This window comes from Magnolia sinica, chromosome 12 (assembly GCF_029962835.1).
Source record: "Magnolia sinica isolate HGM2019 chromosome 12, MsV1, whole genome shotgun sequence".
Classification (NCBI taxonomy): Eukaryota; Viridiplantae; Streptophyta; class Magnoliopsida; order Magnoliales; family Magnoliaceae; genus Magnolia; species Magnolia sinica.
In genome coordinates this window covers 63,473,397-63,545,485 of record NC_080584.1, presented here as the reverse complement: position 1 = coordinate 63,545,485, position 72,089 = coordinate 63,473,397, and the positions used below count along the sequence as shown (strand labels likewise).

Genomic DNA, 72,089 nt, shown 5'->3' with positions numbered 1-72,089 from the left:
AATCTTCTTCATCAATTAAAGAACCTTGAAGAGATCGAGGTAAGAAACTGTTCTCAGATGGAGGAGATAATCACAACCAAGGAGGTAGCGGATGGACAAGCATCAGATATCATCAGGGAAGAGGGAAATGCAATTCCAAGGCTAGGGATTTTGAAACTCTTTAGCCTTAAAGAATTAATTCATGTTTGCAAGGAGGCATTGCACTGGCAGCATATTGAAGTGAGTGATTGCCCAATGTTACAAAAGGATTCTCAGTTTGTCGCTCGTCCCAGGTTCTTGGAAGATCTTCACAGGCTCTCAATTCCAAATGGGGAATGAAGCACATACTTCAGTGGGCCCTGCAGTCATGTGCCATAACCCGGAAGTCACAGCACTGGGATGATCCTACCCCCAATTGGAGGACACTTGAGGAATATAAATGGCAGCTAGAAAAAAGTGCAGCCCATGTCTGTTCACAGTAGCACATGAGAGCACGACTTGGCTGCAACCCTAGAACAAGCGATGTGGGTGGGACCCTGACCCTAGGGCCCACCTAGATGTATGCATTGTATTTGTTGACACCATCCATCTGTTTTTCCAGCTTATTTTAGGGCACGGTCCCAAAAATGAAGCAGATACAAATTTCAGGTGGATCACACAACAGGAAAAGAGTGCTCATTGAACACCCACCATTAAAAACTTCCTAGGGTTCGCTGCAATTTTTATTGACCATCCAACCTGTTTATAACGTCACACAGACCTGGATGAAAGGAAAAAAACAAATATCTGCTTGATCCAAAACTTTTGTGGCCCACAAAAGTTTTTTAATGGTCAATAATTACTCTTTCCTGTGGTGTGGTCCACCTGAAGTTTTTATCTGCTTCATTTTTTGGACCATACCATAAAATAAGTCAGAAAACAGATGGACGGCATGTATATACATTGCATACATCGAGGTGAAGTGGTGAACCCTAAGGTCTGGGTCACACCCACAGGAAAGTGCATCAGGATAAGCTATTTAAGCATTGTGAAATTCATTTGGGAGATTTACTTTTACTTATTTTCTTTGCTTATCTGTTTAGATAAATCTTCAATTTTGCTTTCCACTATTTTTATTCCCTGTAATAGTTTCTTAACTTCTTATACATTGTGATGTAAACAACTACCTCATTGGATAAAATATAGGAAATGTATTAAGTTGCTCTTTTGATGTACGGAACTGTCAACCTCATTCTATCCATGGATGGGCATGCTATTTCGGCCAGATTAGCTAGAAGACAGTGGGTCCACTTGATACACAGATTAGATGCCATGTGAAAAAGGTGCATGTGCGGTATGCAGACATTTCGAGAAGAAAAAAATAAAATAAAAAATCACATGCAATTGGTATATGGTACAATGGGAATTTCACATTCAAATTCAATGAAGATTTTCAAAGAATCTTTTTTAATTTAACTATAGTAATGAAATTTGTTTTGATTTAGTAGAGGAGAGATTTCCTATTTGCACCAACACAAACATTTGTATGTGATAATTTCTTATTGGAGTACGAGGTAAAAGACGTGGCCTTTAATAAATCAAGACTCCAGTACAAAACCCTTTTGCATCTTCCAAATCATTCCTGCAGGAGATACGGACCGATTTTTTTCTTATCCTTCAATAAAAAGATTCATTCTCTTTGTAAAAATAAAAAATTTTAAAAAAAGGAGGCAGAACCCATTCATCTATGGAATTGAATGCCTAATTCAAGAATTTTACTGATCAATCCATAGGAACTGGTACAAAAGGCAAACCTCTTATGCTACACTAGATCTAGCTTGGTAATTGATAGAGTGAATAAATCTACCATTCTATTTTGATTCAACCAGTGGATATTATACAATCCTATGATTAATGGACATTAGTTTGTTGAAGTCAGGATGTTTGACTATTTTTCAATTAATGTTTGTGATTCATCTAAATGTAGCCCATAATTTGAATGGTTTAACTTAAGTGGCTTTTATGCCACTTGTACACTTTCTTAGTGCATGTGTTTATATGTGTCAACCATCAATACCTGCCTGAGTATCGAAGTTTTTCTCTTTCATAATATATTAAGCTCTTCAGTTCTAGTAGACCGATGGTTCAGTGCCTAGATCACTCTACTGGGTTAGGACAACCCTAGTGGACCGATGGTTCAGTGCCCAGATCACTCTGTTGGGTGGGACAAGTATCATTGAGATGTTGAAAATCTCGCGAAATACACTAAACCATTTCATCGAGAGATTTTAAAATAGGGATTTTTACCACAAAATTCCTTACAAATTATGATTTTACCTAATGACTCTATTACTGAAATTTAGTTCTTTTTGAGTGGTGAAATTCCCATAATGCACACCGTGCACCTTTTTCTTTAGAATGTGGTGAAGTGGAGAATTGCGGGGCCCACGTGATATTTTTATGATATTTAACCCATCCATTAGATGTAATATGCCATTATGTTCAAAAGAACCAAAAATTTAATCAATCTAAGCATAAGGTGTGTCACACCATAATAAATAATATACACCAATCAAAAACATCAAAATGCATGTGCAACCCATGTAGGGATTCAATCAGAAAGATTTTTGTTCATGCATTTACTATGATTGAGTGTGTCTATTTGACAGGCTGGATCTCAGACAAAAACCATTTAGGACCCTAATTTTCCCGATTTTAATACTTTTAGGGTATATTCATTTTTCCAATTACCTTAGTAAATGAATGAAATGGGTAATAATTACTACTTCCTTTACTTGTTTGGTGATGTCAGTCGCGTTTGACCACAACAGTGACGTTCTTCCACTATTTGTTTTAACATTGTAAAATTGTGCAGATTGAGATTTTATAAGGTAAAATTGCAGTGAATTCTCGGGAAATGATAGCGATGGTCCACTTACATGAACCAACAGGCCCAAAGAAAAACAATAAACCAGGGTACTTCCTTCTCAAAAAACACTAATAGGTATTTTGATTCGTGGCGGAATCCCTTGGTAAATTTGGGATTTATGAGGATTTTTTCTATTTAAAAAGAAAAAAAAAAACCCCTCAAAATATTGTAAATCTCCCAAGAAATTGCTGAGATAAAGATTTGTCACTATCATTGTTGAAAGTGAGAAACAGGATAAGTGAGGTTTCCAATTTATTTTGTATGTAAAGCTAAAGAAATTGGATAGTTTTACCGGCCAAGTCTTTTACTTTTTCTTCTTCTTTTAGACATTTAAACAATCACTTGTCATGCGGTCCCAGTCTTCACTCCTCTGCAGACCTCTTCAATCAAGTCACACCTTTCGCCCTCTACTTTTTCAATTGCTGCTTACACGTACACTGCAGAGTACTAAATCTCGTTGAGGCCAAACGTCGAACAAATGGTGTGCATCACCCTCTATGCGATAAAACTAAACAGAAAAAAGAAACTAGCATGATGAGGAAGGAACACAATACGAATATGAAAGCAGTATCTGAGTCATTCATCAGGGGCGTCATCAGGTAAGCCAGGCGTTGAGGAAGCGTTGCATTAAAATCATTGGGATTAAACGGAATGTGAAGATGAAACCTCCAAAGTGAAATGCAGGGTGCCGCCATGCGATCTTGACACTTGCGTATGCATTCCTAAATCAAACTGTAAGAACGGTGGGGATGAGAGCTGATGCATCATAACACAACAAATCATCGAAAGGGATCATTAAACAGTCCGACTTATGGTCAGAAAATTAACGGTTGTAATAAAAAAACTCCAATGGTCCAAAATCAACAGACAATTGAACATATGAATATGAGGCTACGACCGTCCAATCCGTTTTCTGTGGGAACAGAGTCCATCTACCGTATAGCCCACCATTTGGACGGTTAGGATTGTGCCACTTGTACAGTAGCAGCATATCTGTGCATCAGTGGGCATATTATGCTAGCCTATCAAATGGCCCCACTTTTTCGGACGGGGATTGCCTGATGACCCAACTCTGTGGGGCCCACCGTGATGTATGTGTTTTATACACACCTTTCATCCACTCTGCAAGCTCATTTTAAAGCATGAGCGAAACAATGAGAGAGATCCAAAGCTGAAGTGAGTCACTCCACATGAAAGAGTGAGGATTGAATGCCTACCGTTGAAAGCTTTTCCAAGTCTACGTGACTTTTATAAATAGGTTGGGTGGTAAATAACTTTAATGAGGGCCTACGAAGGTTTCAATGGTGGGAGTCACTGGAAACCGATTGGCTACTCCCCATGCCACCAGCCCCATGGCTTGTGGTCGGTTCTCTGTGGGTCCCACCATTATGTATATGTTTCATCCATTCTGTTCATCCATTTTTACAGATTATTTTAGTGGTCCCAAAAATTGGAGTTATATAAATCTCAGTTGGACCACACCACAGGAAAACAATAGTGATTGGATATCCACCATTAAAATCCTCCTAAGGCCCACTGTACTGTTTATTTGAAATCCAATCTGTTGATTAGGTCATACAGACCCAGATGAAGGAAAAAAACAAAGATCAGCTTGATCCAAAACTTTTGTGGCCCCCAAAAAGTTTTTAATGGTCGACATACATTCAACACTGTTTCCTGTAATGTGGTCCACTTGACGTTAGGATATACCTCATTTTTTTGTCTAATACCATAAAATGATCTAGGAAAATAGATGGACGGCATGGATGAAACACATACATCATGGTAGGGCTCACAGAGCACCGACCACCAGCCATTGGCCAGTGCAAGGAGAGTAGCCAATCCGTTTCCGGAATCACTATCCCTACTCTTTTTTTTTTTCCGTGGTGTGTTCCAATTCAGCTTTGGATCTACGGCTTTTTCTGGCTGATGCTCTACATGAGCGGGCAAAAACAGATGAACGGTATAGATAAAACTCAAATATCACAGTGGACCCCACAGAATCCCGTCACCAGGCAGGCCGAGCCTCTTTTGGGGTTATTCGGTGGCCCCACATGCACCCCTACCCACATCCCAGCCTTCTATCATATGTATCTCACATGCACAGAAACTCAGGAAGTTAGCATCTTGCTCGATCAGATAGACCACATATACAAATGATGGATCCTCGTACACTTGCAAGAAGAGCTCGCAGCATCTGAGCACTGTTGGCCAAGCCCACCATGTGGATATAACTCCACTCCTTGCATCAGTTGTAGCACATCATCTTCTGACCTGATCCCATGAATGAGACCCATCCAAGACACAACAATGAAGATCAAGTGAGTTTTAGGTGGACTAGAACAGTGAAATTATAAGTTTTAATAGTAACTTTTACATTGTTGATGTTTTGTGGCCCACCCAAACTTTTTATCAAAATGATTTTCACCATGCTCTTGAAAGTGTTTTATATATTTTATTTATTTATTTTTATAACACGGATCCACACACACCATAGTGAGATTTCACCACCTATGGGCATCGAACCCAAGACCTCGTGTTGAAACTCCTCGGAGTCTACCATTGAGGCATGGACTCAAACCCGTTAGCTTGCAGTTGGATATCACATTGGTTGTTGCATGTGCTTCCTACAATTTGTCTTGTAGGAGATTTCAATCCATCTTCCTATTGCACCACATGAGGGTGGCATTGCTGATGATATCATTGATGTAAGTCAGAATAGAGGACAACTTAATGAATTGTCATGATCACACAAATTCAAACCAAAGGAACCTCATTGGGCAAAAATAATCTAAATGCCCACTATAGCTTCCAATAGCTATAACATTGCAGATATATTTATCTATCTCGTGCGAACGATATGCTGTTGGAGAAAGCTATCAGCAATCTCCACTCCCTAGGATGGCAATCTCCACTCCCTAGCTAACCATCTAAGGCTTGTTGGCCCCATATGATTTTATAAACTTTAATTATTTTAGGAGTTTAATTAAAATAGCAAGAAAATTTAATATTTTTAAAACATTTCATTTTTTCTTTTATACCTTTAAGGTTCTTTGGATTTGAAATATGGTGGAATTCAAATACAATTTCACTTGAATTGAAGTGATTTCGAATCTTTATTTGTATTTGGTGGCCTATAATTAGAATGATGTTAAATTCAAAATTTGTGTTTGGAAGCCTAAGTTTGGGCTAAGGTGGAATCTGCAATATATTCACAAGATAATCAATTTGATAAAACAAATCACGTTTAATATACCAAATTTGTATACATGTGTAATATGTTAAATAATCATTACAATAAGTCTTTTGAAAGATTTTATTTTTTCTAAAAATGAGAAATTTCGAGTCTTAAGTGAGTCGACTAATTTTATAAGTTAGGTAAAGCCACATATGTCGAAGATAATAAAAGCTATTCATTTTAGTGTATTTATCTGTAATTCAAACCAACACACAATTTAAATTACACTTTAGAATTAAAAAAGGGTTTTCTCCCTAAATACACCCAAGGTATCATGGGAGCTCTAAAATCCACTCATTTTTTACAACATTTTTTATCTTTCTTTTTATTTTTTCAGTATGAAAATACCCCTGGGCCTTTTTGCCTACACTTAAACATTTTTTCACCACTATGTTTTGACGGTCTTTCAAACATTACGACTACTTTTTGCCAATCTTTTGTGCTTACCAACTACTCTCTATGGCACAAACTCCCTCATAAAAATAAGTTATTCTTCATCCTTTTACTTGTTATGCTTAAAAGGATTTGTTTGGACAGAAAATAATAAAAATGAGATGAAAAAATAGTGCAAAAAATTAACTTTTAGATGATTATTTATTCTTCTTTCTTCAAAAGACTCTACTTAGATGGGTCTTTTACCACGAAATAGAAGGGAGAAAATGAAGAACAAAAAAATCACAAAAATTCCCCTCTTAAAAGACATCAATTTTCTTTCTACAATATTTTGCTTATATGAGTCTACTTGGGAAGAAGATATTAGTAAGCTAAACTATGAGCTAACTTTTGAAAGGTTAAACGATGTCTAAATGAGATTATTCTAGTCCTATTTGAAAGCTAGTTTAATTAACCTTCTAACGAGCCCGAGATCATCTCGATCTAACCTGCAACAATAGAGTTATGACTCTCTTTTTTTTTCATGAAATCACATGATGCTAAAAATGAGAGCAAAAATAAACAGTTTGTGAATGCCATTATTGACTTTGGGTCTACTTTTGAAATTTTCAAACAGTATTCAAATGAGATAATTCTAATCATATTTGAAAGCTCATCAAATAATCTTTCTAATGAGCCCAAGAACACTTCGATCCGACCTATGATAAGGGAGTTATGATCGTTTTTGTGAGATCATTCGATGCTGGAAAAGGAGCGTAAACACGAATGCGAATATACTCCTGTTCAGTCTCATTTCTAACTCATGTGATCTCACGAAAATGATTATAACTCTCTTATTATAGGCCAAATTGGGGTGATCTTAGTTTCATTGTAAAAATAATTCGACAAGCTTTCAAATATAACTAAAATCATCTCATTTGAACACCATAAAGATAATGAGCTCAAGAATGCTTTAATTGAACCTATGGCGAGGTAGTTATGACCATTTTTTTGTGGGATCGTTCAATGCTGGAAAGGAGTGCAAATGCGAATGCGATCTTATGAAAATGGTTATAATTCCCTTATTATAGGTAAAATCGGGGTGCTCTTGTCTTGTTATAAAGATTATTCGACAAGCTTTCAAATAAGACTAAATTCATCTCATTTGAACATGGTAAAGATAATGAGCCCGAGAATGCTCTAATCTGACAAATGACGAAGGAGTTATGATTATTTTTGTAGAATCATTTTGTCACGCCCCAAACTTGAAAACCGGGCTCACAGAATTCTCAATCGTCGAATCCAGCACCGATAGCCTCCGTAGAACCCCATTCTCAACTCTAGGCGCCCATTTGCCAAGTTCCGATCCTAGGATGCTACAAGGAAGATTTTCAACATCAGTTTGATTCGTAATAAGCATAATCAAAGGCATAACCCACAAACAACAACCAAAAACTCCATCACATTTTCCACTATGATCAAAAACTTTAAAAGTACAATGAGTATAAAGGGAAATACAATGATGATGAACAAAAAACTCCAAGATGATCTGCAAAGCGCTCCTGCCTCAGCGCTGCTGCGCTCCAACGTCACCTGCACGCAACGGTCGTGCATAAGCTTATGGAAAGCTTAGAGGGTGGTGTAAGTGTGTGCGCAAGGTAGTAGTTATGCAGTATCAGAGTAATGCGGAACATGCTGATAAATCCATGAATATCATTAGCCGTACCAAGGCTATGCGATGCAAGATATGAATGATGTCGGTCATACCAAGGCTATGCGATGTGAGATGCAAGCTCAAGCATACGAATCCTCATCTAAGTCCACATATCAATATAGCTCAACTCTGGAATATCACCGGGGTCTAGTACACTCCAAGCTAGATTGCTGCCTCATCGCATGCAATAAGGTGAGTGGAAAAGACCTCACTATCCACATGCCAATATCGGACTCGGCTCGTCGATAGCGGACCCATTCCTCGAGCTAGTCAGACTCAGCCTAGCTTTGCCCCTTCCTCTCTGGCGGGTAAGGCCACACTCTAACCGATCACGACACATGGAAAGCGCAACTGTATAGTAATCGGCACTCGGCGCTCATGCACCCACTCGGTCTAGATATTGGAGCAACCTCCTGGTACCATAAGGGCTTAGGGACTTTCACCCAGGGATATCTATAGCACCCCATGTAGAACAAGATTTTTGGTATCCAATCCTGCCAACCACGATATGCCTATGAAGGCCACGACCCTGATGTCGCTAGGGCGTCCAGTAACCATATCACCCAATGCAAAATGCATGATTCACGTTATCCAATCATGCGACAATCTTGCACGTATCGTGTGCTCATGTAGGGCAGCACCGCCTATCCGGGAGCCCATAAATAATCTATCCGAAGGCATATACTATGATTAATCACTCCTCATATCAAGCATACATATGATGCGTATGAGCATGAGTCATCGGACTATACTAAGCATGTTATATGGCGATGAATTATGTTTGCAACAAAGATGGGCCGAGATGGCCTACACATTACATGTACGAGCCTATCAATGGGCCCTAGGGAGAGTCATAATGCGGACATTTAACCAACACTATACTTGCAATGTGGACGTCAAACCACCATTGCTCCCAAGGCATAGCCCATCGTAAACATCATTACATAAACCATGTTAGGATCACACATTGCAATGGACCTTAGGTACATCCCATTGGACCTTCAATATATCAAATGGGCCGTATCACATGGGCCTTACATTCGTCAAATGGGCCGTATCACATGGGCCTTACATTTGTCAAATGGGCCGCATTAATGGGCCTCACCAACGGGCCTTATGTACATTGCAATGGGCCATAGCCCATGGGCCTTAAAATACATCAAAATGGGCCTCATAATATGGGCCTCGTATATACGTACCAAGGTGGGCCTCAATGGACGGCCCACAAATACACCAAGATGGGCCTCAACACATGGCCTTATACAAATGAAAGTGGGCCTCAATGGACGGCCCACAAATACACCAAGATGGGCCTCAACACATGGCCTTAAAATAATTTCCAAAATGATTAAACGGTTTGGATGAAACACATGCATCATGGTGGGTCCCATAAAAGCCCACCATCATATATATGTGTGTATATATATAATATACACAATATAATGTATATATATAATATATATAATATACACAATATAATGTATATATACGCATGCACATACACGAGGTGCAGCCCCACACGGGGGGGTTTGGTCCCATATAGATGGACGGCATGGATGAAACATATAACTCATGGTGGGGTCCCGCTGCCCGTCCATCAGCCATGTAAAATGGTTGGAGTGCATAGATAAAACACGCACATCTGAGTGGGCTCTAATGGTGTGAATAAAACACTTACATCACTGTGGGCTCCACGTGGGGCCCACCATAACGTTTATAAGCCATCCAATCCGCTCATAAGGTCACGCAGACCTGAATGAATAGGAAAAGCAAATTTCGTATTAATCCAAAACTCTTGGGCCACCAAGAATGGTTGCAGTAGCAAACGTTCAATCCTGCTATTTCCTGCGGTGTGGGCCACTTGAGCTCTAGATCAGGCTGATTTTTGGAGTGGGCCCACTTCAGGGAGTGGCCCACCCAATGAACGGTGTGGATATCAGATATACATCGTGGGGCCCACGGCTGGGGCCGTGGGTTGCTGTCATCCGCCCGTTCGCCCACAGCAGGCGCTACCTGCGCCTCTTACACAGTAGCGTCGACTACTGCGTTATATTTTTATTATTTTTTATTTCCAGTTTTCCTGTGGTTTTTCACAGGTGGGGTCCACATCTTGAGAATCTACTCCGTCCAATGGCCCTCCATGGCTCAAGACAAGCAAAACAAGCCCAATATTGAGCATATTTCGGCGTATAGAAACATTGGAGGGTGTTTCAACGATAAATACGCTATTTACTATGCTATGGCCCGACTGAAAGTCAGATTGACCCAATTTTTCGGCTCAAAGCCTAAAATAATCTAGAGAATGGAATGGACGGCTTGGATTAGAACTATTCATCAAGGTGGGGCCTACACTCATGGTCCACACAAAAGCTTGTGGAATCAAGCTTATCTTTGGTTCACTTCACGTCCAGCGTCTCTGGACACTGGACGACTTGGCCATGACACAAGCATTCAAGGTGGGCCACCAATGTATAGATGGTGTGGATACAACACATAAGTGGGCCCCCACCTATGGATCACTTGGATCAAACACATGCCTTATGGCGGGGTCCATCCGGGTGGGCCACATGGCCACATCATCACATGAAAAGAAATGAAAAAGAAAGGGGGAGAGAGAGAGAGAGAGAAAGAGAGAGTGGGACACGCGTGATGGAGGGCTCCGCCACTATGAGCCCTCCCTTGCACTAAATCATACATCAAGTGGGTCCCTTAACACGTGGGCCCAACAAATCAAAGATCAACGGTGGAGATCCCTTCTCCACAAAAAAATGGAAGGTCTAGATAACCTCTAGCCATACAAAAAAAAAAGAAATAAACATCATGATGGGGTTCATGGAGAATGGCCCCATCATGGAATGATCATGTGGATCAAGGTGGGCCATCAGCCACACCTAGGGTCAAAAGTGAGATCCATACCATCGATCGGTATGCCTCACTTGGCCCATCATGAAAATAAGAAAAAACTAGCCTATAGAAGCACCCACCGTTCGATTTTTTTGCTCCCTTGGCTTCCTTTGCTCCTTAGCTTCGATCTCAACGGAGGAGATGGGGTTTAGATGTTGAGATGGGAGATGAGAGGGTAGGAAAGTAGGCTACACTTGTGGCTCTCTTGGAGTAGAAGAGCTTGAATGTATAGAGGTTTTTGGGTTGCTTGGATTGTGATTTGAAAATAAAGGAGAGAGAGTGAGTTGTAAAGAGAGATGGGTGATGGAGTGATGGAGTGATGGATGTGGTGAGTGATGGGTGTAAGAGCCCTTTTTTGACTTTTGTGGTAAATTGCGTAAGAAAGGTATGGGTTTGTAAGAAACTTTTGACTTTAGGGGTGGGGAAGGGTGAGAGGTGATGGTGTACTTAACATGATAGGATAGATTGATTCATTGAATGAGGTGACATTTCGTAGAGATTCTCTCAGAATTCGCATGCGAGGCGTTTTCCTTGCACCGAACACTGGCCCACATCTCCTGGTCAGAGTATCGCATCGGCGCGCGAGTCGCGACATCGGAACCGCGACCATTGCGCGATCGCTAGGGTACAAGTCTCGGGTTAAGTCGACTCGGGTTGACGGCGTGTGAATCAGGGTCGCGCGTAAATATCGGTTAATGGTCGAAGGTTGCCGAAATTTGACCGGAAAGACCGCGGAAGTCCACAGAACGGTACGGTCTAAGATACGGGGCTTACAGCTCTCCCCTCTTAATAAAAATTTCGTCCTCAAAATTTACACAATCATCACAACTAGTCATAGTTCATGAGGGAGAAGAAACATAACAACACTATACAAAATCAGAGATAACATACAAAGTACAATATAGTCAATCATCAAAAAGATGGGGATAACGCTCTCGAATCTCAGCCTCGCCCTCCCAAGAAGCCTCATCCACAGAATGGTGACCCCACTGAACCTTCACCAACGGAATGATCTTGGTTCGGAGGGCCTGCTCCTTTCGATCAAGGATACGGACTGGCTACTCAATATAGGAAGCATCCTCCCGAACCTCTAACGGCTGCCAGTCAATAACAGGAACGATGTCTGACCCACAATTCCTCAACATGGAGACATGAAAAACGTTGTGGATGATAAACAACTGAGATGGCAAGGCAAGCTGATAGGTCACGGCGCCAACGTGCCCAGTGATCTCAAAAGGTCCTATGAATCTCGGGGCAAGCTTGCCCTTCGCTCCAATTCGAACTACGCCCTTCATGGGTGAGACTTTGAGGTACACATGGTCCCCCACATCAAACTCCAAGGGACGACACCGACGATCAGCAAAACTCTTTTGTCGGCTCTGAGCTGTGCGCATCCTCTGCCTGATGATATCAATAGTCTCTGATGTCTCCTGCACAAGCCTGGGACCTAGGAGACGACGCTCTCCAACCTCGGTCCAACAACTTGGTAATCTATATGGTCTGTCATATAGTGTCTCAAAAGGAGCCATGCCGATAGTCGCCTGATAGCTGTTGTTGAATGTCAACTCAGCCAATCGCAGATGCTCATCTCGGTTACCTCTGAAATCAATCGCGCAAGCCCGAAGCATATCCTCAGGGATATGGTTGACCCTCTCGGTTTAACCATTAGTCTGTGGATGGTACGCAGTGCTGAGCTGCAAATCAGTCCCCATCGCTCTCTGGAAGCTCCCCCAAAACTGAAACGTGAACCTCGGGTCTCGGTCAGAAACGATCGAGACTGGAACGCCATGCAGTCTCACAATATCTTCGATGAATAATCTCGCAAGCCGGTTCAAAGGCCAAGTCGCACGAATCACAATAAAGTGTGTCGACTTCGTCAGACGATCCACAACAACCCAGATGGCGTCATGACCACAATGAGTCCTTGGTAAGCCCATAATGAAATTTGTCGACACGTGCTCCCACTTCCACATCGGAACACTCAACGACTGCAATAGACCAGGGGTCTCTTATGATCGGCCTTAACACGCTGACACGTGTCACACTCGGCCATAAAACTGGCGATCTGGCATTTCATCCTCGTCCAAAAATACTGTCGCCTCATATCGCGGTACATCTTCGTCGAGCCAAGATGGATAGAAAACCGCGATCGATGTGCCTCGGTCATAAGATCTCTGCGTAGCTCAGGACTATCCGGGACACATAATCGGCCTCTGAAGCGAAGTCCACCATTTGTACCAATCTGCCAATCTGCCCGATATCAGATGCTACCTCTGCTCGGTAATCCTGTAACGACTTGTCTGCCTGCTGAGCCTCGATCACCCTTGCGACAAAAAGAGGTTGAATCGACAGGCTCGATAACTGCACAATAAAAAACTGCAAGCCAAACTCAAAGTCGTACTCTGTTATATCCTCGAGCATCCGCCACTCCTGAATCATCATATGCCCCACCAGGCCTCGTGGCTGACGGCTGAGGGCATCCGCCGCCACGTTCGCCTTACTTGGGTGGTACTGGAGATCGAAATCATAGTCCTTCAGGAGCTCCATCCAGCGCCTCTGCCTCATGTTCAACTCAGACTGTGAGAAGAGGTACTTCAAGCTCTTGTGGTCAGAAAAGAGCTCGAACCTAACGCCGTAGAGATAATGTCTCCCCACCTTCAGTGCGAAGACAACTGCAGCCAACTCTAAATCATGCGTGGGGTAGTTCAACTCGTGAACCTTGAGCTGACGAGACGCGAAGGCCACTGGTCTCACATGCTACATCAAGACAACACCCAAACCAATATGCGAGGCATCGGTAAATACAATAAAACCATCACTCCCAGAGGGAAGAGTGATGACAAGAGCGGACGTGAGGCAGTCCTTCAACTCCATAAATGCTCGCTTGCAGCATTAGCTCCAAATAAACTCCGCGCCCTTCCGAGTCAACCTGGTCAGTGGGGCTGCAATACGAGAGAAGCCCTTAATGAAACGCCGATAGTAGCCAGCCAAACCAAGAAAACTGCGGATCTCGAACGCAGTTGTGGGTTGGCCCCACTGACGCACTGCCTCAACCTTCGAGGGGTCCACTGCAACGCCCTCCCTCGTCACCACGTGACCGAGGAACTTCACCTCCTCCTGCCAAAACTTGCACTTCTCCAGCTTCGCATACAACTGGTGTGCATGGAGGGTCTGCAACGTAACCTCCAGATGCTGCTCGTGCTCCTCACGGGTCCTCAAATAGATCAGAATGTCGTCGATGAAGACCATAACAAACTGATCGAGATACGGACGGAAGACCTCGTTCATCAACTACATGAAGACCGCGGGTGCATTGGTCAGTCCGAAGGACATGACCTAGAACTCAAAATGGTCGTAACGCGTCCTGAATACTGTCTTCGGAATGTCCTCCTCTCGGACCCGAATCTGATGATAACTGGAACGCAAGTTGATCTTCGAAAAGAACTATGCACCCTACAGCTGATCAAACAAATCATCAATCCTCGGGAGCGGGTACTTGTTCTTGATTGTGACCTTGTTGAACTCGTGGTAATCTACGAATAGCCTCAACGAGCCATCCTTCTTCTTCACGAAGAGTATCGGCGCTCCCTACGGAGAACTGCTCGGACGGATAAAGCCCAACTCGCGCAACTCGTCCAACTGCTTTTGTAATTCCCGCAACTCCAAAGGTGTCATACAGTACGGGGCCTTCGAAATAGGCGCGGTACCGGGCACGAGATCAATCTGAAACTCTGTGAGTCGGCGAGGCGGTAATCCCGGAATCTCCTGGAACACATCGAAAAAATCGCAAACCACAGGCAACTGGTCGATGCCCACAGTTATGGGCTCCTCTATGGCACATGACATCAAACAAGACAACGACTCTCCTCTGGGCTCAGCAATGAACTAGAACTGCGCCAAGCCGGGTATACAAAATGTGATTATCCTTGCGGAGCAACCCAATATGGCGTGCTACTTGGCAAGCCAATCCATGCCCAGGATGACGTCGAACTCGGATATCAGTAATGCAAACAGATCGGCAGGCAAAAAGATATCCCCAACCAGAACGGGGCAAGACGAGCAAAGTCGGCCCAACACTGCAGTCTTTTCCAAGTGAGTCAATACTAACAAACCCTCACAAGCAGACTCCAACGGCAAACCAATCGATCGACAAAAACTCTCGGCCATAAAAGAATGCGATGCACCAGAATCAAATAACATACGTGCAATGCATGCAGATACTGGAAGTATACCCTCAACGACCCTTCCTGATGTCTGCGGGTCCTGCTGAGCTGCATAAAACCTAGCCTGAGTCGGCTGGGGAGGTGTCTATCCTCTCTGAGCGTACTACTGCTGTTGTCGCTGAGCAGTCGAAACTGCTGCCTCTACTGTTGCAGTCTCGGAGGCTGGTGCTGATGCTGCTGCTGAGGTGGCCTCGGTGGTGGGGGCTGCTGTCACTACTGCTATAGGGGTCTCTACTGCTGCTGCGGTGGAGGCTGTTGTGGACCTCTCTGTTGCTGCTGCTGCTGGGGGTGAGGACACTCCCACATACGGTGCCCCGTCACACCGCACCTAAAATAAGAGCAGGTGAACTGCTTCGGAGGTGGTGCTGGAGGTGGTGCTGGCGTTCGAAAGGTTGGGCGACCTGTGCGCCTCTACTGTGGTTGATCCTGCTGGGAATCACTAGAAGGAGCCTGCCTCTTCCGTCTCTCATCTGACAGCGATTTGACTAAGAATCGGCCCACTCAGCCTAAAAAATCTGGGCCTTCCATATCACTCCCTCGAAAGTCGGGAGCTCATGCCCAATAACACAACCTCGAAGACCGTAACGCAAGTCGTCCTCAAATCGGCGGGCTCTCCACTCTTCATCATCCACTAAGTATGGTGCAAATCTGAACAGTGCTACAAAACGAGCGGCATACTGAGCCACCGTCATATCACCCTGCACCAAGGCCTTAAACTCCAATGCCCACTGTCGTCAAATGTGATCAGGAAAATACTGTCAGTCAAACCGATCTACAAAATCCTCCTAAGTCCACACAAAATCGGCGCCTGCTACTCAGGAGACTGATGTCCACCAATGCTGTCCCACACCGAACTCAGAAACCGGGCTCATAAAATTCCCGATCACTGAATCTGGCGCCGATAGCCTCCGTAGTACCCCATTCTCGGCTCTCGGCACCTATACATCAAGTTCTGATCCTGAGATGCTACAAGGAGGGTTTCAAATCATCAGTTCAATTGTAATGAGCATAACCAAAAGCATAACCCACGAACAATAACCACAAAAACATCATCACAAAATCCACTATGATAAAAAACTTTAAGTATAATGCGTCTGAAGGGAAATACAAGATAATGCGAATAGCAAGGACTCCAAAGGCTCGACCGTACACTCCTGCTGCTGCTATGCTACAGCTGCGACCACGTGATCGAGGAATCTCACCTCCTCCTGCCATTACTCACACTTCTCCAGCTTCGCATATAGCTGGTGGTCACGAAGGGTCTGTAAGGCGATCTCCAGATGCTACATATGGTCCTCACGGATCCTCGAATATATCAGAATGTCGTCGATGAAGACCACAACAAACTGATCGAGATATGGACGAAAGACTTTGTTCATCAACTACATGAAGACCGCGGGTGCATTGGTCAGTCCGAAGGACATGACCTGAAACTCAAAATGACCATAACGTGTCCTGAAAGCCGTCTTTGGGACGTCCTCTTCTCGGACATGAATCTGATGATAACCGGAACGCAGGTCAATCTTTGAAAAGAACTGTGCACCCTGCAGCTGATCAAATAAATCGTCTATCCTCGGGAGCGGATACTTGTTCTTAATCGTGACCCGGTTGACCTCGCGGTAATCCACACAGAGCCTTAACAAGCCATCCTTCTTCCTGACGAAGAGTACTGGCGCTCCCCAAGGTGAACTGCTCGGACGAATGAATCCCAACTCACGCAACTCGTCTAACTGACGCTACAGCTCACGTAACTCTATCGGTGTCATACGGTACGGGGCCTTTGAGATAGGCGCGGTACCAGGCACAAGGTTTATCTGAAACTCAATATGACGGCGTGGCGGTAACCCCGGAATCTCCTGAAACACGTCGGGGAAGTCACAGACTACCGTTAACCGATCAATACACAAGGCAACAGGCTCCTTAACGGCGCAGGACATCAAGCAAGATAACGGCTCTCCTCTGGGCTCTGCAACGAACTGAAACTGCGGTAAGCCTGGTATGCAGAACGTGATTGTCCTGGCAGAACAGTCCAAGATAGCGTGGTACTTGGCAAGCCAATCCATGCCCAAGATAACGTCGAAATCTTTCATCGGCAGCACAAATAAGTCAGCGGGTAAAAAGATATCACCGACCAGAACCGGACAAGATGAACAGAAACGGCCCAATATTGTGATCTTCCCCCAAGGGCGTCGATACGGTCAACTCCTCGGACATGAATGAGTGAGAAGCACCAGAATCAAATAATACTGGGGCGATGCATGAAGAGACAGGAAGTATACCCTCGACGACTCCTCCGGATGACGGTGGGTCTTGCTGAGCCGCATAAAATCTAACCTGAGCTGGCTGGGGAGGTGCCTATCCCCTCTGAGGTCCCTGGTGGTGCTGCTGCTGATGTCGCTGAGGCGCTCGAAACTGCTGTTTTTGCTGCTGTGGCCTCGGAGGCTGGTGCTGCTACTGAGGGGACCTCGGTGGTAGAATCTGTTATCGTTGCTGCTGCGGAGGCTGCTAAGGTACCCTCGGCTGCTGCTGTGGAGGCTACTGTGGTGCTCTCGGCTGCTACTGCCGAGGTCGAGGACACTCCCACCCACGGTGTCCTATCCCACCGCATCCATAACAAGTGTCAGAAAGCTGTCTCTGCGGTGGCGCCGCTGGGGGTGCCGACGGTGCTACTGGTGCTCTAGCAGGTGGGTGGCTTCTATACCTCTGTGGTCGTCGCTGCTGCTGGGAGCTACTGGAGGGGGTCTGCCTCTTCTGACCCCTCCTCTGATCTCTGTCGGCTTGCGTGCCTGCCCACTCTGTCTCATAAATCTGAGCCCTCCACACTACTGCCTAGAAGGTCGGGAGCTCGTGCCCAATCACACGGCCTCGAAGACCGTAACGTAAGCCGTTCTCGAAATGGCGGGCCTTCCGCCCCTCATCATCAACCATATATGGCACAAACCTCGATAGCACCACGAAACGGGCCGCATACTGAGCCACAGTCATGTCTCCCTGCACCAGAGTCTCAAACTCTAGTGCTCTCTGACGTCGTATGTGGTCAGAAAAATACTGTTCCTTGAATTAGTCGATAAAGTCCTCCCATGTCCAAACATAGTGAGATCCTGCGATGCAGGTAACGGAGGTCCACCAGTGCTCGGCCTCGCCCTGGAAAAGAAACACTGCCAACCGGACTCGCTGCTCGGTCGTACATGACATGGTATTAAAAATCTTCTCCACATCGGAGCGCCATCTCTCAGCTGCTGTCGGATCTGGCTCGCCCTGGAAACGCGGAGGATCAAGTTGTCGAAACTCTCGAAGTAGGGCACTCGCGCGCTCCTGCTCGGCCTGAGCTGGAGAAACAACTGGGTGTCTGACCTGCCCCTGAAGTGCAGCCATCACAGCCTGCAACATCTGTTGTAGCTGTGAGACACTTACAGGCACGATCGGGTCCGCACCGGCCTCGGGTGGAGGAACGACATCATCAGGCAGGGGAGCAGGGATCTCTGGCGGTGGAACGGGAGGCGCAAGTGGTAAAGCTGGAGCCTCAGGTGGTGGGGCGGGGTGCGCTCGGGTCACTCTCCTGGGCGGTATGTCCTATAAGAAGAATAAGGACGCTAATCAACCTTAAGAATCGCATGTTAAAGGATTCAATCGGAAGGTTTCGCACTCGGAACCTAATCGCCCTAAACTCATAGCAAACATGTGATGTTGTTCTCGGTTACTACCAAGTTATGCTCTAATATCAACTTTTGTCACGCCTCAAACTCAGAAACCAGGCTCACAAAATTCTCGATCGCCGAATCTGACGCCGATAGCCTCCGTAATACCCCATTCTCGGCTCCCGGCACCTATACACCAAGTTCCTATCCTGGGATGCTACAAGGAGAGTTTCAAATCATCAGTTCAATTGTAATGAATATAACAAAAGCATAACCCACGAACAATAACCACAAGAACACCATCACAAAATCCACTATGATAAAAAACTTTAAGTACAATGCGTCTGAAGGGAAATACAAGATAGTGCGAATAGCAAGGACTCCAAAGGCTCGACCGTACACTCCTGTTGCTGCTATGCTACAGCTGCGACCTGGCGTCACCTGCACGCATCAATCGTGCATAAGCTTATAGAAAGGTTAGAGGGTAGTGTAAGTGTGTGCGCAATATGAGCGTACTCAAGATGCAAGGTCAGAGAAATGCGGGATCATGCTGATGGACACATGTATGCAATCAGCCATACCAAGGCCATGAAGTGCAAAACATGAATGCGATCGGCCACATCAAAGCCATGTGATGCAGAATGCAAGTCAAGCATGTCAATCCTCATCCACATATCAATGCAGCTCCTCACTAGAGCATCAAATCAGTGCGGTTCTCAGTATGGATAATCACCGGGGTCAAGTACACTCTACGCCAGCTTGCTACCCCTATCCGGATGCACAACTGGGAGGGTGGAAGAGACCTCACTATCCGCCTGCCAATATCAGGCCCGGCTCGTCGATAGCGGACCGATTCCTCAAGCTGGTCAAACTCAACTAGAAATTACCCCCTCACTCAGGTGGGTAAGGTCAAACCCCTTTCCAACCGACCACGACAGTGGGAGACGCGGCCTACTAGTATACGGCCCTCGCGCGCTTGTGTTTCCACTCGGCCTCGACATTGGAGTCATCCTCTGGTACCATCGAGTTTAGGGATTTTCACCCAGGGACATCTATGGCACCCGTATGCTAGAACCAAATATTTTCGGTATCCAATCCTGTCATCCACGATGTGTCTGTAGAGGCTATGACCCTGATGTAGCTAGGGTATACAGTAACTACAATCACACAAATGCAAGTGCATGAGTCATACCATCAGTTATGCAACAGTCCTGCGTGTACCATGCACTTAAATGGGGCATCTCCGCCTATCAGGGAGCCCATAAACAGTCAGCCCGAAGGCATATGCTATGATCGGTCACTCGTCACATCAGACATACATATGATGCGAATGATCATGAATCATGGATCTATACTAAACATGTATAAAGAGATGGGCTTTGTGTATAACGGAGATGGGCCTAAACGGCCCACTTACCACAAGTATGGGCCTATCAATGGGCCTTAGGGAGAGTTATAATGCGGACATTTAACCAACATTATCCATTCAATGTGGACGTCAAACTAGCATTGCTCCCAAGGCGTGGCCCGTTATGAATGTCAATACATATGCTATGGGGGAGTCACACTACAAGGGACATTATGTATGTCCTATTAGGCCTCGACCCATGGGCCTCTAATACATCAAATGGCCTCGTATATGGGTCTCCCATATACATATCAAGGTGGGCCTCAATGACGGGCCACAAATGCATCAACATGGGCCTAGTCCCATGGGCCTTGCATACATCACAGTGGGCCTCATAATATGGGCCCTATACAAACCAAAGTTGGCCTCAACAAGGACCACTAATACATCAAGGTGGGCCTCAACAATGGGCCTTAAATAATCTCCAAAATGGTTGGACGGTTGGATGAAACACATGCATCATGATGGAGCCCACATTAATAGAGGGTGTGGATTACAATACATACATAGGTGAGTTCTAAGTAGAACTCACTATAATGTTCATTCTCCACCCAGCCTAGGGCCCAACAAAATGTGTATTTTTCACCCAACTTAGGGCCCAACATAATGTTTATTTTCCACCCAACTGTTCTTAAGGCCATGTGGACCAAGGTAGGGCCCACTAGACTGGGGCCCACTGGAATGTTTATTTTCTAGCCATCCCGTTGATAGGGTCACGTGGCCATGGGGCCCACCAGAATGTTTAATGCCACCCAATTGTTGATAAGGTCATGTGGGCAGGGAGCCCACCATGACAGTTATTTGCCGCCCAACCTGTTTTTAAGGTCATTTGGACCTGGGGGTGGGCGTGGGGCCCACCGAAACGTGGTTCATAAATCCAGCTCGTCCATTATGTGAGTCCCACCTGACTGACGGTCCAGACCAAGTTTCAGCAACATTCAAAGCTCAGGTAGGCTCCACCAACTGATTTTATACGTTTAGACATGTCTTCATGTTCACTCCCCAAGTATAGGGTTGTGATGTAATAATAAACTCGGTGAGACCGAGGTCGAATCTCAAGGGACTGATACTTGTACGTAATCTGAAACTAAATAGAACTAGAACTAGATTAAGATGTAATCTAAATCAAATAGAATTTAAGGAATAATTGTGGAATAATTATCTAAAACTTAAACAATTTAGGGAAGGGAAACTGAGGATTTAGAGGATCCACTTGTAGAGATCAGGGAGATCTTATGCCATCACCATGAAAATTAAACTGAACTTCTTTTAATATAGTTTTAAAGAGATGAAAGGTATATGAATTAGAATGGATTTCATCATCAAACCATGCTCAGGAGGCAAAGCAACCAACGGAATTAAACTAATTACCAACCAATGAACAATGCATGAAAGTTAGGAAGGGTACTATCATCCGACCATGCCCAGGAGACGATGGTGAACAACAGGGCTTCCTGATGTCATAAACATCAAAAGGGAAAAGAAGATATTCAAAGCCATTGCAGATCCATTGTAATTTCAGTTACAACAGATCATTAAAGACAAAAGAAAAAAAAACATTCCTTTAATAATCAATCAAATTCACTTTATAAATTTAAATAAAAAACATACAATAGAGTCTCCCATCTCGTTACAGGCTTCCCCTCTTAGCCCCAGCTAAGAGGTTTAGCCGATCACGGGTATGATTAGGCTAAATTCAAAATAAAAAGAAAAAGGATAAGAGAAAAACCAGATCTCTCTCCCTCTACTCATGTGCAGCCACACCTTCCACGTCTAGCTCCACGTCCCTGACTTCTCTTTCAATCGTCCAAACCAAGCCAAGCTCAAACCACTTTTTTCCTCCCTCGTTCACGTTCCATTCTTTCTCTTTTTATAGCTAGAGAAGGTCGGTAGAGAGCTTCCTCACTCCATGCGAAAGTTTTACGCAGCAGGGAGGTCGGCTGGGGCTTGCATGACATCCTTTACGCAGCAAAAAAACAATGCAACTGATCTGCATTGGGCCTAGTTTTTGTAAAAAGGAAATCATCCCCACGGACAGTTTTTGTGTAGCTTTCAGATGAACGGTCTGGATTACTGGTTCGAAACTTATCAGAATCACACAATCAGCCAACAGTGGCCGTTTTTTTCTTGGGCGTGCGCAGGCTACGAACAAGGCTCTTGCGCTGATGCTTGGTGGAGCACCTGATCGGTATCAGAGAATAAATCCTTACCATCCATCAGCTTTTTCGCTCCATTTCAGTCAGACATAGAGTGTTTTTGATTTCTGATGATGCGTCCCACTAAATCTGGGCTTCAGCCGTCCGACTACGTTTGAGGCTTCATATACGCGTGTACGTTTTGATGGGTCTAGAAACTCATCATGGGTAGAGTCTTCCCTACCTCAAGGTCATAATGGACGGTCCTGATCTCTGATCCGATCACGTTCGGGGTCACACATCTCCACGGAAGATCCGGATTTTCGGACTCGCGATCTTGGCTCCAACCTCCGCAACGTGTTCGGTGGGGCCCACTTCGCTTTTGTTTTGAAAATCCACACCGTCCAGTAGATTCGTCTCGAAAAACCGTTTTAATATGGTTGGTTTTTTAGTGCTTCTGACGTGGCCCACTTTCTTTTCCATTTTGTCGTCCAACCTTTGTTTGAAAGGTTGAAAACTGGTATTTGTTGTTATCTGAAATTCCGACACCTAAGCGTGGGTTGTGGCTACCTCACGAGACGAATGGACAGTCCAGATCATTGATCTGGATGATGAATGGGCCTCACAACTGCCAAAAATGGACGGACAGTGAAGGATGCTGTCCGTTCTTGCGCGAGGAGTCGGGTCAGCCGACTTTGACTAGGACTACTGGTCTAGTGCGGCTCACGTGCGGACATGCCATGTACACGCACGTTGTATGTGGGGCCCACTGTGATCTTTTTTTGAGACATCTGCTCCATCCATCCGTTTTGCCATCTCATTTTAACCGTGGGGACCAAATTTGAAGCATATCCTGATAGCAGGTGGGCCCCATAACACTGTTTTGGTGGCTGATCTGTCAGTTGGGCCACTTTCACAAAGATCCAGGAGCTGCAATTTGACATGTACGGTTCATTTATGGTCTTCAAGCCTTGTATGAAGTTTCGAACTGAAAAATGTTGGAAACCCTGTAATCTTGCATTCTGGATGTCTTTCGGGCCACTTGAGCTTCAGTTTCTCAATTTTCTTGGATCCTTGGCGTGCAAATCTATTGATCTTGGTCTCCTGGGGTCTGTCGCTTGCCTTGGTGACTTCAGACCGTTAAATCCATGCTTTTACCACCCTTTCCCAGTTAAGGCTCGTAAATACGCCCTGCATCACAAACACGATTAAATCGGGCCATTAAACAGTATCATGTTTGAAAATTCAGGCAATAACAGGGGTCTGATATGCAATATTTAACCCTCAACACTTCACATGAGTTTAAATGGTGTGGCCCACCGGAGTTCCTTATACAGCTAATTTTTTGGGGCGGACCCTTGGTCAGAGGAGACCCATCAAATGCATGGTATTGATGATCAAAACGCATCATGGTGGGGCCCACAGCTGGGACCGTGAGGCCCAGCTCGGTCCGTCCGTTAGTAGCCAGCGCAGGCGCTGCCTGCGCCTTCTGTCAGTGGTAGTAGTTGTTGCTGCTGTTGATTTCTTTTTTTTTTAAAAAAAAATCTGTTTTTCCATAAATTTTCCTAGGTGGGGCCTATATCAACAAAATCCACTCCGTCCACTTGCTCCTACGGCTTAAGACAAGCCCAACAGGTCTAATATCCGAGGTATTTTCGTGTATAGGGTCATTAAGTGGATTTTTAACGGTAAAGACCCCTATTTTCCATGCCACGGCCCACCAGATGCTCGGATTAATTTCATACCTCGGCTCAACGCCTAAAATAATCCCAAGAATGGAATGGACGACTTGGATTAAATATATACATCAAGGTGGGGCCTGCATGAGTGGCCCACCCAAAAAGAAAATTAAATATATATATTTTTGTTAGCCATCAGTACACAGCCATGTCAATACATGCACTCCATGTTAGACGCACCCCATTCCCATTCACTTCCAGCGTCCAGAGACGCTGGACGGCATGGATTAATAGGGACATCATGGTGGGTCCCACATGCACATGGCCCACTTGTCTGGACCACCAAATATTTATGTTTTTCTTCCATCCGGGCCCGCTAATGGGGTGGATGGCGTAGATTCAACACATTCATCCGATGGGTCCCACATGCAATATGATTCATGGTGGGCCACACTCACCCCTTCACCATCATCACCATTCAAAGAAAGAGAGGGAGAGAGAGAGAGAGAGAGAGAGAGAGAGAGAGAGAGAGAGAGAGACGATGATAGAGGGGGGCCCCGCCACTATGGGCCCCTCATGAGCACAATACATACATCATAATGGGTCCTACCAACAAGTGGGCCCAAAAGTTGAAATCAATGGTGGATCACCCACCTCTAAGCCTCTTCCTTGCTCCCTTAGCCTTCTATGCTCCTTGCCTTGCCTTTTGATGGAGGTTGATGGGAGATTGATGGTGTGGATGAGAGATGAGAGGGTGGGCCACACTTGATGTTTGGGAGAGAGGAAGCTTGGACATGGGATGTTGCTTGGGAGATTTGAGAAATGAGAGAGAGAATGAGAGGATGGGAGTGATATGGATGGGTGAGGTGTGATGGGTGATGGGTGATGTAAGGAAAGGTATGGGTTGGGTTGAAATTTTAGAAAAAGAGAAATGGGTGAAGAGGGAGAGAGTTGACTTTGAGGAGAAAGAAGGATGGGTTGTTGTACTTGGGTAAGGTGTGACTTGACTTGTACTTAACATTGATTGATTGGACATGTCGTAGAGATTCCCTCAATATTTGCAACGCGCAGCGTTTCTTCGAAATAAACGCTGGCCTACATCTCCTAGCCTAGGTATCGGTTCGATGCGCAAGTCGCGGCGTTGGAACTGCGGCGACGGCGCGGTCGCTATGATACAAGTTTCGGATCGAGCCGACGTCGGCATGTAAGACCTGGTTTAGGATCGCGCGTAAACGTCAGATATGGTGCGAAGGTTGCCGGAATTTGACCGGAAGGACCGCGGAAGCCAACGGAATGGTACGGACTAGGACACGGGTCTTACAAATCCTCAGCCTCACCATGGAGGAGAAATACGGCTAATCGGACTAGCCGCTCAGTCGTGCATCCCATTGTTTCGAATATCTTCTCCACATTGGCACGCCATTTCTCAGCTACCGTCCGGTCTGGCTCACCTAGGAAATGCGGGGGATTGAGCCCTCGGAACTCTCAAAGGAGTGCACTCGCGCGCTCCTGCTCTGCCCCTGAAGTGCGACTGTTACAGCTTGCAACATCTGCTGTAACTAGGAAGCACTCACGGATACGGTCGGGTCTGTACCGGTCTCTAGTAAAGGAGCTACATCCATAGGATGGGCAGTGGGAATCTCTAGTGGTGGAGCGAGAATAGTAGGTGGTAGTGCGGGGTCTCAGGTGGTGGTGCAGGAGTCTCAGGTAGTGGTGCGGGAGTCTCAGGTGGAGATGCGGGAGTCGATCGAGTCACTTTCCTGGACATCTTGTCCTACAGGAAAGAGCGAAGACACCTATTAACTTTAAAAACTCTTGAAGGCACGCTCGTTAAGGGTCTGTAATAAAAGATCGCTAGGCTATCCAATCTTAGGATTTAAATCATTCATAGCAGACATGTAATATTGTTCTTGGTTATTCCCGAGTTATACTCTTATACCAACTTCTGTCACGCCCCAAACTCGGAAACCGGGCTCACAGAATTTTCGATCGTTGAATCCGGCGCCGACAGCCTTCATAGAACCCCATTCTCTGCTCCCAACGTCCATTTGCCAAGTTCCGATCCTGGGATGCTACGAGGAAGATTTTCAACATCAGTTTGATTCGTAATAAGTATAACCAAAGGCATAACCCACAAACAACAACCAAAAACTCCATCACATTTTCACTATGATAAAAAACTTTAAAAGTACAATAGCATAAAGGGAAATACAATGATGATGAACAAAAAGCTTCAAGATGATCTGCAAAGCACTCCTGCCTCAGCGCTGCTGCGCTCCAATGTCACCTGCACGCAATGGTCGTGCATAAGCTTATGGAAAGCTTAGAGGGTGGTGTAAGTGTGTGCACAAGGTAGTAATTATGCAGTATTAGAGTAATGCGGAACATGCTGATAAATCCATGAATATCATTAGCCGTACCAAGGCTATGCGATGCAAGATATGAATGATGTCAACCATACCAAGGCCATGCGATGCGAGATGCAAGCTCAAGCATACGAATCCTCATATAAGTCCACATATTAATATAGCTGAACTCTGGAATATCACTGGGGTCTAGTACACTCCAAGTCAGATTACCTCCCCATCGCGCGCAATTGGGTGAGTGTAAAAGACCTCACTATCCGCCTACCAATATTAGACTCCGCTCGTCGATAGCGGACCCATTCCTCGAGCTGGTCAGACTCAGCCTAGCTTTGCCCCCTCCTCTCGGGTGGGTAAGGCCGCACCCCCTTTCAATCGACCACGACATAGTGGAAAGCATGACCATCTGGTAATCAGCACTTGTCGCTCATACACCCACTCGGTCTAGACATTAGAACAACCTCCTGGTACCATAAGGGTTTAGGGACTTTCACCCAGGGATATCTATATTACCCCATGTAGAACAAGATTTTTGGTATCCAATCCTACCAACCACGATATGCTTGTGGAGGCTACGACCCTGATGTCGCTAGGGCGTACAGTAACCATATCACCCAATGCAAAATGCATGAATCACGCTATCCAATCATGCGACAATCCTGCACGTATCGTGTGCTCATGTATGGCAGCACTGCCTATCCGAGAGCCCATAAATAATCTGCCCGAAGGCATATGCTATGATTAATCACTCCTCATATCAAGCATACATATGATGCGTATGAGCATGAATCATGGGACTATACTAAGCATGTTATATGGCGATAAATTCTGTTTGTAACGAAAATGGGCCTAGACGGCCTACACATTACATGTATGGGCCTATCAATGGGCCCTAGGGAGAGTCATAATGCGGACATTTAACCAACACTATACTTGCAATGTGGACGTCAAACCACCATTGCTCCCAAGGCATAACCCGTCGTAAACATCATTACATAAACCATGTTGGGATCACACATTGCAATGGACTTTAGTTACATCCCATTGGACCTTCAATATATCAAATGGGTCGTATCACATGGGCCTTACATTCATCAAATGGGCCGCATTAATGGGCCTCACCAACGGGCCTTATGTACATTGCAATGGGCCATAGCCCATGGGCCTTAAAATACATCACAATGAGCCTCATAATATGGGCCTCGTATATACATATCAAGGTGGGCCTCAATAGACGGCCCACAAATACACCAAGATGGGCCTCAACACATGGCCTTAAAATAATTTCCAAAATGATTGGACGGTTTGGATGAAACACATGCATCATGGTGGGTCCCATAAAAGGCCACCATCATATATATGTGTATATATATATATATATATATATATATATATATATATATATATATATATATATATATATATAAAATACAATATAATGTATATATATAATATACAAAATATAATGTATATATACGCATTCACATACACGAGGTGCAGCCCCACACCGGGGGGGGGGGGGTTGGTCCCATATAGATGGACGGTATGGATGAAACATATAACTCATGGTGGGGTCCCCGGCCCGTCCATCAGCCACGTAAAATGGCTGGAGTGCATAGATAAAACATGTACATCTGAGTGGGCTCTGACAGTGTGAATAAAACACTTACGTCACTATCCACATGGGGCCCACCATAATGTTTATAAGCCATCCAATCCGCTCATAAGGTCACGCAGACCTGAATGAATAGGAAAAGCAAATTTCATATTAATCCAAAACTCCCGGGCCACCAAGAAGGGTTGCAGCAGCAAACGTTCAATCCTGCTATTTCCTGCGGTGTGGGCCACCTGAGCTCTACATCAGGCTGATTTTTGGAGTGGGCCCACTTCAGGGATTGGCCCACCCAATGAACGGTGTGTATATCAAATATACATCGTGGTGGGGCCCACAGCTGGGGCCGTGGGTTGCTGCCGTTCGCCCACAGCAAGCGCTGCCTGCGCCTCTGACACAGTAGTGTTGGCTGCTGTGTTATATATATATATTTTTTATTTTCAGTTTTCCTGTGGTTTTTCACAGGTGGGGTCCACATCTTGAGAATCCACTCCGTCCAATGGCCCTCCATAGTTCAAGACAAGTAAAACAAGCCCAATATTGAGCATATTTTGGCGTATAGAAACATTGGAGGGTGTTTCAACGATAAATACGCTGTTTACTATGCTATGGCCCAACTAAAAGTCAGATTGGCCCCATTTTTTGGCTCAACGCCTAAAATAATCTGGAGAATGGAATGGGCGGCTTGGATTAAAACTATTCAACAAGGTGGGGCCTACACTCATGGTCCACACAAAAGCTTGTTGAATCAAGCTTATCTTTGGTTCACTTTACGTCCAGCGTCTCTGGACGCTGGATGACTTGGCCATGACACAAGCATTCAAGGTGGGCCACCAATGCACAGATGGTGTGGATACAACACATATAAGTGGGCCCCCACCTATGGATCACTTGGATTAAACACATGCCTTATGGCGGGGTCTATCCGGGTGGGCAACACGGCCACATCATCACATGAAAAGAAATGAAAAAGAAAGGGAGAGAGAAAGAGAAAGAGAGAGTGGGACACGCGTGATAGAGGGCTCTGCCACTATGAGCCCTCCCTTGCACTAAATCATACATCAAGTGGGTCCCTTAACACGTGGGCCCAACAAATCAAAGATCAACGGTGGAGATCCCTTCTCCACAAAAAAATGGAAGGTCTAGATGACCTCTAGCCATACTAAAAAAAAGAAATAAACATCATGATGGGGTTCATGAAGAATGGCCCCATCATGGAATGATCATATGGATCAAGGTGGGCCATCAGCCATACCTAGGGTCCAAAGTGAGATCCATACCATCGATCGGTATGCCTCACTTGGCCCATCATGAAAACAAGAAAAACTAGCCTATAGAAGCACCCACCGTTCGATCTTCTTGCTCCCTTGGCTTCCTTTGCTCCTTAGCTTCGATCTCAACAGAGGAGATGCGGTTTGGATGGTTGAGATGGGAGATGAGAGGGTAGGAAAGTGGGCCACACTTGTGGCTCTCTTGGAGTAGAAGAGCTTGGACGTATAAAGGTTTTTAGGTTGCTTGGATTGTGATTTAAAAATGAAGGAGAGAGAGTTGTAAAGAGAGATGGGTGATGGAGTGATGGAGTGATGGATGTGGTGAGTGATGGGTGTAAGAGCCCTTTTTTGACTTTTATAGTAAATGGTGTAAGAAAGGTATGGGTTTGTAAGAAACTTTTGACTTTAAGGGTTGCTTGGGGAAGGGTGAGAGGTGATGGTGTACTTGACATGTACTTAACATGATGGGATGGATTGATTGATTAATTGATGTGACATCTTGTACAGATTCTCTCGAAATTCACACGCGCGGCGTTTTCCTCGCATCGAACGCTGGCCCACATCCCCTGGCCAAAGTATCGCATCGGCGCGCGAGTCGCGGCATCGGAACCGCGGCGACTACGCAGTCGCTAGGGTACAAGTCTCGGGTTGAGTCGACTCGGGTTGCCAGCGTGTGAATCAGGGTCGCGCGCAAATACCGATTAAGGGTCGAAGGTTGCCGAAATTTGATCGCGGAAGACCGCGGAAGTCTATGGAACGGTACGATCTAAGATACGGGGCTTACACATTTGATATTGGAAATAGAGGTGCACATGAGTCGAGCTTGGCACTGCTCGACTCGGCTCGGCCACTAGCTGATCCTAGCTCAAACTCGGCTCAACACGGCTCGATCAGCAACTCGGCCCAATTTGAGCCGAGTTCGAGGTACGATCGAGCCGAGTTCACCTATGCAGCATTTTCACAAACACATGGACTACACCTTCAAAATCTCACAGTATGTAAAATAAAAACAAAATTTTTATAAGTATTTCATCAAACACCTTGTAGGCAACATCAAAATCAAGAAAAAAGAGTATTTGTTTCATATACATACCTTTATTGTCACCAACCAATACTTTTTAAGTCATTTCATCAAACACTTGGTGAGTAGCATCAATATCAAAGTAATCGAGTCACTGAACTGGTTCGATCCAAGTTCGATTCGAGTTGGGGTTTGATCTAGGTCGAGTCAAGCTCGGGCAAGCTCGAACTCGGTTCGAAATTTTTTCGAGCTCAAAAAATCAACTCGACTCAGTTTCGAACCAAGTCGAATCGAGCTTTTTTGAGTCAAGTCGAGCGAGCTAACCAAGCTAACTCGGTTCGTGTACAACCCTAGCTAGAAAGGAGTGTAAACGCGATTGCGACTACGCTCGTGTTCATTCTCATTTCCAACATCACACGATCTTACGAGAATGGTTATAACCCCCTTATTGTAGGGCAAATCAGAGTGATCTTGAACTCGTTGTAAAAATAATTCGACAAACTTTCAAATATGACTCAAAGCATATTATTTGAATATGTTTTGACTTTTCAAAAGTGGGTCTAAAGTCTATAATGACATTAACAAATTATTCTCATTTACTCTCATTTCGAATCTTGTGCAATCCTACAAAATTTTTCACAATTTATCTCATTACAAGTTAAATAGGAGCAATCTTTGACTTAGTGGAAAAATAATTCAATGAGTTTTCAAATAAGATCGAAATCAACTCATTTAAGCATCCTCGATATTTCAAAAGTGGGCCTAAAATGTAGATATTAGCAAACAATTTCCCCCAAATAGCGAATGAATCAGGTGGATACTAAATACACACATCAAGGTAGCCCCCCTAGTGAGGCTGCACCATCTTAGGTGGAGCCGGGGTCTCACACTGATGTATGTGCATTAGATCCACACCATCTAACTATTTTGACAGCTCATTTTATTAGACATCCCAAAAAATTAAACTGACCCAAATCTTAAGTGGACTACACCATCCAACTATTTTGACAGTTCATTTTGTCAGACATCCCAAAAAATTAAACTGACCCAAATCTTAAGTGGACTACACCACATGAAACAATCAAGATTGAACCCCAATGTTAAAAACTTCATGGATTCCATTGGAATATTTATTTGCCATCCAACCGGTTGATAAGGTCACAAACAGCAAGATGAAGAAACTACACAAATATCATCTTCATCCAAAGCTTTTGTGGGCCCACGAAAAGTTTTTAATGGTCAATTACCACTATTTCCTCCACTATGGTCCATCTGAAATTTGGATCTACTTTACTTTTGGGATCATGCCATAAAATGAGCTTTCAATAAAGATGGACGGCGTGGATGTAGTCACATGCATTATGGTGGGCCCCAGGGGTCAGGGGTCCCACCCACCTTGGTGGATCCGGGGATCCACGGATAGCCGGCCCCGTCCTAGCGGGGGTAGCAGTAGCACCCAATCCGCGCCCGCCCAAAACGTGGTCCCATGTGTTTCAATGGTGGGCATTCAACACTCGGTTTTTTCCCTCCTGTGGCCCACTTGAGTTTTATGTTTTCCTCATTTTTGGGTGATATCCTAAAACGAGCTGGCAAAACAGATGAACGGGGTGTATTTGACACAAACATCACCGTGGGCCCCACCCAGGTTCAGACCGCAGGAACTTCCTCCAGTCGTAGTCGCTAGCAATCCGCGTCCAAAACACACTCCTTTTCCGCTTTCGTCTCTTGTTACCCGACACCACCACCTTCAACGGCCAAAAAGTGCGACGCTCGTAATCAGTCTGCTCTCTCTCTCTCTCTCTCTCTCTCTCATAGCCGCTCTCTCTCTCTAACCCTCTTCCCATGTTACCTCTCTCTCTACATCTCTCTGTCTAGCCGCCGCGAATATCTCCTTTATAAACGAGAGTGGCAACAGTCCAAGAGGGGGATTGCATTTTTCAAAATCACTGATTTTGGGAACCCAAATACCCCAAATCCAACCTCCAAATGCACCCAAAAACCTCAACAACTTCTAAATACCCCCGAATACCTCTGAATCGTCACTGCCAAACAACCTCTTCGAGTTTAACTCATCTGCAGATTTTTTATGAGTTTTGAAACGATTAGACAACTTATTACTATTTTTGTTAATTTATACTATGTCAGGAAAGTGTTTATTTCAAATCAAAGGTCTAGTTTTTATTTTGCTTATATAATGCCATTATATAGGATGTAAACATTACTTAAATTCAATAATATCAAAGTTCATTTCTTGTTTTTAGAGATTTTATCTTTCTTTGTCGATTCAAGCTCTACACTTGAGAAGCAAATGATAATCTCTTCTCTTTATCCATGTACCTACCACATTAATCATCTCTTGTAGAGCTAGAGCGTTCGTGTGGCAAGCTTCCTCTTCCATTCTCCCTGGCGCTCTCGAAGGATTTTCAAAACCTTCCCTCCCTCCTCCTCCTCCTCTCTCTCTCTGAAAACGGATGGCGAGTATAATCTGCCCTTTGGACAAGGAGTACTCAGATATAATTACAGCCCTGCTCACAACTCCCTCTTTCTCAGGCATTCCATCTCCAACGACACCTTTCTCTTGTATTTTTATTTTCCAAACGCTCCCTCTGTTTTTATCCACACCCCTTTTCAATGTGCCTAAAAAATGGGATGCAAGTATATAAAAAGGCAGGTGTAAATATCAATTTGGTTGCCTGTGACATAAGTTGACATTCTCACCCTTATTTTTGATAAAGGACTACTATGACCAGCTTATTACAGAAAGGCGATGTCGTGGTCTTGAAATTAAGCAGAGTGAAGAACATGGAAAGGGTATCTTCTTTTTCTACTCATTTTATCCACCGTTTGCTTAATACGCCCATCTTCTCTGTTTTTGGTTATACTATGGTAAAGATTTTATACGGTTTTATAACCAAGAGTAGAAATGATGGGCGTGTTTAGCAGTAATAGTGGGTGTAGATATTCACTTACTTCTTTTTGCCATAAATTTTGAATGCCTAACGATGTTTACTCCACATGATAATATGTTGTGAAGAGTGATTATATAATGCTTGATCGAGAGGAACATTGTTTGTTTTAATTGGCCCAGAAATGGTACAGGTGCGGCCCACCATCATGTAAACCGAGCCATTTGTAGGTTGGCTTCATGATATAATGTTTCATGCCGTATATCTCAGGGATGGTCCTGAACATATTGTGAAATAGGAATTGTTTGCATGTTATCTGCGTGTTTTTGGTTATGAAAAGTAAGACTCGTGGTTTTATAATCCAAGCTATAAAACTCTCCTCAATGAGACAATCCTAACCATTCGATTTGTGGTCCACAGATGGATATTTAAGAAGAGAAATGCAACAATGGTCCACATTCAGCTGATCAAAAGTTCCAAGATTGGTTGCTGGGATATACCGATCTGGGAAATTTTTGGGGAGTAGTCCACTAGCAGTGTGAGGCAATATACCAATTGTCTGGACTGCTGAACTGTGGGTCCCAGTTTTCAGAACTCAAAATCTGTGTATATTGAGCAAACACATAGGCTGTGTATCATATGATTCCTCAGCTCAGGATGCTGAAATTGGCACCAAACTGTAGATGGGTCTCATAAGCCAAAGATCACACTGAACGTATGATCTGAAATATCCAGTCAGCGGCCATCAAGTGTACGGTTAAAATGTAAAATAGCCAGGGGTCTAGTTCAGCAGTATGTGTTCATGTGTCCATTTTGAGGCATGTCCTATCTATAGTTGGGTGCGATTTGGACTGAATTACAGCATGCATGTATATGCTAAGTGTACAATAGCTATGTGCATGCTTATGGATGGTCATGCTTTGCCAGACTATAAACTAATTCATAACATTTCCATTCGTGGATAATATTCTCATGCTTGAAACTGCAAATGCAAGAAATGATGCATCTACATATGATCTTAGTGTATCGCCTAGAATCTGTTTGATGATAGTACCCCATATTTTTATTTTTTTGTGTACACCCAATAATTTTTATGACATCCAACCCACTTCGGTACAGTATATACTATATAGTACAGTTCTGTTATAGTGTATTGCAGCTGCATTCCAATGCTTTGCTGAAGATTATGGTTTTTTGCAGATTGGGTCTAAAAAGTTTTGTGCTTAATTACTAATGTGTGAGAAAACAGGATAAATTGGAAAAGTTAGAAAAGGCATTATGAATGATGCTAGAAACAATTCATAGATCATACTTTGCCTTTTTAATGTTGAGGATTATCTTTTACATGTTGTGATCTATTAGGGTGTGTTTGGATTGACGGGAAACTAGGGAAGGCAAGGAAAAGTACAAGTGTGACATAAGCGGATGGTAAAGTGAGATTGACATTGGGGGAAGGAAAACCTTTGCACCTGTTCGTTTTACTACAGAAACTGTCTGGTTTGAATTTCAATTTTCAAAGGGAAACATTTTTCCTTCCAATTTTGCACTAAAAGCGTCACATCATGCAGAAACCTCTTTTCCCATCAATTGATATTTTGAAAAAAAAGTTTTACTCCCTTGCTTAGCAAAGGAAATTGATTTCCTTCTCCTTTTATGTTTATCAAACAGAGAAAATGTCAAATGAAAGCCTTTCCAAAGGAAAAATGAAAAAGAGAAAAAAAAAAGGAAATTTCAAATCAAAGGAAAATTATTTGCTTTCTGTAGTATACCCTCAACCCAAACACTCCCTTAGCAAAATCTATTTGCACTGTCTATTCACTTTTATTGTACTTCTCATGAATTGTGATATCTTCAATTTGGATTGGCAACTGCAGCTGTCTATGCAAGCTTGGAATTTAGAGAGGGGGAGTTGGTTTTTAGGGACCAAATGCTTGTTGGTGCTCAACACAGTTCGAATAAGGTTGTGCCAATGACCATGTTTTTGCTTTTATCTCTATCTAATCTTTCATTTTTCCATTCTTTCTTTGGAATTTGCAGTTTCTTCATATTCTTGGGCTAGACTTCTATATGGTTTCTCTGTGATTTCTTGATGGCGGTGCCTCATCCACTGTACATGTGGCATACATGGTCACTCGGTTCTAATGAGGATGTATTGTGTCCTGAAATCGCACTTATTGGATATATGTAGCCATCCAATTTGTGGCCAACACATGCCTAAGAGGAAAATGGTCAAATGTCCAAATTAATTGGATGTGCGGTTAAGATCAGTCACTCGGTGTGATTTTTGGGCTTTGCTGCACCCACAGTGGGGCTGACTATTTTGGTGGTTGGCATTGAAATACATATATGCCATGTCCCACGTGTATGGTGGATGAGTAACCGCCATCCAACAAGTGTGGAGGTCATGCAGTGGTTTAGCCTCACTCTTCTTAGATTGGCCTCTCATATATACGTATCGCTCACTAATTTCTCATGTTTTGCAGGTTGACTGCCTTGTATGTAGCTACTGTTTTTGTTATATTGGTTCAATAGAACTTTAGATTGGTAGGAAACTCTATTTGCAATCTCTGGGATTACCAGCAAATACAGAACATGATCATGACACATCTTCACATTCTTTAGAAGAGGCTTGTCCAGTTGAATTATCAGATGATGAAGATAAGACTCTCATGGCGAACTATGACAGTGTACAGTCGTGTTCTTCAAGTAATATGAAGAGCAACAATCTTGTACCAAAAGAGGTCTTGGAGGCGCTAGTAAATGGTAGCTTGGCTTTGCCTCACTCTAAGCAGTTTACATTGCCTTCGGTCATTCCATGTCCTGGAGGGTGTGAAGAAGAACATTACTGCAGGTGAACAAAGCTAATAAATATGCGCACCTCATGTGCAAATTTTCATTATTGTGTTCAACCCATCATTATAGCCTTGTCCCAACTCCCAACTATTTAGGGTTGGCATTACTATTCCGTTTTGCCAATCATATCCAAAGCAAGAATTCTTATGATTCTTGGAAAAAGTTCTACAATAGGCTGCTCACTGGACATAAATTCTGCTCCTTTAACTGCTCTCGGGTTCAGTTGATGCATGTCACACATTGCTTCTTGGTGAAGTTTCCATTCATGGGATGCATGTGATTGTGAACTTTCACATGCAACTGTCTTTCTTGCCAACATATCACATGTCTATTGTATTCAATCCATGTAATCCTATAAAGACTGATTCTAGTTATAGAAAAATGGAGCCATGTTAACTATAATTACAGGTGTAAGCAATAGCGAAAGCCTAGAAGTCAAGGCCGCAAGAAACTTCTGAGCAAGGGTTTATATTTTAAGTGTATTCAATATAAAATTTGAGTGTTGTTTTTGATAGTTGGCTTCCACAAAGAGATTGTAGCTTTCTGGATTTGTATGAGAATTTGTTATGGTTAAATGTAATTTCTGTTGCTTTACTGTCAGTAAGTTTCTATGGATACTGATGTTATTTCCTACCTTAGTAAATGAAATATAGATGTTGGTAACACAACATGTTTCTGTTCTAGAGTTCTGCTAAAGCTCACATGCACCTGCACACTTTGAAAAGCAGCAAATCATTTCAAAATGGCACTTGTGTGTGACACTGTACCCATGCATCAAGTGGACCACATTATGTAGATAACTTGGCCTAAAGATGGAGGTGATCCACTAATCACGCAGGTCACACCAACGTTAGCATCAAATAAATTGCCAACAGTGGCCTGCATGATGACTGGACCAGCCTAACATTTGGACCAGGTGGTTGGGCCCATTTGACTACCTACCGACATCCTTTTAGGCTTCTCTTTGCGCTTTTAGAGCCTTCAACTTGAACCAACTCACTTCATACTAGTGCAGTTTTTGGTCTCTGTTGCACATGGCCAAAGCATCTAAGTCGACTTCTCATATTATTTACCTATTAGTTTTACTCCTAAATTCTCTCATCTTTGTTCATCTAATTTTATCCATCCTCTTCTTGCTACTCATTCATCTCATCATTCTCATTTCAGCTACACTCATCTTATGAACATGTTGTTCCTTGATTGCTTAACATTCTCTCCCATAAATCATGACTGGTCTTAAAGCAATCCTATAAAAATTTCCCTTCAATTTTGATTGGGTAAGATTCATTTAATAAATTTTGTAACTAATAAATAGCTGAATATCTAGATCAAGATTGACAAATGAAAGGGATGTGATGATGGTGGTGACAGGGAGTTGGCGGAGATAAAAGCTTGGTTCCAGAAAGTACTGAGTGAGAGTAGGGCAGGATTCAAGAGGAGTTGCAATTTGCTATTCGGGATCCTTGGTAGAAAATTAATGGAAATGGACAACAATGGTCAGTAAAACAAGGCTGAACATTTGGATGGCTCAGGATCCTCTAATCTGGAAGATCTTTTAGATATCCCCCAAGACTGGGCCTCATCAGATCAACACTCTTGATCATTGATCATTAGCCTGCTTGAGTGCTTGTACAAAATAGGTGTATTAGGAGTCATTCATGGTGTGACACATCAGGACCCAATAATTTCTACATGGAGGATACACCCCATGACATTGTTTCCCAAATGTAATTTGTCTGAGCTTGGCTACATTCTTTAATTTGGTTTAGTGATTGATGCCTATTTTTCGTTCATTTAATTCTAGGTACGTAATTTGACATGCTTGTGAGTAATGTTGAATTGCCAACCTTTTGTAGTAAATTATGTACTGGAGAGAGCTTAGGAACCTCATGTCGGGAAGCACTTGTTAAATTTATAGAACATGCTAATAGTAAGATGTCAACTCCAATGCACATTCTGCTCGATTAGAATCATGCAGTTCTCATTGGGAACCATTTTAATAATTTTCTTTTTCTCATTTTTGAAGCCACATTTGTGTCCTAATACTTTTTATCCCTTCTAATTATCTTTATATCATTTTCTTTCTTTCCAGGAACGAATGATATTTTCCTCCTTGCTGCCAAGTTACTCATGATATTAATCTATTTTCATTTGTTTGAGATTTTAAGTTTTGCTCAAGAACCTCATGCACTAGCACTTATCATCATCATCTAGCCTTATACCAACTAATCGGGGTCAGCTACATTAATTCTATTCCATCAATCACTCTATCAAGGGCCATAACTTCAGTTAGACCATAGGTCATCAAGTATTTTGTTATTACCTCCACCCATGTCCTTTTGGGCCTTCCCCTTGCCCTCTTTTGAGAGACTTCAACTTGTACCTGCTCACTCCTTCGAACCAGTGCTGTTCGTGATCTCTATTGCATATGACGAAATCATGTAAATCTACTTTCCCTCATCTTATTACCTATTGGTGCTACTTTTAAGTTCCCTTGAATGCGTTCATTTCTAACACTATTTTTCCTCATCTTGCCACTCATCCATCTCAACATCCTCATGTCAACTACTCTCATCCTACGAACATGTCGTTCCTTAACTGCCCAACATTTTGCCCCATAATGTATGGCTGGTCTTATGGCTATCTTATAAAATATTCCTTTCAGTTTGAGTGTTACATGATGATAACATAAAACTCCAAAGGCACATCTCCATTTCTTCCACCTAGCTTGAATTCTATGGGCATCCTTCTCAATCTCCCTACTCTCATGAATTGTTGACCCCAAATGTTGAAAGTGGTCCTTTTGGGAAACTTTTTGGTTGGCAATCTTAACTATTTGTTGCTTCCATTCCTATTGTTACTAAAATTGCATTCCATATACCAACTAATTTTAAATCCTTCAGATTCTTAAGCGTCTCTCCATAAATCTAGCTTTGTGCTTACACCCTCCCTCATCTTGTTAATCAAACTATGCCACTTGCAAACAAGATAATCCATGGGATCTCTTCTTGGAAATGCTTCACCAACTTATTTGGTTGCTCAATGCAGACCTTCGTGCAAGCGTACAGTAATTGGAAAGTCACTTGTCTATCGACTAGTGGTCCTCACATTTGTTACCGCTCCCTTATACATATCCTCAATCATGTCAATGTATCCTCTTTAAACTCCTTTCTTTCCCGACACCCATTAGGTTAACTCTCTAATTTTCTTTCAACCAGTTGTCAATTGTGACTAATTTTGAAGTATTTACGAGTATTCGATGAAATGATCATCACATATACTCTAATTTCGAAATTTTGAGTGTAGGTGATCCGATTTGAGAAAAATTCAAAAATTTCCCAATTTCTCCCAAATTGCTTACAATGTTGCACTCCAAACATGAAATCAAAGCATGTATGAGGCCCGATCTACGGATTTGTTAAGTCCTAGTCAATTTTCGGTAAATAAAAATCATTTTTTATTAAAAATTATTATTATTATTATTATTTACTTTTTCCTTCAACCAGCTGTTAATTCAGACTAATTTGGAAATATTTAGGAGTGTTTGATTAAATGATCATCACACACATTCTAAATGTTATGCATTCAATTTGAATATAGTTGCATTAGTTCAGTCAGACCACAACTTAGGACCCTATACCGAGAAAACCTTGATGCAGAACATGAAAATGAAATATGATATGCGAGATTTCAGGCTTAAGATCACGTTAGTTTAGAAACAATTACACAAATTCCATATCCCACATGAAAGTCCAAACATTCAATTAAGGGGAATCTATGCGGGTCCAGGCCTACACATGATAGGGCTGGATCAATAAAAATTATGAACCAAACGTTACTCGAAGATAAGAAATAATCATCCACTAATGCATAGTAATTAGTCCCTAATCCAAGGGAGTCAGAAATTCTAATTTGGGGAACCCTATGGTAAGAAAAGGGGCATAAAATTGGAGATTTGAGTAATTTAGGGTTATGTTTAGGGATTTTGGGTGAAAGCGGAGTGAAAGAGAGGAAAGAGACGAACCAAAGAAGTCCTGCGCGCGTGGACAACAACAATGGCCCAGATGTACGTGCATGTGATTTCGGCCGCACGTGTGTGGGGCCCACTATTCAGAAAAAGGCCACCTTGGCCCTGGTCGGCCAGGGATAGACTCCAAAATCCTCAAATCTCAGCTCGATCCGATGTACGGTTTGTGTGTGGTGCTCCGTTGAAGTTTCAGTCCTCCTGTGGGGCCAGATTCTGAACTTCTGATGTGGGGAGGAGAATTGTTGCAATAGATGATTGATTCGAAGTGTAGATGATGGGGTGAGATGAGAAGAAGGGATGGTAGAAGATGGATAGTGGAGATGGTAATGGATGAGGGCGAATCGGGATAGATGTGGCTTCGCACCATGGTAGTTAACCCTTCGATGAAGGGAGGACTTCACACTCAATTAGGCTTCACAACTCAGAGAGTAGGAAAACGCAGAATTTTTTTTATAAATCTTCAATCTATGAAAAAAACTACAAGGGGTGCCTATGTATAAGAAAAACCTATACTCCAAAAACTCGCACCATGTGCGCAACCTATTACTTGGCGATGAAGTAAACTAAAATAAAAAATAAACAGAGAAATCTAAAGCGTTCACGATGTTCTAAATAATAGCAATAAGCAAAACCTAAAATATGAAATCAATTCGATGAGTGGGCTACGATCATGAGATCCCATGATGGGCTTTTCTTGACTAACAGGCTCACTTTTTTTTGAACCAAAACTTTTCTAGCTAGGAGGCCCTTCCTGGATGTCGTCATCGAGCTAGATCGATGGTGGGGTCCTTCTGCGTATGTATGTGCGTAGGGGTGGTGGTGTGAGTGCGCGTGTGCGCGTGATGTTCCCATCAATTCTCCTCGGCTGCGAAGATTTCGCCACTGGCGAAATAGAACTCTTGAACCGCTCCAGAATGTCAGGATCAAGTCTCTGAAGCTCCTCAGTGAGCCACGTGCTGTCTGAAGCTGGGCGTGACTTCCATTTAACCAAGTACTTCTAAAACCCGCCGTCCGACATTGAAACTATCTGATGGTCTAGAATATCCTCTATTTCCTTTTTGGGTGTGTGAAGGTTAGGTATGGGAGTAGAGGCTGGGAAAATGGGTCGGGAAGGATAGGTATGGGAGGTAGAGACTGGAAAGATGGGTCAGGACGGGTAGGTATGAGAGGTAAAGGCTAGAAAAATGGGTTGGGAAGGGTATGTATGGGACGTAGAGGATGGGAAAATGGGTCAGGACGGGTAGGCGAAGGGCCAGACAAAGTATTAGTGGTCCCCTGAAAAGTAACTAGATCTTCCACGTTGAATGCGGAACTAATTCCCATAGAAGGTGGAAGATTTACCTTATACGCATTGAGACCGTTTCGTTTTATAATTTTGAAGGGTCCAGCGCTACGCGCGTGTAACTTACGAACGGCCCCCGGAGGGTACCGTTTGGGCCAGATGCGGACTATCACAGAGTCCCCAATATTGAATTCTTTGAAACGTTTATCTTGATTTGCAAAAAATTTGTAATGTTCATTACTAGTAGTGATCTTCTGCCTGATTTCTTGATGCCATGAATGAATGTGATGCGTAAAAGACTCTGCAGGCTCTGACACCCTATGGGACAGTGACATAGGGACAAGATCAATAGGTTTCCTAGGTTTATAAACAGTAACCACTTCATAAGGACTGAGACCTGTGGACCTATTGACAGAACTATTAAACGCAAACTCAGCTATAGGTATTACGGTGTCGCATGTTCTGGTGTGCTCTATATCCCTCCTAGGGGGAGACTCATCCGGTAGATCATCAGGAAAGACAGCACATAACTCATCCATTATCGGAATGGCTTCAGTGGGTAACTCTACACTAGCGTCTTGTGCACTCTCTTCAGCCATAAGGCCATACATGTCGTACCTCTCAAAATAGTGGTCTTGATGTCTCTCATGGGGTGGGTGCACCGGTGCACACCCATAATTGATTCCTTCACCAACTCCATTCATTGGTCTATCTACCAGGCCACCTGCCTGAGATGAGACATCTACCGCAATGGTGGGGTTTGTCCTGACAATGGTCTTTAGTCGGGTAATGCGCACATCAAGTTGTTCTAAGTATTGGTCCATTTCCAAGCGTTTAATCATAAACTCCAACTTTTGGGACAGCTTGTTTAGTGACTCTTGCAATTGTTCCATGTTTAGTGTAGGGTACTAACCAAAATTCAGTAATATAGTTGTCAAAATATAAGATTTTTTTTTTTTTTTTTGTTTTTTAAATAAATTTTTAAAAGAAACAACCTAGTTTCTAAAAACGAAAAATGAAAGTTTTTAAAACATAGGAAAGTTTTTTTTTAAAAAAAGCAACCTAGTTTCTAAAAACGAAAACGGAAAGTTTCTAAGAAAATCAAATTAGGAAAGTTTCTAAAAAAAACAAATTAGGAAAGTTTCTAAAGAAAAGCAACCTAGTTTCTAAAAACAAAAAAGGAAAGTTTCTAAAAACAAATTAGGAAAGTTTCTAAAGAAACAAATTAGGAAAGCTTCTAAAAAAAACAAATTAGAAAAGTTTCTAAAAAAACAACCTAGTTTCTAAAGAAAAAGAAAAAGGAAAGTTTCTAAAAATAGAAAGTAAGTTAGTTTCTAAAAAAGAAAAAGGAAAGTAAACTAGTTTCTAAAAAAGAAAAAGGAAAGGAAATTAGTTTCTAAAAACAAATTAAGAAAGTTTCTAAAAAAAACAGAAAAGGAAAGTTTCTAAACCTAGAAATAGAAAACTAAGTTCTAAAATAATTCAAATAAGGGGATAACGGAAAATTTCAGCAGCTTATGTCAGGGTTTATGGACCTCTAAACAGCCATATATGATGAGAATTGATGCGTAATGGACATAAACAACCAAACCCTAAACATGTAATGAATTCCCCTACAAGAACCCTAGGCTTTGATACCAAATTTGATGCAGGACATGAAAATTAAAAATGATATGTGAGATTTCAGGCTTAAGATCACATTAGTTTAGAAACAATTACACAAATTTCATATCCCACATGAAAGTCCAAACATTCAATTAAGGAAAATCTATGCTGGTCCAGGCCTACACATGATAGGGCTCAATCAATAAAAATTATGAACCAAACGATACTCGAAGATAAGAAATAATCATCCACTCATGCATAGTAATTAGTCCTTAATCCAAGGGAGTCAGAAATTCCAATTCGAGGAACCTTAGGGTAAGAAAAGGGGCATAAAATTGGAGATTTGAGTAATTTAGGGTTAGGTTTAGGAATTTTGGGTGAAAGCGGGGTGAAAGAGAGGAGAGAGACGAACCAGAGAAGTACCGCACGCGTGGACAACAACAATGGCCCAGATGCACGTGCATGTGATCTCGGCCGCACGTGTGTGGGGCCCACTATTCAGAAAAAGGCCACATTGGCCATAGTCGGCCAGGGATGGACTCTAAAACCCCCAAATCTGAGCTCGATCCGATATACGGTTTGTGCGTGGTGCTCCGCAGCAGCCCTCCTGTAGGGCCGGATTCTGAAATTCTGATGTGGGGAGGAGAATTGCTGCAATAGATGATTGATTTGAAGTATAGATGATGGGGTGAGATGAGAAAAAGGGATGGTAGAAGATGGATAGTAGAGATGACAATGGATGGAGGTGAATCGGGATAGATGTGGCTTCGCACCACGGTAGTTAACTCTTCGATGAAGGGAGGACTTCGCACCCAATTAGGCTTCACAACTCAAAGAGTAGGAAAACGCAGATTTATTTTTTTTTATTAATCTTCAATCCATGAAAAAAACTACAAGGGGTGCCTATTTATAATAAAAACCTATACTCCAAAAACTTGCACCATGTGCGCAACCTATTACTTGGCGATGAAGTAAACTAAAATAAAAGGCAAACAGAGAAATCTAAAGCGTTCACGATGTTCTAAATAATAACAATAAGCAAAATCTAAAACATGAAATCAATCTGACGAGTGGGATACGATTATGAGATCCCATGATGGGCTTTTCTTGACTATCGGGCCCACTTTTTTTTGAACCAAAACTTGTCTTCTAGCTAGGAGGCCCTCCCTGGACGTCGTCATCGAGCCAGATCGATGGTGGGGTCCTCCTGCGTATGTACGTGCATAGGGGTGGTGGTGTGAGTGCGCGTGTGCGCGTGATGTCCCCATCAAACCTATTATGTGTACTTTTTTTTTTAGATGTCATGATTTAAAAGTGTGTATTAAGGTCTTTTTTTTTTTAAAACAACCCTGAAGTTTCATTGAAAAATTCAACCATTTTACCAATGTTTCCCCATGTTTTGCAAAAAGTGTGATAAATTATCTAATACAAATGATATATTCCGTGCGATAACCGATGCGTATCTGTATCCCAAGGATGCGATACGTAATGCGATACCGATATTTTGAACACTGACCCGACCCATTTTCATATTGTATGACTTGAACTTGGCTTAACCCCAATTCTTCTGTTTGAGTAATGAAACTTGATCCAAACCGTTGATATGAAGATCCCCACTAGGGATCATGTTTTAAATATAGCAAGTAACCAAGCCTTGAGGGAGAGCTGAGTTGGTTTTGTCATGACCTGCTAGGACAAACTGATCAAGTCCAATTTGACTCGACTTTGGTTTGAAACGAGTTGAATGCTAAAATGGGAACATAAACCATGCCACGAATGGTTTACTCTTACAGATTGGAGCCGGGTTGGGTTGAGTGCTGCATGTCCAGGTTGGGCTACAAGTTGTGACTCAACCTGAACCTGATCTGGATTAGAATCAGTTTACAAGAATCCGGTCCAAACCTAACCCAACCCAAGTTAGAATCAGGTTGATCCTGGCCCGATTTGAAGCCCTGATTAAAGTGCCCTTGGGTACACAGGCGTCTGCTTGTGACAATGATGGGTCGGATTAAGTACTTCTATCGTATCACAAATAAATAAGTGAAAGAACCTTTGTATTCTATACAAAGTTGTATTTTTTGAGTGTTCTACATCACAAAGTTTATGCCCAATCATCTGCTGAACTTCCTAACTAAAAGGTTAGCAAAGGAAAAAAAGGTCGGTAAGCATCTCTATACACTATTTATGAGCAATATTTTGTGAACATGTTGTGTTCACTTTTTTATTTTCTTCTTCTTCTTCTTTTTTGTTTATTATTTTATTATTTTATTATTATTTTTTGCTTTTCTCAATGTTTTTATGCTCACTCTGATACAAGAAGACGTCCCATACTTTTCTAGCAAAATTATGTAAATTGAAAAAGGATAAGGGTCAAACTAGCATATCACAAATGGAGAAAATTTTATGATATGTATATAGACAGATGGAAGTTAAATGATACCTCTTTCCTGATCATATTTCTTCATTTCCATTTTGTAGGTTATCTCATTCACGATTTTGAGGTACAAGAAGTTGAAATCATGTCATCAAGACCAAAAACAGCCTACTATGGTAAATGGAGTGGATGATTCCAGATTTCGTCTGCTTTTGGAGGCTTGGAAACCAATCTCAATGGGATTCAAGAGAAGGTGTGTCGTGTTTCTCTGTCATCTTACAATTGATGTAACTTATCAATTTAGTCAAAGCATTTGCCTTATAATGTAAACAACGTAGAGATATTTGTGCATGGATATGTGAGACGTTGTTGAGCTAAGAATCTTATTAAAGTGCTATTGATGGACTTTTTGTTACCTTTGGAAAAAAAAAAAAAAAACTGGACTCCTTGTTGATACATGCATATGCACAAGCTTCCCTAAGGCCAGCATGTATCTCTGCACACAGACATGCATGCAAACCTAGCCTTTTTGTGGGACATCCAAGTTGTACATAGGTGGGCATGTGTTGTTCTGGATATCAGGACAGTCCAGTCATCAGGTGGGTCACACGTGGTAAAACAATGTTCAGCTTGACAAAATTTTCTAATGATCCACATCCACTGCACGTGTGCCCCACCTGATGAATGGACTAGCCTGATTTTTGAGCCTGATCATCTACAAGGGCCCCCCACCTGATGCTTCCCTCCAATGCTCCACATGCATGAATGACTCTCTGCTGTGTGCGGGCTTAGATAATCTGATGTACATTTTACACATGTAAACTGAAGTTTCAGGGTTTTCCACTAGTAAAATACAGATGATGGACGCACCCTTCTCTAACCTCTTCATGTGAAGAAATGATGAGGGGCAAAAAAATATTAAGTCATGTCATTTCTTGAACATTCCCCTTCAAGATTAGATGCAGTTTTGGTGCACCGAAAGCTTGCTTAAGACAGCTTTCGTTCCCTTGATAGGCCTTTTATAAGGACATCCACCAACTGTTCGTTAGATGGACCATGTTGGGACTTTACCTGATCAGCTTCATTCTCCTCTGACAAACGATAATACACTCTCTTCTTTTCAAGATACATTCATTTTTTATTTTTATTTTTATTTTTTCCTTTGATAAAAATCCGATCTTATCTAAATCATGTAAAAAAAAAAAACAAAAAACAGAGATATACAAACCATTAAAAGTAAACAATTAAACATCCATATATTGAATAATTAAACCATTCATTTGGACACACAAGGCTAAAGCAATCTAGCGTCCCTCCATGTTTAATATCTGAGTGTCCGTCAGTGTTGAGAAGCTTACTTAAAATGAATACCATAATCAAGACAAAATTTTGAGAGTGAATTTTCCTTGCAAAAGATATTTTCCAAAAAATTCCTATCCTTTTCTGGTTGTAAAATGACCAACATGGTCCCATGCGGCACCTCATTTTTACAAGGAGCTGCACATAGGTGCCTTGTCCGCTCTTTGGAGTCAAGCACGGCACCTCGCTATGGTTCATGCCTAGGTCCTGCTCAGTCCCATAACTCTTTTGTACATTGGCATCAACACATGTTCTGCGCCATTTTTATGCTTATACCTTCTCATATTGCATTGTATTATATGAAACAGCATAATTTCCCTTGTATTTACCTAGTCAATAATTTTAAGGTGTTATGGTTCCATTGATGCATATCATTAAGTTTTGAGTATCATAAGTTATCAGTTATTATGGATGTTACTCTTAATTCATATATTTCCTTTTTCATTGCATTTTCATGTTGCTTTGTTGTGGGAGTAGAAGATTATTGCTAAAACAAATTAAGACAAGTATTTATAATATGCCTGTAGGTGGTGGGACTGCATTGCTTTGCCAGATGATGTTGATTGTCATGATGAAACATCATTTAGACAGCAAATAAAGGAACTTGCATTCACGGTACACTCTCCGGCAACTGGTGTCGTGCATGGACCATCATTTTTGGTTAGATTTCTAGTGTTGCATCCCTCCTAACAGTATTGATTCTTCAGGACCTTTAAGTTGAAACTTGCACTAGTATCTTTCTCATAATCACTTGGAGAGCCCATTAGTCTCAATGGAAAACTGTGTACACAATATACAGAAATAAATATTTTATAATATGATCTTTTTAGTTCTTCGCATGATTGAGCATCAGTAGGTTCAGTTTATTGTTATTATTTTATTTATTTATTTATTTTTGACTTGAGTTGAAACCAGCAAAGTATCTTAGGTGTAGGCTCAAGAAAAAAAAAACGGACATCTATGTTTCTTGGGCATGGTTTTTTGGACTGGTACAGATCTTGTGTAGATGTGTTTTACACCTAAATCACAGGGTAGATAGGAACTAATAAATATACAATAATATTTTGTTTCTTTATCATTAAAATATTTTATTAATTTTGATGTGTTTTAGGTTTGTCTCTCTCATGTTCGGGATCCATTACTGTGCATGTCCATGTACACATGAACACAAAGCTAATGATGCCTACCTGTTAACCAAAAGATGGAATGTTATCGTTCAAACCATGGAAGCTCTTTGATTCTCCTGCAAGAACTGCTGCTCTGATAAAATGACTTGAGCTTCCATGAAGCCACAAGGAGAAATCTTGTAATTTAAATGATATGTCCGTTCTAACTCTCTGCTAGCCCATTTTGTTGAGGGTGTGAGGGCATGAGTAGAGGTACACCATTGATGCAGGACAATTAACCACTTGTTCTAAAAGCTCGAACTGATAGAGCATGGCGAATTAATCCTTTTATCTCATCCATGGGTTAGGTCCTCGGCCGAACCCTCCTCGTGGGCCCAAATCACATGGGTTTCACCCCCTCCTGGGCCCCAAATTAAATGGGTTCCGCCTTACATGAGCCACCCGATTCACACGGGCCTCATACCCCGAGTGTGTCCTCGTATCCCCTAAGCCACCCCACTAAAGCCCGGTATGAAAATACCCCTGCATTAATCACCCCCGGTGAGGAGTCTTGAACGTGAGATGTCCTGCTCTGATACTAATTTGATGTAGGACAATTAACCACTTGCTCTAAAAGTTTGAACTTTTAGAGCAAGTGGTTAATTGTCCTGCATCAACCATCCTCCCTCTCTGAAGTTATGACTGAAACTTGATGCACTAATAGTTCTCCTTGAGTATAAATGTATCACTTCTGCTGTTTTTATTCAAACTAAGTTTTATTGTTATGCAGATTGCATTGAAGTTCCACAAATCTTTTTTCTTTAAAGTATTTTTACCTAAGCAACCCTACTGAACATCGGCAAAGTAATGTGACACAAACCAGCACTCTAAGCAGCAACTGAAGTAGAAACCCCTACAACAAAACCTACAAGATGAAATGTAGCAATAGCAATGACAGGGCTCTATTGCACATTGCTTTGTACAGGGAATTCGTTGCCAGTGGGGTAATCTCATCTTATTTGAATAGAATTTGTTGTCCATAAAAAAGAAAAGAATTTTTGTTATCATTAAAAGAAAATTGGTGGGTGCCCCAAGTTGCAACTCTCATAGAGTTGTTTACACTATCAGATACAGTATTGGATGTAACCTAAGATAACCATACTTAGATTAACTAAACACTCCATAGTAACTGATGGCTAACAGGACCTACGCATGGTGCCACAGTGTCTAAGAGAACTCGACCGTCTTATTTCACTAGATGATGATGGAACAAGGAGATAATACTAGAATAAGGTCCTCCCAGAAATGTCAGATAGAAGACTCTTTGCACTCTGCGCCCCTTTCTATTTTTCACCTTTTACTTTTATGTCCCATGTTCTAACATAGAGATGATAAGTTATGAATGGTGAGTTCAGGTTCCAAACAAGAAGAAGGAGAATGATAATAAAGTTATGATTGAGTTTATATGAGTAAATAAAATGTTCATTATTTGCTTCGCACTCATTAGGGTTCTATATATTAATTAGATGGATAGATTGAAAAAAAAAACAACCATATTTTGGATTGTTGTAATGCTTGTTAATGTTGATTATCATAAACGTCGGAGCTGGTATTGCCTTATCATCATCATATGAGCATGTGATTCATTCTAAGGTATTAACCTGTACTGTCACTATCATTATATACTATGGCTACTCAATTTTGAGTCCTGCCCTCCCCATTTATGTGTGCAAGATCCAGAATGTCTATCAAGTAGGCACTGATGCATGTCTTGTGGCCTGAAAGTTAGTCTGATCTGGACCAGTGAGTGACATTTATGCATCAATTGTTAGATGTCAATCAACCCTTTTAATGCAGGCCTGAATGTGCTAAATCCATGAAACAACTGGATGTGGTTAAGATTCTAGTCCTAGTGAGCAACTCAAGCAATGGGACACGGAATCCTCCAAAATTGGGCGATCCATGATTGACTCAATTGAAGATTGGATCCGATCTTAAGAACAAGAGAAGGGAAATCCATCCTCCATGTTTTGTCCTCTTTCTCGCAAGAGAAATAAATTTCATTTCATTAGCAAAAAGTCTCCCCTTATATTACATTAGATGTATATATACTAAGCCCTAGCAACTAGCAATCTAGACCATTGATCAATCCCTTAGCATCTATTTTCAACTGTAAAACGATCAAAACATAGCAACAGTCGTTAACTTCACGCTTATTCCTGAAGTAGAGAAGCAAAACATGCAAGCTTGTCTCGAAACAAAAGACTTTCTGATGGGTGGGAAATGGATTTCCGCCAACTGGTAATGGTTTCCAGAACACTGTTTGGTAGAAATGAGGATTCCTGCCAACTGGTAATGGTTTCCAAAACATCTCAGGCTGGCAAAAGACAATTTCCATCTGTTTTCATTGTGTTAATTGATCAACAATTTTCTTCCATCCGGGCTTGATCTTGGGGCCTATTGTTTATGGGCCCACTTGAATGGTGTTTTCTTCAAGATTTCTGGTGATCTAAATGTCTCAGTGCCCGTGGGGCTTGCAAGCGAGGTCCTTTGCTATCTTTATGAGTCGAATACGATGATCCTCAAGTGAAGCTGTGAAAACCCGACACTTCATGGACCATGATCATGGTCTGCTTGGTGACACATGGTGTGGTGAGGGATGTGTTGCATCAGTCTCCTCCTGTTGTGAAGAACTTGTCCTGGGGTAAGCTTTATGTCCGTGAATGCTATCTGCCTAACTTGAGTGCATTGTCGCTCATGGGTACCCTGGGAGGTAATTGAAATTACTTCATTATGTCTTCCTGCAACTCATCTACCAAGGGGCCATAAAAATCATTTCCATTGTCATTGATTTCATGAATGCAGACCAATGCTAGCATCTTGTTAGCCTGGACCATCGCAATCACCATATATTCATCTGAGTAGGCAATAGTGGGAGCCGTTAGATCCAACTGCCAATAGTTACTGAAGTTTACACACTTCTTTTGGCTATTTGTCAAAGAATGGATCTCTGTCTTGATACTTCTCTGGTTCCTTGTCGTAGGCCAAATCTCCAATGGAGTCTGGTTACTCGTTAGGCACCTCATTGAAGATTGGAGCTTTGTCCAAATCCAACTATCTCACATGTGCATAAGGCATAACTTCATAGAAGAGATGCTCAAAAGCCATAGGGAATTTGGTGACGATCAAGTGGTTGGAGTCTTCCACCTAATTACGTGTGTAAATCAACGGACTACACGTGGGTTGCGAGCTATTAGATTTGTGTTATCTACTTGGCTCATAGTGTTTTAAGTTCCATGTGTTGAGTCAATTGTTTGATTTGTTATTGGAGGCCTCCAATTTCCATTTTTCGTGTCTTCGGTATGTTGTCCACGGCCTTGGTCATGTAGAGCCATGAAGGATGTAGGAACAAATTTGCGAAATCTGTTGGGCTGATTGGATGTTTGGTTGGTTGGATGTGGTTGAGGTGATTTTTGGTGAAGGATAGGTAATGTCTATGATGGGGTTTATGGCTGGGATTCGGATGGTATGGCAGCTTGTTGTGGAAGGAAATGGAAATAGAAAGGAAGATTGTAGGGAGAGGTTACTTGGATCATTCAATTTGTCGAACACGTAGTGTTTGAAGCTAAACCGCCCCTCCTAAAGAACTTTGTCGATGTTCGAGTAATCTGTCGAACATATGCAGATTGTAGTTGCAACTAACTCCTTAGAGCCTAGATGTGGATCCAACAATTTTATTGAAATCAAGGTATACAAAAACTGTTACGTAACGGTAACAACCATAAAAATTACGTGTTACAGGGCTGAAACAGCCATAGCGGCCATTACAGAAAAAATTGCCTGTGACGGCCCTGTGACTGTAACGGACCCATAACGGTCCAGAAACATGTTTTTTTTTTTTTTTTTTTCAAAATAAAAAATAAAAAATAAAAAATGCCATAATGGCTGTTATGGCCTGTATCGTAACAGTAACGACAGTGGCTATTACGGCCACCGTTACTGTTATTGGTTGAAATTGATGTGCACAACTACAATTCACCGAACCTTCGTAGAAATTTGCATGGATCAAGCAAACATCGAACAATTGGTGTGTGTATCTACAATTACCAAACAGTTGTAGAAAATTGCATTGATCTCCAACTCGTTGATCCGACAATTGCAATTGTCTCCTTCCCGAAGAATGTACCCTGCTCTGTTACCAACTTAAGCAAGCCCAGTAGCACCAAATTCACGACGCAATTGGCTATGGGGTGAGGATTCCAAGCTAGCGAGGAGCTTGAGCATGGGTAATCTAAAACCTCTGAAATTGGGGATCCAAGAGCAACTCAAGCTGATTGTTAAAAACTTGGCATATGTATGTGCAACTGCCTAACCTTTGTATGAACTTGCATTCATCTCCCAGCTCGTTGATCCGACTCACTGAATTGTAATTGTTTTCCTTTTGGTGAATTGCGCCATATGATGCCAAGTAACATAGGCCAGGTTGTCGAATTCCAAACACTACCTGATACGGTTGAGAATACTGCTCGCAATGAGGACTCAAGAATGGAAATATGAAATCTTCCAAAATTGGGTGATATGCAAAGACTCGGTGAAGATCAAAGGGTCTATTTAGAGTATCGATATTGTTACATGTATCGATGACTGAGGGAACATTGGGAAAAGGAGGATTTTTTCAATGACATCTCAAGAGATGTCAAAAGATACATGTTTACACATTTAGGTATCAAAATATTGCAGAAAATAAATATACATAATAAGTTTCCTTTTTATAAGGCCCTAAACAAGTGCTGTTGGAAAAAAAAACAATGCAGTTATATGATATATTCAAAATGAGTTCATATTGTTCAAACCATACAATGCAAGTGATAAAACATGAGCAATACATCCAGAAATCAAAGAGAATGAAAGCAATACCTTTGCCTCAAACCCACATGGAGTTACAAGGCGGTTCATAGTCATTAGCTCTGTCCCCACATACATGATATGTCCATGCGTCCATTGTTGGAGTTATGTGTGCCCTTTCAAGCCAATTTGACTCATTCGATCATTTTGATGTTTGGAATTTGGTCATTAGTGACCTCTTTTGGTGAATGGAACAGGTTCACTAGTGATCTACTTTATTATGTTCTTTATTGTTAATTTTAATTGGAAACTCGGGCAAATTAATGGGCTGTAAGGATTTCTCCTGAAATTCCTTTACCTTTGGGTAAAGAATGCAAGGGACACAACAGCCCAGATTGGCTAGTGGAGATTGATGTTCAATACACTTGAGTACCCATAATTCTCCACAACCATCTCAGTGGGGGAAGGCAACCCCTGGTCAGTTTTATGGCCATCCTATGTGATATTAGCCAATGACGAAACAGGATGGATTTATCTTCACCATCTACATTTGGTTGTTGTTGTCCATCATAGACAATAGTACAGGTCATTTATTTATTGAGATCTAGTTCTAGACTCGATTGAATATCTACATTGGATGGATCGTGTGAAGTCTCCTTACCAAGAGAACCCATCATTTTTGGACTGGAGCAACTTAATCGTGCACTAACCTGGACTTGTCCTCATACTTGAGATTACAAAGGACTTCAGGGGTCTTAATATAGGTCTTTGATACACCTTTGATTTTACAGTGGTTGGCACATGCGATATTGGGTTCTCATGTTAAGATTCAGGTGAGGCTTGATGTACTTTAAAAAAGAATCCACTTGTTGCCTAGGATTAAGTTTAGTAGCTAGACCTACCTCTTGGATGCTCCATCAAGCTTAAAATAGCTGGCCAACACCGTCATATGTTTTTCAAATGTTTTTAGATGAATTTTAACCATTGGATTGTTTGTTTTCATCATAGATATGTTTTTATCAAGCTTGATGGAAATCAAATGGTAAGATCATTTAATATCTAAGTTAGAGCCTTCATTGGGTTTTTGAAGGCTTAGATTGGATGCCACAGTAAGGTGGAAGGACATCGGTCTGTTTGGGTGTGTGGAATGGGCAGGATGATGGATTTTTGATGTTGTAGGGCATACTGAAATTTGTAGGGAGGCCTAGTATGATAACAATTGCAAAAATGGATGAGTATTACTTCTCCGGAAAATGGGGTTTTGATTGTTTTTTTTGTTTGTTTTTGTTTTTGTTTTTTTTTTTTTTTTTTTTTTTTTTTTTTGTTTTTTGTTTTTTGTTTTTTTTTTGTTTTGTTTTTTTTTTTTTTTTTGTGGAATTTTCAGGAGGTACCAGTGTTGTCTGAGTATTGTCAATATGTATCGCATAGATCAATGATTCAAGGGAACATTATAAAGAATTTTTGACGATAAATGGCTAAATATCGTGCAACATGGTGAATTTTATAATTCCTCTTCTTTATCATATCGGATACATATGATACTGATAATATTGGTAGATTTATTGATACTGCAAAAAAATTGCTCCCAGGTTGAATGGGATGACCCTCAAGTGAAGCTGCAAAAACCCAGTACTTTGTGGCCATTATCTTGGTCTGCTCTATGATACATTGTGTGACAACGGTTGATCCCAATACCTCTGCATCATGTTTTAAACTGTATTTGTTCTTGTACAAATGTTCCATATAACGACCAGACAGCCTGATTTTGGGCCACAATACATAGACAACGGGGCCCAGCTGAGGATTAATCCGGATCTCACATGCATGCGGTGCATTTGGATACATGACTGAGTTGGACTAGGAATCCTACTCTCTCAAGTAGGCTTGTACTCTCTTTAAGTAGGCTTATAGTTCTCATCGTAGTTATAATTGGAGTTATGTAGATTATTTTATTTTATTTTATTTTAAATCTTTTGTTCTAAGGATTCAAATTAATTTTGCAGTCGCTGCAGCTTCTCAAGGAAGCCATCTTTGACAAAGAGTATGTGCCATGTATCCTTTTATGTTTACAAGTTAGTGGCTCTCTGTTTATTGTGTGCAAAAGTGAATATCTTATTCATCAGGTGGGTTTCATCTATCAGACTCCTTGACTCTGCTAAAGTATTTTCACTTGAAATTTATGGGCATATTATTGGCATGTTTGAGCTAAACAATCTGTAAGTTATGGCATTTCTGCAAGAATTATTATCATGCTTCCTTTTCCGTTTTCATTTATATTCATGTCGTAGTCTTCTTTTTAATAATAGCGTGCATTAAAAGGGACATCTGGGGGTGTGTTTTTATGGGAAACCATTCTCAACTGGTTTGCTGTGCTTCGGAAAGCATCCTAAATTATCGGCTTGGGGCTGCATGTCTCCTAATGCCAAGAGTCTCTCCTGATTGTTGAGAAACCAGTTCTGAATGGTCTCTCATGTAAATGACTGCTATCCTTTATCTTGTAAAATATATTAATGGCTGGTTTCATGTGATGGCATTAATTGAATCAAATACAGCAGCCCTAACTGTTTCATTACGATTGGGAGAAGGAAGGGAATGGATTGAAGAAAGATGGCCTTTCAATGAATTTCCACTTTGGTGCTGGACGTTTTGGAGAGACCAAACATCTGACTTTTTCTGATTCAAATCCTTTCGGATGGAAAATCAGAAAAAGGTTGGGATACTCCATTCCGAACCAACTCTATTGGTTGTCCTCACATACAAAAATCCTTGACAACATCTTTGTTATTTGTGTAGTGATTTGGTTGTAGCATCACCTGTGGAGGATTATTTTATATACATTGATGATCTCCCATATCCTGATAAGGTTAGTGCAATTCTCCCACCACTTGTTCTGTGACTTCCATAAGACTGCTCATTGAAGATATGCCAGTGTTGTTTCTGCCCTTTTCCTAGGATTATAACATCATATCTTGTAGGAAGAAGCTGAAAAAGTTACATGGCCCTTTCTAGATGCTCTTGGTGATGATTATTCAGTTTGTTGTCAAGGTATGGCTTGGAATTTCAATCCTTCTATGAGTAAATTCCATCCTTGTTGGCATATTTGAAATTTTATTAGGGTTCTTAATGAGAAGTTGGGGTTCTCTGTCTTGGAGTTGGTTGTGTGAATAAAAGTAGGGTACCTTGTTTGTGTTGGATACGGTGGAGGATTTTTGCAAATCCAAAACCGTGTGAAGGGTGCGTGTGCTAGCTGTGCATGCTAACTGTAAGATTTTTTTTAGCTGTGAGTTTTTCTAAGTTTAGAATATTAGTTGGAGAAGATAAACAGTAGATTTTTCCTTTGAATTTTTTCTTTCTTTAGATGCCCCTATGATGAATCTAGACAGGGATAAATTAGTAATTTCATAGTATAAGAAAGCCTATAAAGGCAACAATGTAATTCGTTTCTATTAATAAGAAAATACAGCAGCAGTTCATATCTTTCTCTTTTCAGTCTTTTATTCTACGGTGGCTGCAGCCACACATCGGCAAGTAGTTGGGATACAAACCCAACAAAGTGGTATCAGAGCGACGTTCGATCATTGGGCCTCATCAGCAAAGGCAGGTCCTGCTGTACTCCCTGTTTTCAAAAATCAAATTGCAGCCGTGAGAAAGAGGTCCTGCTGCCTGTTACACTCCCTATTTTTTCAAAAAAAAATCTGTTTTCAAAATCAGATCCTAAAGCTGTTTTTCAAAAGCTGTTTTTCAACACCTGTTTTTCAAAAGCCGTGAGAAGGAGGTTTGCAAATCTGTTTTTAAAAAAATCAGATTTCAAAAAAATCTGTTTTCAAAAATCAGATTGCAGCAGAGCAGAAAAATCTGTTTTTAAAAAAAATCAGATTTCGAAAAATCTGTTTTTAAAAAAAATCAGATTTCGAAAAATCTGTTTTTCCAAAAATCAGATTGCAGCAAACAATCTGTTTCAAAAAAAATCAGAGATTGAATTTTTTTTTTCAAAAAAATCAGATTTCAGCACAAAAAAAAAAACAAAATCTCTTCTTCTAGTCCATCCTTAAAAAAAAAAAAAAAAAAGAAATAGAAAAAGATGGCTAGCACAATCCAGCCGCAGGTTCCTAAGTTGTCAAAGGACAACTATGAAAAATGGTGCATCCAAATGAAGGCATTGTTCGGGTCGCAAGAACTATGGGAGATCGTCACCGATGGGTATGAAGAACCCACTATGGAAGAAGAAACCGCCTTCACCAACGAAGAAAAGACTGCGCTCAAAAATCAAAGGAAGAGAGACAATAAGGCTTTATTTCTCCTCTATCAAGGGTTGGATGAATCCACCTTCGAAAAGATTGCCGAAGCAACATCAAGCAAGCAAGCATGGGATACCCTTGGCACCATCTTCAAGGGTGTAGATCGAGTGAAGCGGGTTCGCCTTCAAACATTAAGAGCCGAGTTCGAAGCGACTCACATGAAGGAAGGTGAGAATGTTACTGATTATTTTTCGCGTTTGCTTGTAATTGTCAATAATTTGAAAAGAAATGGTGAAAAGATTGAAGATGTCCGAGTTATTGAAAAGATACTTCGATCCCTTACAACCAAGTTTGAGCATGTGGTTGTGGCAATTGAAGAATCAAAAGATATTGAGAAACTCTCCATTGAGGAGTTGATGGGATCGTTGCAAGTTCATGAGCAACGAATGCAGAAGAATGCCAGTTCCATGCCGATGGAACAAGCTTTGGAGTCAAGATTGACTCTGAATGATAACAATGGTGGACGTGGAAGTTCACAACGTGGTGGACGTTTTACTAACAATCGCGCAAGAGGCAGAGGGCGTGGATACCAACAAAGTCATGGCCAAAACCAACAGAAGAATACCAATTTCCGTGGAAGAGGAAGTGGTAGAGGTAGATATATGCGTGGACGGGGAAGTACAAAGAACATCCAATGCTATAATTGCAACAAGCTTGGCCACTATGCATCTAATTGCTGGAGCAAGCCGGTAACTCAAGACGACTTATCCAACTATGCTGAAGCATCAGGCCATGAACAAGAAAGCTCTACACTTCTCCTTACACAAGAGAAAAGTAGTGATCAGCAGGATGTATGGTATCTTGACACGGGTGCAAGTAATCACATGTGCGGCGACAAGAAACTCTTTGTGGAACTCACAGAAGGAGTTTATGGCGATGTAACGTTTGGAGAGTCATCAAAAATGCCAGTGAAAGGTAAAGGCAAAATCAAAATCTTTCAGAAGAATGGTGTTCCAAACTATATCTCTAATGTGTACTACGTGCCCAACATGAAAAGTAACATACTGAGTCTCGGACAACTCCTCGAAAAAGGGTATGTCATACACATGGATAACTCTTCTCTTTCCATAAGAGATATCCATGGACGTTTGATTGTAAAAGTCTATATGGCGAAGAATCGTATGTTTCCTCTCCATATAAACACAATGCTTGAGAAGTGTTTTTATGGGAAAGCAAAGAATGATTCCTGGACGTGGCATCTTCGCTTTGGCCATCTAAACTTCAGTGGCTTGAAACTTCTATCCTCATCAAGCATGGTGCATGGCTTGCCTGCCATTGAAGCTCCAGAACATGTGTGTGAGATGTGCACACTTGGGAAACAACAAAGAAACTCCTTTCCGAGTGGAGTATCCCGAAGAGCAAGAGAACCGTTGCAGTTGGTTCACACTGACATCTGTGGACCATTAGAGCCAATCTCTCTTGGAGGTAATAAATACTTTATTACCTTCATTGACGATTTCAGTAGAAAATTGTGGGTGTATGTAATTAAAGAGAAGTCTGCTGCTTTTACTATTTTTAAAAATTTTAAGGCCCTTGTTGAAAAAGAAAGTGGTCTTAAAATCAAAACTCTCCGATCTGACAGAGGTGGGGAGTACACCTCAAATGTTTTTCGAGAATATTGCAGGGAACATGGCATTAAGCAACAACACACTGCAGCATACACGCCACAACAAAATGGAATTGTAGAACGGAAGAACCGCACCATCCTCGACATGACGAGGACCATGCTAAGGAGAAAAGTCTGCCAAAGAATTTCTGAGCAGAGGCAGTTGCATGTACTGCCTATCTGCTTAATAGGTGTCCGACCAAAAGTGTTAGATTCAAGACACCGCAAGAAGCATGGAGTGGATACAAGCCGAGCGTGGCGCACCTTAAGATCTTTGGGTGTGTCGCCTACGCTCAAGTTCCAGAAGCGAGAAGGAAAAAGCTTGATGATCGTGGCGAGAAATGCATCTTCATCGGTTACAGCGAAGAGTCAAAGGCATACAAGCTCTACAACCCACTAACCAATAAGCTGGTGGTGAGTAGAGATGTGGTATTTTGTGAGGAAGAAGCATGGAAATGGAACGAGGGAAACTCGGCCAAAGAAAAGCAGGTCGAGGTCGAAGAATACGAAGAAGAGAGACCTGAGATTCAAGAGCAGACATCACCCCCTTCGAATCGCAGAAGTCCGGGAGTATGCTCCATCTCTCCTAGAAGTACTTCATCAAATCAGAATTCATCCAGCACATCTTCATCCGATTCTTCTTCACCCTTGGCTCCTATTAAAATGAGAAGCCTCAACGACGTCTATGCAGAAACTGAGGAAGTAAATTTACTCTGCCTGTATGCGGACCATGAGCCTCTCACATTCGAGGAGGCTGTGAATGAAGAATGTTGGAGAAAGGCTATGGAAGAAGAGATTCATGCCATCGAGAAGAATCGAACATGGGTGTTGACCTCACTCCCCAAAAGCCAGAAGACCATTGGTCTCAAATGGGTGTACAAAATCAAGCGGAATGCCGATGGTAAGATCGAACGATATAAAGCAAGGCTCGTAGCAAAAGGTTACAAACAGAAATATGGCGTAGACTATGAAGAAGTTTTCGCCCCAGTTGCTCGCCTTGACACTGTAAGAATGATAATCTCCCTTGCAGCTCATCACAGTTGGATGATTTACCAACTGGATGTGAAATCTGCATTCTTAAATGGGGTACTTGAAGAAGAAGTATACGTTGACCAGCCTGAAGGCTTTGTCATGCAAGGGGAGGAACACAAGGTGTATCGGCTGAAGAAAGCCCTGTATGGGTTGAAGCAAGCTCCTCGTGCTTGGAATGCACGGATCGACAGTTATCTTCAAGAAAATGGTTTCGTCAAATGTCCATATGAGCATGCCGTCTACACAAAGAAGAATGCCCGTGGTGATATGCTTATCGCTTGTTTATATGTTGATGATCTGCTGTTCACTGGGAGCAGTCGGGCGATGTTTGAAGAATTCAAGCAGGCTATGTTCAAAGAGTTCGAGATGACTGATGGTGGATTGATGTCTTTCTTCTTGGGCATTGAGGTGAAGCAACAAGTCGGTGGCATTTACATATCCCAGAAGAAGTACACAAAGGAACTTCTTGAGAAGTTTCAGATGGTCGACTGTAAAGCCGTAAATACACCTGTTACAACAGGCCTGAAGCTCATGAAAGATGGAGAATGAAGAAATGTCGACTCAACCCTATTCAAGAGCCTAATCGGAAGCTTAAGGTACCTCACAATCACTAGGCTAGATATAGTCTACAGTGTTGGGCTTCTAAGCCGGTATATGGAAGCCCCAAAGAGTCACACTGGCTAGTTGCAAAACGAGTACTGAGGTATATCAAAGGGACTATTGAGTTTGGTCTTTTTTATCCGTACAATGATGATGTGATGTTGTATGAATACTCTGATAGTGATTGGGTTGGTGATCAAGATGAAAGAAAAAGCACCACATGCTATGTTTTCTATCTTGGGTCGACAGCATTCACATGGAATTCGAAGAAGCAGAGTGTAGTCGCCCTGTCCACATGTGAAGCAGAGTACATGGCAGCATCGTCCACCGTCTGTGAAGGAATTTGGTTGAGAAATCTGCTAAAGGAGCTGAAACATCCGCAGGAAGAATCCACAATCATATATGTGGATAACAAGTCGGCAATCGAGCTACCCAAAAATCCGGTGCAGCATGGAAGAATCAAACACATTGATACCCGATACCATTTTCTGAGAGATCATGTGAAGCAGAAAACGATGAAATTAGAGTATTGTCATACTACGGAACAGGTGGCGGATATTTTCACAAAGGCATTGCCGACAGATGCATTCAAACGACTAAGAACGATGCTCGGAATGAAGCCGGTTTTGGTTTGAAGGGGAGTGTTGGATACGGTGGAGGATTTTTGCAAATCCAAAACCGTGTGAAGGGTGCGTGTGCTAGCTGTGCATGCTAGCTGTAAGATTTTTTTTAGCTGTGAGATTTTTCTTAGCTGTGAGATTTTTCTAAGTTTAGAATATTAGTTGGAGAAGATAAACAGTAGATTTTTCCTTTGGATTTTTTCTTTCTTTAGATGCCCCTAGGATGAATCTAGACAGAGATAAATTAGTAATTTCATAGTATAAGAAAGCCTATAAAGGCAGCAATGTAATTCGTTTCTATTAATAAGAAAACACAGCAGCAGTTCATATCTTTCTCTTTTCAGTCTTTTATTCTACGGTGGCTGCAGCCACACATCGGCAAGTAGTTGGGATACAAACCCAACAGTTTGCTTCTATATGATCCAATTCACAAAGTTACCAGTTGATTTATTTAAAAAATGGGTAATTTCCTATTTGGCTTGTGAATCGAAATGAACCAACAAAATGAGCACCGAAAAAGGCAAATAGAGATTGGATTAGAAAGTTTATCTACTGTACTTTTGGAGTTGTGCTCAATATGAATTTGTCTAATGTCAAAACATTTTTTTTAAAATTTTTTTTATTTTATTATAAATATTGTCAAAACATATATCCAAGCAGTATTCGAATTATGGATCACACTCCAGACTCATGTTCCCTGCTTCATAACTGTTTATACTAGCTAATGTTACGATACAGACCTTTCCCTGCATGGTCACCCAAACATGTTGCCTCTTCATTTCATGCTTTGTGCAATTATGATCGAAATTTGGCTTTCCAAATGGACTTTTGGAAAATCTTAGACACCTTGACATCCTCTCATTTCCAATATTTTGCTTATTGTTCATAGTTCCTATCATTACTCTTTGCAAAATAAGCTAGTTGCTGGTTATTTCAGATCTTCAACTTTTCAGTTTATTATATCCTTTTGCCTTAAGATTTTATATCCTTCTCAAGTGTTTGTGTCCCTTATTATGTTTCCGGCACCGCATTCTTTCCCATACAAAGTTGTATGAATCATTCTTGCTATCCAAATGCCCAAGCATTCAAAAGGGATGAGGTAATCATTGAATTTTGGTGTTTTTTTTACAGGGAGCCAAACATCCACCACATTTGGCTGTTAAGGGAATCGATATGTACACTTACCCTGTTTGATAGAGGCATCCTCTTTCTACTTTCATTAGTAGTGTAGTACAACTTTGCAGTATTGTACTAAAAAAGTAGAAAGACGGTGAATGGATAAAAATAGCGCTCCCTTTAACTTGTTCAGTAGATTCAGTCTTATAATACCACAATTAGTAGCTCTTGTCATGGCTATCGATGAGTCTTTTACTTTTTCACCTTAATCATATAGAATGGCTGATTCTCACTATCAGGATAGAGATGGCCAAGCAACAATAATAGCTCTGCGGCCCATCTTGAAAGGAGAAGAGGTATTCACTTTCAGCCATGGCATCTGGTTCTGATTCAAGCTTTCATTTATAATTACAAAAAACCCTCTTCCTGGCTCCTGGATGACTAAGAGGAATTATATGCTCTTGATGCAATAGGACATGAACAATATCCTGGTGCTCCATTTTGTTCCTGACTTTTGTGCTGTTGGAACCCACATGTTGATCCCATTATCCAACAATAAATAACTCTTGGATCAGTGGCCAACGAACAAATGGACGGGGAGAATTATGGATTAGAAGCTTTTTTTTTTTTGAGCCCGCCCAAATGTTTGTACATCTTGTTATCATATCAACAAAGCTACATGTGGTGTGCTCCCACCTTTTTGTTATAAAAAAATGGTGGGATGGATATATGCATTTGACCTGGAAAACTTTCGGGGCATTCTCCATCCATGGTGGGGAACATCATGCCAATGGTCTGGATCATTGGCACGAGTCCTACTTGTACAAATTAGATGCATCTAGTCACTATGCACATTAGTGCTTCAGGACCTTGTAGTTCCTTGAGGAATGATCTTTCATGTCTTTGGACAATCTTAGTTGTTGGGGATAAAAACATGAGCAAACACAATATTTGATTCTCACATGCTTGCAGATTACAATTTCGTGCATTGATGAGGACCTTCAGTACAAAGAGAGACAAGCTTTACTTGTGGATTATGGTTTCAGATGTTGGTGCCCTAAGTGCCTTGAAGAAGAGGCCTAGATCTTCTGCCTCCCATCAAGAGATTTTGGAGTCTTAGGACAGTACATTTTGGGTCTTGGTACATGGGGGCTCGTGTTTTCTCAATCAAAATGATGTAATTGATAGGTTCCACCATAGATGGTGGATGTCCTATTTGCAGTTTCCATCTTATAAGGTGACTGCCGCTTGTCATTTGGACTTTATTGGGCACCATTGCTGCAATGGCATATGTAGGTGCCTGCCTTGCATTTTTTTTTTTCTTGAATCGTGAATCACAACCTTAGATCTACATTGGTTTGGCACCAATGTTCAATCGCCCATAGAAGGACATGCATATTTGTACTGTAATTTAATTATAGAATGTTTATATATTTTTGATAAAATTATTTATATAAGGCATTAACAGGAGATGTTCTCATGAAAAATTACGCAACCTTTCTTGAATGAGTACATCTTCAATAGATGAATGCATATTAGATCTACTTATTTTGTTGAATGTACTTCTGCTTAAATATTGACCCCTTGTTTGGATATACTTGGTTCCATTGTTCTTCAAATACTGATGTCATGTTTGGGTTTGTTCTTCACTTTTGATGCGATGCTTAGGTATATTTTGGAGTCAAAACTCTTTTTCCATGGGCAAATAGAAAGGGTGGTAAAACCCAAGATATGGGTGTCTTCTATTTGCTTCTCCAGGATACATATGAACAAAGAGTAATGATCCAGTGGGCTGTGTATGGAAACCTTCCCATGTATATAATTGCATAGGGACTCGTTGACATTCACATCACCAATCTGAACTGTCTGTTAGGTCCAGTTCCATCTTCTGCTATTGGGCAAAAATCACATCAGTTAGTTGGTTCTAAACATTAGTGACTGTGCCTGTCATTCAACAACAATCTTCTACATCCATTTTTCATGCCACTAACTGAATGGTTTAGATAATCTAATCGGTAAGATTTTTTTTTTTCAAGACAGCCTATGAAGAGTGCACTGGACCTAATGGACGGTCCGGATAGGTGATGTAGATGACAGGGTTCAAATGAATCTATGTTCATGGAAATGGTCCCATCCACTTAACCCATGGGATCATTATTCATGAACAAATCTTTCTTTGTTCAAATTAATTCAACTCGTGTGACAACTTGTGAAGTAGCTTGTTCATTATTGACCCTTGGTTAAGCTCAACATCATTATTGATACCATGCTCTATTTTGGAACTAATGTTAAAATAAAGATTGAGATATTTTAGGCCTTGAGTAATACGAGAAGATTGAGTTGTGAAATTATATATTTGTCAAAGGGCATGAAAGGTATATTTGTCAAAGAGCATGGAAGGTATAAACAATGTTGTCAAATCACATATGCGATCGCATGCTGTTCCAATATACAATTGCATAATTGCCTTTTCTTTTCTCTTCTTTAAAAAAAAAAAATCTAAAAAAAGAATTTTTTTTATATATTATTATTATTATAAAAAGTTAGGAAGAACAATATACAATTGCATAATTGCCTTTTCTTTTCTCTTCTTTAAAAAAAAAAATCTAAAAAAAGAATTTTTTTTATATATTATTATTATTATAAAAAGTTAGGAAGAAATTGCCTGATTGGTAAAAGTGATTGGATGGCATATTTTACTTATTTCATTCTAGTTTGAATGTAAATTGCCTAATTAGTAAAAGCAGTGTTTGAAATATCGATACTATCGGCCGATATATCGGCTGATATTATCGTTATTGCACCGCTGCAAGACGATAAACCCCCGATAACCCCCGGAAGATACAAAAAAAAATTCCAAATTTAGATGTCGGCTGATATATTATCGATATCGCACCATAAAAATCGGATCCAGGTTGTGGAGTATAAAAAAAAATTGAATTAGAAAAAAAGAAAAAGAAATCGGAGAGTACCTGGTTGTAGCGGTGATCGGAGGTGGGCTATTCGACAGGTAAGTAGGATTTTCTTGCCATTTTCTTTAACTTCTCTCTTTCTCGGAGATTTCGGCGAGGAATCAGGCCGGATCGAACGAGATTTGAGGGGAAGAGCCTTGCGTGCGTGAAAGAATTGGATCGAACTGCGTGGATGGTGGTGAAAATGGAGAGGGAAAGTGAAAGAGGGGCGTGATGGGGAAATCGGATTGTGTATGAGTTACTCAGTACGCTCTTATTATATTGAGTAAACTCTGTAGGGCCCATTGTGCAGTTTTTTAGTTCATCAACACCGTCCATCTGTTTTTCCAGATCATTTTAGGGGTTGAGCCCAAAAATAAAGTATATCAAAATCTCAAGTAGACCGTACCAAAGGAAACAGTGGAAGTATTGATTTCCACCGTTGAAATATTTGTAAGGCCCCCAATGATGTTTATTTGTCATCCAAACTGTTTATAATATCACAAAGACATGGATGAATGGAAAAAACAAATATCGTCTTGATCTAAAACTTTTGTGGGCCCCAAGAACTTTTCAACGGTAGACTTCAATCCAAATTGTTTCAGGTGGTGTCGTCCACTTGAGCTTTGGATATGATTAATTTTTCTTTTAAAGCCCTGAAATTTTATGATAAAACGGATGGACGGATTTGATAAAATGTGTGAATGACAGTGGGCTCCACAGTTTACTCAATACACAGTGCACAGTCTGCTTCCGCGGATGGCTTGTCATGGTGCGTTACTCAGTATGCTCTTATCGTACTCAGTAAACTCACTTGGGCCCACCTTTAATGTATGTGGTCCATCCACGGTCTCTATCCATTTTCCCATCTAATTTAAGGGTTGAACCCAAATTTTATAAAAATCTAAGATCATACCACAGGAAGGAAGCAGTGGTGATATTGATTTCCACCATTGAAACCTTTCTCCACTTTTTTCTATGGTGGGGTCCACTCGAGCTCTGGATTTGACCCATTTTTTGGCTCATGCTATAAAATGATCTCTTCAAATGTATGGACGGTGTAGCTAGAAAAAATACATCATCGTGGGACCCACGTAACTTGGTGACGTCTCGTGCCCCTCAGTGACGATGCGTGCATACGAGATTGTGTATTTAGTATGCTCTTATCTTACCGAGAAAACTCTGTTGGGCCCACCGTGATTACACATGGTTTATCCACGCCGTCCAACCGCTTTTACCGATCATTTTAGATGTTGAGCCCAAAATTGAACCATATCCACAACTCAAGTGGACCACATTACAGGAAACAGTGTTGAATGAACGTTGACCATTAAAACGTTGTGGGAGCCATAAAAGCTTTGGATCAACCTGATATTTATTTTTTCTCTTCATCTGGGTCTTTAGGACCCAATCAACAGATTGGATGTCAAACAAACAGTACAGTGGGCCTTAGGAGGATTTTAATGGTGTATATCCAATCTTTATTGTTTTCCTTTGGTGCTCTGTGGGGGCCACCATGATGTTTATGTTTCATCCATGCCGTCCACCCATTTTTCCAGATCATTTTATGATATGAGCCCAAAAATGAGATTGATCCAAATCTCAAGTGGACCGCACAGTGTTGATTGAACGCCCACCATTAAATACTTCTTGGAGGCCACAAAAGTTTTGGATCAAGCTGATATATATTTTTTCCTTTCATACAAGTCTTATGACCTGATCAACAGTTTGGTTACAGTGGGCTTAGGAGGTTTTTAATGGTGGAGATTCAATCACTACTGTTTTCTCATGATGGACGGTGTGGAAAAAACAAATACATCATGGTGGGGCCCACGTAGCACCGACCACATAGCACTTCCTCACAATTCTTCACTTATCAGTTACTTAAGGAAATGGGCCCCACATGCTAGAGTTACTATCACACCACTGTATGGGTTGGGCCCACTGCAGGCTGACAGGACGAACGGGCGTGGTTTTCCTAGATCCATAGAGGTGGGTGGATCCCTCACTGTGGGGTTCACTATGATATATTTTCATCACATCTATTCCATTCATCCGTTTTGAAAGATCATTTTAGAGCATGCTCCCAAAAATGAAGAATATAAAAATCTGAGGTGGACCACACCATAGAAAACGTTTATGATTGGATATCCACTTTGTAGTCCACTTAAGCCATGGACCTGCCTCATTTTTTGTATCATAAATTAAAATGATCTGAGAAAAATTAGGACCCTATACAAAGGACATTTATTATGTGCATCTCTTTTTTGAGATGTTATGATTTAAAAGCGTGTATTAAGGGGCTTTTTAACAATCCCTAAAGTTTCATTAAAAAATTTAACCATTTTCCCAATGTTTCCCCATGTTTCCCAAAAAGTGCGATAAACTATGCGATACAAACGATATATCCTGTGTGATAACCGATACGTATTTGTATCCCAAGGGTGCAATACATTGTGTGATACCAATATTTCGATCACTGAGTAAAAGTGATTGGATAGCATATTTTGCTTATTTCATTGTAGTTTGAATGTAAATTGCCTAATTAGTAAAAGTGATTGATAAGCATATTTTACTTCATTGTACTTTGAATGTTTCATTAAATTATATATTTAATTACTTATATTATATTTACATAAATTTTAATGAGAAAATCTACAAGCTACATTAAGTGAGGATTAATTCTTCAAAACTTCGAACGCGAAGAAAGATGAGTAAAAGAGAGAGAGAGAGAGAGAGAGAGAGAGAGAGCTTATTTACAGGTAAAAATGACTAAAATTACAAAAAGAAAAAAAAAGAAAAGAAAAGAAAAGAAAAGAAAAGTCCCAATGATCATATTTCTGATTGCTGGGCAATATGCAATTGCATATGCAGTATGTGATTGCAAAACAAAGTATGCCATGGCATACTTATGAGGATCGCATATGCCATCATGGCATACATGATAATTTTACATATGTGCGCATATCTGATTGCATAAGCACATGTGCAATGCATTTGACAATGTTGGGAATAAATGCAAGCTCATGAATTACTTATTTATTTATTTATGAACTTGAGGCTGTGATATCATGAAAACTTTTGAAAGCTTATAATATCACAATAATCAACAAGCATTTCAAAATGTAAAATTTCAGATGACATTTTGACATGCATATGAAAGACACAACTCTGTGAATGTGTGCACGCATCAATCAGTGCTCTTATCTTGGAGGCTTTGGAAACCATCGAGTAGATTATTACTCAAATGCAGAACCTCCAGTTTGCTCAAGTTCGCTGTGGAGATTTAAAGAATAAAAACAAAAAAGATTAAAGGAGAAGTTTGAACTACTGAGTCAATTATTATCTCCGACTGATGGTGTCAAGAATAAACAAGCATCTAAAAATGCTAATTTTCAAATGCCATTTTGACATCAGTGTGAAAGACTAAACTCTGTATGTGAGTGCATATATGAGCAAGATCTAAGGGCTCTTATATTGAAAGGATAGGGAGGCATTCACTCTCTTATATTTCAAATCCAAAAACTTAAAATTGCAAGTTCAGACATGTAAGTGAGGCATGACCACTTAATGCTCTCAATTTTAGTTTAATTTCTTTACAATTAATCCCACTGTCTACTGTAACTGGATCCATGGTTTAATGATTTTTTTTTTCCCCTAAAACAAGAACCATGTATATATCATCTCAAAAAGCTGTACAGATTGATTCGGGAGGGGCCCTCCTATCGTAAGCAGAAACGCAACAGAACGAGCAGGAGGACTGGGGAGCGTTAGGCTGGACAAATGTTACCCAGCCCGGTTTTATCTAAGAAGATTAGCCCATGAATTTTAGCCAGGAGAGCCGTAACCTCATGGAAAAGGAGGTTTTCCCTGCCCTCACTCCCCATGCGAGCCACCATGGTTTAATGATCTAGTTCATTGATCTTTACCATTTAATCATGAAAGTGAGTACGTAGTGATGCACTGTCTACCATTAATCTGTCTACCATTTGATTAATAGTGGGCATTTTTTATTTCTCTATTGTTTCCTGTGCTTCAGCCCACTTGAATTTTTGATCTACCTCATTTTTGCCCCCATGCATGTCCTAAGATCAACTGGCAAAACAGTTTGGAGGAGTGGATGTCACTTAGATGTCGTGGTGGGGCCCAGTTTTGTTGCACCAGTAGTGTCATATAGGATTCAGTAAATAGGAGATTCACATCCCTTTGATTTTGAGGGGAATCCGGAATCTTGTGGTCCATACTGTAATTTTTATTTGACATCCAAACATTTCACACAGACCTGAACGAAGGGAAAACACGAATATCAGCTTGATCTAAAACGTTCATGGCCCACGACAAGTTTTTTCATGGTCAATGACCGGTGTTTCCTGTGGCATAGAAATAAGTTTTACGAACATGCCCTCAAATGAGCTGGGCACATCCATTTGTCTCCGGTTTTCAAATAAATGTGGATTTCTAAATTAAATATAGGAATTTCTTCTTTGACACACCCATTTTCTCTCCTGAAACGGATTGACGTATAGAATTTCTGATTATTTTAGGGCATGAGTAAAAAAAGAAGCAGATGCAAAGCTTAAATGAACCAGAACATAGAAAGAAGAGGGGATTGATTAACTATGGTTGAAGGAAAGCATAAATATCATCATGATTCAAAGCTTTTTTCTTTTCACTGTCATCATTGAAGCCTTATATCAATTAAATGTGCCGGCTTGTTTTTCTCAAGTCCAACTTGAAATTGACAGAATTACAATTTAGAACTCAGGCCTGCTGAGTCCGTTTGGACGCACTATCAAATTGAATTTCAAATTCAGTAGTGACCCCTTCAGCACGGATACTGGTTGGTACTGGAAAACCTCTGTGGGTTCCACCATGATGTATGTATCCTATCCACACTGTCCATTCAAGTTGCAAGCTCATTTTTGGGAGTGAGACAAAAAAAATGAGACAAATCCAAAGCTCAAGTGGGCCACACCACATAAAAAAGTGGGGATGGTGACACATACCGTGGAAACCTTCCTAGTGCCCACCATTGATGTTTATTTTCCATCCCAACAGTTCATAAAGTTACATAAACCTGGATGAAAAACAGAAAGATCTTCTTTATTCAAAACTTTTGTAGTTCACAGGAAGTTTTCAACAGTATGAATTTTATCTCCATGATTTCCTGTGGTGCGGTCCACTTTAGCTTTGGATCTGCCTCACTTCTGTGATGATGATCTAAAAATGGATGGACTGCATGAATGGTTGGCACTGGAGGATCACTACAGAATCTGAGTCCTCTCACCTCCTTCCCCTCTCTTCAATCACTTTACGTTAAATCCAAAGGTAGCTTTTTTGACCAATCTCGGACAACAAAAGCCCTTAAAAAATAATGATAAGAAGAAGAAGAAAGCATTGAAACCTACCTTTGTTTCTCGCCACAGTTGAGCTTATCATACGGCAGAAGATGTAATATTATTATCTGCTACTACTGATGGCAAGAATCAACAAGCATCTCATAATGTGAAATATCAAATGCCATTTTGATATGCATGAGAAAGACTCTCAACTCTGCATCTATCAGTAAGATTTATGTGCTTTTACATTGGAGGGATAGTGAGCCATTCAGTCTCTTATATTTCAAATCCAAAACCTCCAGATTGAATGTTTGGACGTGTGACTGAGGCATGACCACTGAATCCAGTTCAAAATATTGTTTTAAACTGATGTTATCAATCTCGGTTTAATTTCTTTGCAATTAATTGACTTACCTTCAGAGGGGAAGCGTCCTTCAAAATTATTGGAGCTTAGATCAAGAGTCCTGAGGGATGAGAGTGAACCCAAATAGAGAAAAATGCTTTCGTTGAAGGAGTTAAAACTGAGGTCAAGGTGCTCTAGGTTGGGCAATCTGGACCATCTTTTGAAACCTGCATATGGGTGACCTCATGTGTTTAGGGCCTGCTTAGAACAGGGGAAAAATCCCAACCGTTCTTAACATTTCATTCGAAAAACAAATAAATTTCCTCAAATGCATCATGCCCAAGGAGAAACACTGTGAGCCTTTATTTCCAACACAATGAGTTAGATCTTTAATTCAGCATGAGACAGATGTTGATGCTGGAGTGAATTAAATTACAATGGTTTAAAATGTTTCCCCTGAATTTATGTGAGAGAAGGCCTCAAATACCAACAACTCTGGTTTTTTTTTTTTTGTTTTTATTATTTTTATATTTTTATTCCCCACCATGTCATCCTCATTGTCATTGAAGCCCTATTTTTTCAGGTTCAAATTCAAATTGACAGAATTACAGTTTAGAAACGAGAAATCCCTGATATGAGTGCCAACGAGTTAATTGCAGTTCATTATTAAGTGCTCCAAATGCACTGTTAGAGTTTCCTACGTACCTTGATATCTTTTCAATTCAATTTATTGGGACATCTGAAGGCAGCCCTGTTTTAAATCATCAAGGAAGAATTTTAAGATTGTGGGAGATAAAGGTACCTTCATGATCAACCCAACTACGCAGATAATTCAAGGACAAAACAAGGCTATGCAGTTCTCCAAAGGATAGAAGTAAGTCGGGATTCAGATACCATTCTCCCAACTTCTATTCCCTTGTCCCACTGAGAAAAATTTCACTTACTCGGCCTGTTGCATTGTTACACTTGATTCTTTCCCAGTTACAACAGTCAGTCCCATCCTCCCATGTAAGAAGAGAAAACCCATTTGGATAATTGATGGAACCTTTGATCTCCAAGAGAGAAGTCCTCTCCTTGTCCAAGCACCCAAGACACTCATGACTACAATACTGAACATAAAGCAAAGCCCATAACCACAAAACCAATGCCCAATCCATGGAAATTGTATTAGTTTTCTCCTCTGTATTTCAGCAGGAGAATGTGCTTCAATTTATAAGTGTAAAAGTTCTAAGGTTGGTTAAGGTTCGAGGGACGTATGGGGAGAGGTGATGTGTGTGGCTGATGGGGTTGGGTTTCAAGTGATGGCGTTCCGTGGCTCCACTATAATGTTTATTTTATCCATGCCGTCTATCCATTTTGGAT

At 41.4% G+C, this 72,089-nt stretch overlaps 1 protein-coding gene and 1 pseudogene across 1 annotated transcript in view; both read left to right on the top strand.

The window, feature by feature from the left end:
- Positions 1 to 318, top strand: part of LOC131220155 (disease resistance protein At4g27190-like) — a 2,169-nt gene extending 1,851 nt beyond the window's left edge. The window contains exon 4 of the mRNA XM_058215122.1: positions 1 to 318. This exon is cut by the window's left edge and continues 165 nt beyond it. Within this exon, the coding sequence (XP_058071105.1) occupies positions 1 to 318 (318 nt within the window).
- Positions 319 to 33,109: 32,791 nt separating this feature from the next.
- On the top strand, positions 33,110 to 55,869 carry LOC131220154 (histone-lysine N-methyltransferase ATXR2-like; annotated as a pseudogene).
- Positions 55,870 to 72,089: the final 16,220 nt, after the last annotated feature.